This window comes from Brassica napus, chromosome C6 (assembly GCF_020379485.1).
Source record: "Brassica napus cultivar Da-Ae chromosome C6, Da-Ae, whole genome shotgun sequence".
In the NCBI taxonomy this organism is placed as follows: Eukaryota; Viridiplantae; Streptophyta; class Magnoliopsida; order Brassicales; family Brassicaceae; genus Brassica; species Brassica napus.
In genome coordinates this window covers 14,289,680-14,361,768 of record NC_063449.1, presented here as the reverse complement: position 1 = coordinate 14,361,768, position 72,089 = coordinate 14,289,680, and the positions used below count along the sequence as shown (strand labels likewise).

The following is a 72,089-nucleotide window of genomic DNA, read 5'->3' as shown; positions in this document are numbered from 1 at the left end:
CAAAGTAGACAAAGTATAGTTTTTTTTACTGAATAAATATTAAGGGCAGATATATTAATGAGAAAAAGACAAAAATAGCACTAAATCAAGTTTTTGTTCCCAAACTAGCACTCAAGGTCAAAAGTCACAAAAATAGAGTTTAGGGTTTAGAGTTTATAGTTTAGGGTTTAGAGTTTAGGGTTTAGGGTTTAGAGTTTAGAAATAAGGTTTTGGGGATAAGATTTCAAATTTTGAAAAATAAAAAAATTAAAATTTTCAAAAGATAAAATGCTATTTTGGTCATTTTAGTTTTTGAGTGCTATTTTTGTGATATAAACTTAGAAATGTGCTATTTTGGAGATTTGTCCTTATATTAATTGCTTAGACTGAAATGTAAGAGTAAATAATTCCGAAATTTAAATTACTTAACGTAAACAAAATCAAGTTTCCAAAATGTTCAAAACAGTAATATAAAATTGCAACTTTTTCCACATGGATTTGTATGGTTTCAACTCCGAAATTGAATCGAAAGTAGCCATCGTTTTTTGGGTGATCTTTGGTATTAGGATGAACGTTGATATGTTTCTTTTAGTTTAAGGTTTTTTTTTTTTTTTTTTTTTTCTACATCGAACGGCCATTCTATTATTCAAGCTTGAGGTGGTCTGGGTAATCAGACCGGAATAGAACAACCAATGAAAAGTAAATCTCTACGAAATGTCCTAGCAGTCTTAGCTAAAAAGTCCGAAAACTGATTGCACACTCGCGGAACATGGGTGATTTTGAAGTCCGGAAAGCAAATCTGCAGCGTCTCTATCTTCTCCAATTCTGTCGCATATCTTGGCCACTTCTGAGGTTCCTTTACCATTGCAATCAGCTCCTTACAGTCTGTTCCAAAGCTCTGGCATGGTGAGTGTTGAAGCATATTCTCCATCGCCCAGCGCAGTGCTTCCACCTCAGAATGTAATGCTGATTCACATCGAGTGATGTTCCGTGTACCCATAAGTTGTATGTTGTCCCCACTATCCATCCAAGCCCATCCACATCCACTAAAGCGATCAGAAGCTGTCCACAATCCATCCAGGAGGCAAATATTACCCAAGCTTAAGACTTGGTTTTCCTCACCATTGTTGACTTGCACTACCGATGGTATCATCTCGTTTGCACTGAACCAGGCTTGGCATTCGCTTTCTGCATATCGGACTAGTTCCAAAGGATCTCTGTCTATTCCTCTGAAGAGCTTATCATTGCGGGCCTTCCAAATATACCATATTATCCAAGGATAAGGATCCTGTCTTGATCTAGTTCTATGATATTTTTCTTCCTCCAGAATAGATATTCCATGTTTGTATAGATGCTTGACACTGGGAATGTGCCTGGACCTGTAGGAGTTGCCGATAAGGACCATGCTTGCAGAGCAGGAGGGCATTCAAATATAGAATGAGTTACAGATTCCTCTGCTTCCCCACACCTCAGGCAGTAATTATCACACCTCATATTCCTCCTTACTAGATTTCTCGTTACTGCCACCTGACCCGTTATCACTTGCCATATAAGATGACACATCTTCCTAGGCGCTTTCAACTTCCAAGCAAAGGCTTGAAGTTTAGTGATACTTGGTTCCAGTATCTCCTTTTCCTCATCTGGTTTCAACAAATTTTGAGCAACCCAGTATCCAGACTTAACTGTGTATTGACCATTTCTCGTGTATTCCCAGCAGAAAGTATCGTGGCGATGAGTAGAGCTTATGGCCATACTGCGAATGAGTGGTATATCACCAGGATGGACATAGTCCTCTAATACCCCTTCGTCCCATTCCTTCGATTCCTGATTAATGAGATCGCTAACTCTCATATTCGGGTTCATCACAGGCGCTACAAGTATAGCTGGTCTAGCAGGTCTCGTTGGGATCCATGGATCCTCCCACACCCCGACTTCATAGCCAGAATGAATCTTCTGTCTGATCCCCAGGAGTAATAGTTTCCGTGCGGCGGAGATGCTTGTCCACACATATGATGGACTACTTGTAGAGAGTGCTCGCAATGGCGAGGTCATCCTATAATATCTGCCCTTCAAGACTCTGGCAACAAGTGAATCAGGGTACTGGACCAATCTCCATAATTGTTTTGCCAGTAACGCTAAATTGAACTCATAAATCAATCTGAACCCAATCCCTCCCTCCTCTTTTGGTAGACAAACCTTTTCCCATTTCGCCCAGTGTATGCCTCTTTTTGGCGGATTCGAACTCCACCAAAATTGTGCAATGGCACTAGCGAGGTTCTCACAAATCTCCAATGGGAGCAAAAACGTCAACATGACGTATGTCGGGAGAGCGAGTAAAATGGACTTGATCATTACCTCCTTCCCCCTTTTTGAGAGCCATCTACCAGTCCACCCGTTTACCCTGTGCATCAAGTTGTCCTTTAGAAATGCAAAGAGTTTTCATTTGTATCCACTAATATCCTCTGGGATTCCCAAGTACTTCCCCATCCCACCATCATTATGAATTCCAAGTACATCTTTAATCTCCTGCCTTGTAGCTGCATTAATCCTCTTACCAAAGAGTAACGAGGATTTGTCGAAGTTAATACATTGGCCAGATGCTTTACCATATGTCATGAATACTTTCATTACCTCTTCACATTCACGGGGCTCCGCCTTACAGAAGAAAAGGCTATCATCAGCAAAGAGAAGGTGGGATACCGAAGGACATGCGCGTGTGACGCGCATCCCCGTTATCTTTCCTTGGTTCTCTGCATGATTGAGAAGGCTAACGAGCGCTTCCGTGCACAGAATAAAAATGAAAGGAGACAAAGGATCTCCTTGTCGTAGGCCTCTACCTGGAACAATATTCCCTCTTGGCTAGCCATTCATAAGAACCTTATATTTTACCGACGTGATGCACCTCATAATCCATGTGACCCATGTTTCAGAAAATCCCATCTTTCGTATCACAGCTTCGATAAACGACCATTCCATCCTGTCATATGCTTTACTCATGTCTGTTTTGATGGCCATCCTCTTATTACGTCCACTCGGTTTGGTTCGCAGGGCATGGAACATTTCTTGAGCAATCATGATATTATCTGATATCTGTCTCCCCGCTACAAAGGCTGACTGGGTTTCTGATATCAACCCGGGTAATACTTTCTTTAGTCTCTGGCATAAGACCTTGGAGACGATCTTGTAGCTGACATTGCACAAACTTATGGGTCTGAATTGAGCCATATCATTAGGCTTTGTTGTCTTTGGGATAAGACAAATATTTGTATCGTTCAACCCATTGGCGATATTCCCTTCAAAGAGGAATTTATTAACCATAAGAGTTAAATCCTCCTTGACTATATCCCAAAACTTCTGGTAAAAAAGTGCAGTCATCCCGTCTGGTCCCGGCGCCTTATCTGGATACATGGCAAAGAGAGCTAGTTTGACTTCCCATTCGGAAACGGGAGCCGTGAGGCTGTCATTCATATCTCCTGTGATCGTCGTGGGAACTTCTGATAGTGCCTCTTCAATATCTTTTTGAATAGACGACTCAAAGATTTGTCGAAAATAGCAAGTCGCAATGGCTACCAGACCTTCCTCATCCTCAACTATGTTGCCATTTGCATCCAATAGCTGCATGCTTTTGTTCCGTGCTCTCCTTTGCTTCGTCAAGGCATGAAAATATTTTGTATTCTTGTCCCCCTCTCGCAGCCAAAACACTCTACTCTTCTGTTTCCAAAACATTTCTTCTGCCTTAAGAGCATCAGAAAGTTCCTTCAAAGCTGCTGCAATTTGCTCAGTTGTCGCATTATCATCTGCGTATAAGCCCTCGACCTTCTCCTTTAGTTCATCCACTAACTTTGCAGAGTTAATGTTATTTTTTCTCCTCCAATCACTCAAGGCTTTCAGACAGCTAGAGATATGTTCCATTATACTCGCATCCGGGGGAAGATCAGGAGATTTCCATCCCTCTAAAATGACTTGCCTTAGCTCTTCGTTATCTAGCCATCTTCTGTCGAATTTGAATTTTTTTGATCTTCTCGTTGGCTTTTTGAGTATGTCAGCGAGAATCGGACGATGATCCGACCCCCATAACCTCATGTACTTAACATTAGAATGTGAGAACTTCTCATACCAATCAGCATTTCTTACTGCTCTGTCTAGACGACATCGAACAGTGACATGTCCTGCTCTCTTCCCTACCCATGAAAGCATGTCTCCCGTAAAAGGAAACTCTAACATCCCACAATCTGTAAGCATTTGCTTAAAGGGTAGAAACGAGCTATCAGGGCGCTGTCTCCCTCCTTCCTTTTCATTACGACCTATAATTTCATTGAAGTCTCCTATCATGAACCAAGGTCCATTTCTAGTTGTTGAGAAACGCGTAAGACGTTCCCAAACTTGATCTCGTCGTTCCAAAACAGGGTCACCATAAACAAACGTCATGAAAACTTTTATTCCATCAATGACTGCCTCAATGTCAATCATTCTGTTATTCGAAAATAAAACATTAACTTGAAAATTATCCATAAAAAATAAAGCTAAACCTCCGCTGAGTCCAAGTGGATCAACGGTAAACAACTGGTCAAATCCTAAGTCGGCCTGAATGTTTTGCAACAGCAGCCTTCTGTTCTTCGTCTCAGTAAGGAACACAAGTCCTGGGCGATGCTTCTGACACATCTCCTATAGGCGTCGAACTGTGAGGTCGCTCCCAATCCCTCGACAGTTCCAACTGAGTGTCTTCATTGATGGGGGCGGATGAATTTTTGGACCCCATCGAACCTTCATTTTTGGATGACCCAGATTTTTGTTTCTTCGAACTGAGATGATGATGTCTTGATCTACCCTTTTCTCCAACAGTACAGATATCATGAGACGAAGATGAACGCTTATGTGGAGATCCCCGACGGAGAATCCCAAATTTCTTGTTCTGAATACCCAAAGGGATTCTCAGCTTGGAGCCATGCTTGCTGCCTCTCGGGGCTCTACCAGCCGACTTGGTATGTGAAGTTTTCTCCTCCATCTCCGCCAGCTCTAGCCCCATCAGATCGTCGTTCTGCACTTCGTAATCCATCAGTCCACCATCTTGTTGATCCGCAATATCCATATCAGTTAGAGTGTCGATAATCCGGTCCTCTCCACCACCTGTCTCCGGCCCTTATCACTCAGTGAATCAAAAGATAAAACCCGAGGTGATACTTTGGGACGTTTTGTGACGTTCTCTTCCCTCTCGCGATCAATCCAAGATGGTGTAACAATAGTGCTAGCCAATCGTTGGATACCTTGAGTTTCCTCACTGATCTTGCTCTCGGAGCTCTTGCGATCATGAATTATCAAATCGTTACTGTGAGTAGATGTATGTCCGTAATAGACAGTATCTTTCCCATCAGATGCTGCGTCCAAGCGCTCTGTTCCTTGACGAGGCTGAACCTTCTTCGCCCTCCATGCTACACCGCTGTTTCCATCACCTCTGTAGCGGTCATAAGGCCCGTTACCAACCCGCGAACCCTCATAACGGTTGCTCCGTGAGTGATCATCCTGGCGCCTAATGATCCTATCAACCTGACCGCTATTTCCATCACGTGAGTAAGCAGCTTCCGACTCATACCTCCTGTCACTGTTGCCATATCTTGAACCATTGAACTGGCGCGCCTTGTGCTCACTATATGGTTGAGCAGTTTATGTTCTCGTCGCAGGCTCCTTCTTTACAGGTTGATACCTTGACGGTGCTTCTGGTACCTGTACCCTTGCAAAGACACCAGGGCGGTTACCCGGCGGAATTATCCTAGGCTGAGGGGTCAGAGAGGGACAATACTCCTTCTCGTGGGTGAGCATACCACAAGTAGAGCAATGCTTATATAACATCTCGTATTTGATCTCAATTGTAACCTCGTCACCTTGCAGAGATTCAGCCTTCCTCGCGAACTTCAGCGGCCGACGAGTATCAATATCAATGAGCATTCTCCCTTCCATTAGCTCAATTTGGTCATGATGGACATGGCCCAACCGAGCTCCTATCCCCTTCAGATTACTAACCATCCACAGGTGTAGAGGAACACCAATCAACGGAGTCCAAAAAGGGATTATCCAAGGGTAATCATCATGGACAATAGGTTCCCATCGAACCAGCACAAACATGCAAAAGTTGAAGTGAAACGGACCCTGTCGAAGAACAGAGTTGAGATCATCTTCTGTGGTAAAATTCAAAAGGAACTTTCCATTACCCAAATCATTAGCGGTAATGCGGTCCTCCAAGCCCCATTGTAATGGCATTTTCTGAAGAATCTTTTCAACATTTTGTTTCTTTGGGTTGAGAATCTTGCCGATCAGAGACAACTGAAATTCAGTAATGTTTTGAGAAGTGTCTTGATCAGTTAACTTGATCGGTTCATCATCCTCATCATAAAGGATTCCTTTGCCTTTAATATCAATCCAATGATTGGACTTGTTCCGTTGAAACGACCCCATACGAAATACTAGGATCAAGAGAGAACAAGACCTATGTCTGCAACTTTTGGTCGCATCAAGAGAGATCAGACCGTACGAGTCCAACCAAAACAGAGACGAGGAGAACAGAGCAACACTGACTCTGTTCCTTGTTAATGAAACAGAGCAAAGAGACTGAACCAGAGAGAGATCACCAGGTCAGAGACAGGAGATAGAACCCGGTTGATCTCTACGACAAAGATCGTAACAATCAGAGAAAGATTGGTGATTCAATGAAACACTCAATCGATGTGGTTTGAATTATGTGAGATCGCTGATGCCGTAAGAGAGAATTCCGTAAGAGAGATCCCGACGCCGTCGTGAGCAGTGAGACACACCGTCAGAATTAGAGGTCGTATACGCCGTCGTGTAGCTACGTATCACCTAAAACGTGAGGAAGACGGCAGCGATATGGACACTAGAAGCAGAGATCATCAGATCACCGATGCGCGGATAATCGTCAAGGAGGGAATCAGTACGCCGAAGAACGTACCGATCAGATGGAGATCGAAACTTCAATGGAAGATTTCGATATTTGGAATCGCCAACTCTATCGCCTTGAAAGCCCTAGTCGCCGCTTGTTTTTCGACCCTCCTCGAATTTGTTTACTTTTAGTTTGTGGTTAAAAGTGGCCGATATCTAAGTGTTTATATAGTCCTGCTAAGCCTTGATGAGAAAACAATTAGATCTCTTCAAGTTAAAGACGGGGGATCTTATAATATATGAAGGAGTAAATTTCGGCTTAAATGATTCATAATTCAATATTACAAATTAGGAAACGTTACATTTAGTCAATAATATCTAATGAGGAGACAATTAAATCATTAACATACATCTCATATTTACCTTAACTCATGAATAAAATCGATGACCTTGGGAACTAAGTTTCGGCCTTATTATTAACATTCCCTTTTTTGGATGAAAGTAATGAATCCCCCATATATTGTGCATCATATCTATAATAATAAAGTTGAAGAGAAACTCTCCACATGCCGCCACTTGATCCCTCCTATCTCCATATTGTGACACGTGGCAGGTTATGGGAGAGCTCTTATTCTTTGGATGTGACTGGTGACCATTTGAGAAACATTAGGAACAAATAAAAAAGGAATGAAGAAGAATAAAATTAAAGGATTGAGTGGGAATGATTGTTCCTCCTCAAAAATAATGAGGAATAATTTTGCTTTGTTATTCTCTACAAAAAAAAAGAATGATAAGGAATAGAAAGAAAAATTAATTCCTTATGAATGGTGTATTTTTATGGGAACAATAAGAAATTGAATGTTCCTTCTCATTCCCTTGGTCACCAATCACACACTTTATGTATTAGGTCGTTTATTGCAAGGCTATGATAGGCTTATAAATTTTGTTTGGGCCCTTCCTACTTTCATCGGTGTGGCCCACTTAGGTTAGGGTTTGTTGAGTTGTGTCTTCCTCTTCCTCTTAGACACCGAATGCTTTGTTATCTTGTCTGTCTGCCATTGTCTCTGATCTTTACCTGTAACGTCTTCTCCCTCTCTTAAACTTTCTCTTTAATTCCATCATTAAAGATCATTCCTCCTTCCCTCCCACTCTTTCTCATTTATTCATGCTCACAAACAGAGTATGTAACAGATACAACCTTGATCTATAAATAGGGCTTTTGGAATCGTTGAATACTTATACCGTTTAGATATCTCCTCATGCCAATACTCTCTTACGCATCAGTTTCAAATATGTCGCCTTCTTACGCTCTTATCGCCAACCTGAAAGTAGGTCGGTGCTCAAACACGGCGGAGGTACGTCTCCTCAGGTTATGGGGAGCTTGAAATGTCAGGAAAGGTGGAGAGCTCATGAGTGTGGACATGTTTCTTCTCGATGAGCAGGTAAATCTGACCGCTTTATCATTTTTTATGATCGCCAATTGCGTTTTCACAACCCTGAATGTGTAAGTTTTTTGTTTATTCTTGTCACGTAGTTTACGCGTATCCAAGGAACAACCAATGCAAGGAGCATCGATACTTTCCAAGATCGTCTCAGTGAAGGTCCCGTGTAGACGCTTCACTGAGTAATAATAATTTCCGACTCTCACCTCTGTCTCCATCGGCTTCACTGATGGAACATCTGTCGAAGCAAAAACATACTCGGAAAAGGATATTTCCACTGAAATTTTCCAGTACGTATCTTTAACACTCCTCTTATAATGAGCAAGTATCTACTTTTTTGAATCCTTCACCCGATAAATTTTTAATCTACCTGTGTTTTGGGTTAGACTTGTTGTTCTTGATTATCCATTCATATAAGCTTTCGGGTTTTATCTTATTGAACTCAGGGCACTCTTGAATGGTACTGTTTTAGCAGCAATCTTGTGTTCTCAGATGCTTTAAATTTATGTTTCTGTCAACTGAATTTGACATTTATTGGTTTTTTATCTTAACCGGGAAATTGAGAACATGTAGAAATTCATATCACAGATTACATATACCCTGCTTTTGATCAGGCAAGTGTTCCCATCTTTAAAAAAAATGGCTTTGATTAGTGGAAGCTTGATCAAGAGAAAGCATGGCCTTTTTCTCTACCATGAAAATTGGTTTATCAAGTCAACTATGTTTAACAGGACATTGGAAGCTTGATCGTGGCTACTAAAACTTCTTTAGAGTCTGTGCTTTTGCTTAAACTCTGTTTCTCATATTTTTTCTCTGCTTTCGAGTAATCTAGACAATGCTCTGCAGGTACTATTGAGCATCCATTAATATGATCTGAAATCAGGATTGTTCATTCTTCCATGATTGATGATACACTGTGTTTTGTAAACTCAGAGAGAGTTAGAGAATTAGCTAGCCACCCACATTTTCTGAGATACTCTACTCCAATCTCAAAGAAGAAGAAGAACAACAACAAAATGAAGAAGACGAAAAGAGTAAAGGGAAGAAGAGGAAACACAAGTCTGATGCAGAGCTTAATGTAGAATCCTCAGTTGGAGATAAGAAGAGAATAAAAAAGCTAAAATCATGAACATGGCTACAAACGTTAATAAACATTCTTAAAAATCTATAAATTTTTTTTTGTGTTTTCTATAGATTGGAGATTTAGTTAAAGACTTATCAATCAATAATACTAAGAGATTCATTTTTTAAAGAGCACTCTAAAGAAGACAGAAGTAAAGATGAACATTTATTGAGCATACCACCATTAGACCTGATACACCTCCAATCATGGATCTTAGCTTTTGAGACGATTATTGCATTAGTAAACGAACAACTCTGAAGTGTTAAAATGACTCTGAAGGCGATTTAGGGTTTCTACGATTTTGTCCTCGGTAAGGCTCACGCCGGCGCCGTCTACGGTGGTTCTGATGGTCGAAGAGGAAGACGGTTCTCAAGGGGAGGCTTCTGGCTCTCCAAGGGAGCCAAGAGTTCCGGTTACTGGTCTAAGGGGTTCGAAGGGTTCTTGGGTAGGAGCGGTTCAGGAAAATCGATGTCTGAGGAAATACGAGGTTGAGGTTGCGATGAAGGATGGGGTGTGTTCTGTCTTGGTTCCGGAGGAGATTACGAAGGATGTGGCACCGCTTTGGGAGGATTTTCTCATAGGAAAATTTCTCGATGAAGCTCCCCACATTGCAAAGATTCATGCTATTGTCAACAAAATCTGGACTCTCAATGACAAGAAGCAAATGATTGACGTTTTTGAGGTGAATAAAACTTCGATGAAGTTCAGGGTTCCAAATCAGGCGGATAGAAATAGGATACTCAGGCGTGGAATGTGGAACCTCGCCGGTATCCCCGTGGTTGTGACGAAATGGTCTCCGGTAATAGAGAAAGAGAAGGCTCCGGCGCAGGCTATTCCGATATGGGTGCACTTAAAGAATGTGCCTATCAACATGTTCTCATGGAAAGGTCTGAGCTATGTCTCAAGTCCGATTGGTACCCTGGTGAGGCTTCACTCGGAAACTACTCAGTGTCTGGATTTGGAGGAAGTGAATATTTTTGTCAAAGTCGACTTGACAAAAGATCTCCCAAAAAAGATGAACTTCAATGTCCAAGGTCAGGAATTTCTGGTGGAATACTCTTACCCTTGGTTGCATCTAAATGCCCAAAGTGTGAGGAGTGGGGACACTCAGTCAAAACATGTCCAAACAATAAGAGTATGCAGAAGGAAGTGCAGATAGAGAAAGAGAAGGAGGTTGAGCAGGGGGAAGAAGAAGGAATGGGTAGTCTGTCTACGGATAACGGGCTGGAGATTGATCAGGAGAAGGCAGAGAAGCTGATTGAGACCCAAATGACTAATAGGTTGGAAGCACTCTACATTTCCTCTAATGAAGTGACAGAGAAATCTCAAGTTCAAGAACATCAGACGTGTGAAATGGAGCAAGCGCGTCTGGTAGAAAGATCTGTGGGTGTGGAAAGTCCAGTCTCAGGAGAGGTTCAAGAAGGTTCTATAGAGGAAAAGGAGGAAGATAAGGAAAAAGAGAAGGAGTGGTTGGATGTCTCTCCCGGGAAATCGAGCCGGTCTCCTTTGAAAAACCTCAAATTTGGCCAGGTTGCCATTCTAACAAACTCCAGATTCTCGGTGTTGAGCTCGGAGGAGGAAGGGGAAATTGTTGGAGAGCAGAGTGAGGAATGTGTGGATGTAGATGAAGAGGTGTGTGCGTCTGTGGCAAAGAAGGACACAGTCATTCCCCGTCAATCTCTCCCCAAAGATTCGAAGCTCAAGCACAAGGTCTTAGGTGAAAAATCTGTTCAGAAAGCGCAGGATGCAGGTCCAAGCGAACTGAGCAATATGAAAAACCGAAATCATTAATGTCTGGACTTTTCTGGAACATTAGAGGATTTAATAAACATTCTAAACATTTGGTGGTGAAAGAATGGATACGGAAGTGTGGTTTTCAGTTTGGATTCTTGATTGAAACAAGGGTGAAGGAAAATAAAGCAAAGGGGATACTTGCAAAGGTCTTCCCGGGCTGGTCGTATATTACAAATTATGATTATCACAGACGGGGTAGGGTATGGATTGTATGGAGGCCGAATGTGAGAGTCACTCCATGCTTTCAAAGTACGCAGTTGGTGACGGTTTCAGTTCTATTGGAGGGTATGGTGGATGGTATATTTTGCTCTTTTGTCTACGGGCTTAATTTGGAGGAGGAAAGGAGGGAGCTTTGGGGAGACATTAAGGCTCACCAAGACTCTCCCATTATTCGGAAGAAGCCGTGGCTAGTGTGTGGTGACTTCAACGAGATCTTAGACGGAGAGGAGCACTCAAATTTTGACGGGAATTATGATTCTACTGGAATGAGAGAGTTTCAGGAGATGGTTCACTATGGTTCACTGGTAGACATGTTTTACCAGGGGCCCAGATTTACTTGAAGCAATAAGAGAGATAGTGATCTTATCTGTAAGAAGTTAGATCGATCGCTAATCAATGAAGAATGGATGCGAGTTTTCCCTCAGTCTTACTGTGTTTTCGAGGCAGGGGGGTGCTCAGATCATCAGAGGTGTAGAATCTCAATCAAAACAGACAGTACGCAACCGAGGAAACCCTTTAAGTTTGTGAATGCAGTGGTTGATATGCCTGAGTTTCTGCCACTGGTGAGAGACTTCTGGTCTGGTACTGAGGCGTTATTTAACTCAACATCAGCTCTCTTCAGGCTCGCTAAGAAGCTGAAGGCACTTAAACCCATACTGTGGAGGTTGAGTAAAGAGAAGGTTGGAGACATTGTGAAAAAGACAAAGGAGGCTTATGGGAAACTGTGTGAGCTTCAGACCAAAACTCTCAATGAACCCTCTCAGACCAACATGGCTTTAGAGTCAGCGGCGCTAACTAGATGAACCTTTCTATCGAGGCTGGAGGAGAAAGTTCTAAGTCAAAAAACAAAAATTCATTGGCTAGGCTTTGGAGACGGCAATAACAAAACCTTTCATCGGGCAGTAAAGGTTCGAAAAATTAGAAATTCTATCAGAGAGATCAAGAGAGAAGATGGGTCTGTGGCTGATAATCAAGAGAATATTAAAGCAGAGGCAGTGAGCTATTTCAGCAACTTCCTGACCAAAACACCTTTTGACTACCGGGGAGTGAACGTGGAGGAATTAAAGGAGCTACTGAATTTTGAATGCTCGGAGGAGGATAGGAGAATGTTGATGGGAGACGTGTCTGCAGCAATGATTTGGAAGGTGCTGTTTGGGATGACTTCAAATAAATCTCCAGGCCCAGACGGCTACTCTGCTGAATTCTTCCGAGCAACATGGACTATAACTAGTGGAGATTTCGTCCATGCGGTCCAATCCTTCTTTGATAAAGGTTTCTTACCGAAGGGGATCAACTCTACTATTCTGACCCTCATCCCCAAGAAAGATGTAGCTGTATACATGAAAGACTACCGTCCTATCTCGTGTTGCAATGTGATCTACAAGGTAATATCGAAGATCTTGGCAAACCGTTTGAAACTGCTCCTGCCTTCTTTCATCTCATTGAAGTAGTAGGCCTTTGTCAAAGACAGACTCCTTATGGAAAATGTCTTACTAGCCTCGGAACTGGTTAAGAGTTACCACAAGCCCTCAGTCTCTGCGAGATGTGCTACGAAGATTGACATCTCCAAAGCCTTCGACTCGGTACAGTGGGCTTTTCTATTATCTGTATTGGAAGTTATGAATCTACCGGAGAAATTCATTCTATGGATAAAGAAGTGCATAGAGCTGGCTTCTTTCTTGGTTCAGATAAATGGGGAGTTAGCGGGTTACTTCAACAGCAAGAGAGGCTTGCATCAAGGGTGCTCGCTCTCGCCCTATCTTTATGTGAACTGTATGCAAGTTCTGACAAAGCTCTTGGATAAAGCGGCTCTTGAGAACCGCATACGTTATCACCCCTACTGCAACGAGTTATCCATCACACACCTCTGTGTCGCCGACGACGTCTTGGTCTTTTCAGATGGAAATAAGAGCTATATAGAAGGCGTGTTGACAGTTTTTAAGGAGTTTGCTATGATGTCTGGTCTGAGTATTAGCCTCGAGAAATCTACCATGTTCCTGGCTGGTGTGAAGGAGGATGCTACTGTGGAAATTTTGGATCAGTTCCCTATTGAAGCGGGTTCTCTACCTATAAGATACTTGAGGTTACCGCTGCTGTTAAAGAAGATGTCAAGCACTGACTATGCTCCTCTGATCTCGCAAATCAGAAACAAGATATCCTCCTGGACAGCGCGACATCTTTCATTTGCGGGTCGACTGCAGTTAATTGGTTATGTGCTGTATAATGTGACAAACTTTTGGATGTCAGCTTTTCAGCTTCCTAAGCAATGCATTCGAGAGATTAACAGCTTATGTTCGGCTTTTCTTTGGTCGGGACCGGTGATGTCTACCCAGAAGGCAAAGATTGCATGGTCTGATGTCTGTAAACCGAAGGAGGAAGGCGGTTTAGGTCTGCGGGATCTGGAGGAAGTTAACAAAGTCTCTTGTTTGAAGTTAATATGGCGCATTCTCTCAGCAAGATCTTCGCTGTGGGTTCAATGGATTCACAGATATCTGATCAGGACAAGCTCCTTTTGGAATGTGAAGGAAACAAGTTCCTTGGGCTCCTGGATGTGGAAGAAATTCCTGAAGCTCAGACCTTTGGCTCTGCAGCTCACACAAATGGAAGTACACAGCGGATCTTGGACATCATTCTGGCTTGATAAATGGTCGCAGCTGGGAGTCCTGTTAAATCTTACAGGAGAAATTGGCTGTATCAGACTTGGCATTCCAATCAACGCGACGGTGGAGAGAGTAGTAAACACCTATCGCAGGCGTCGGCATAGAAGCCATGTCTTACTTCAGATACAGAATGAGATTATATCTCTTCAGGAACGCAGGCTTGGACAGCAAGATGATAGATGTCTTTGGATGAGGGAGAATGGAGATTTCAGAATGGGTTTCATGACATCTCAAACTTGGAATCTAACAAGAGCACACGGGCTCCGTGTTCTTTGGTCCAAGGGGATATGGTTCAAGGAGGCTACTCCCAAATTTTCCTTTCTGACTTGGGTTGCGGTTCACAACAGGTTATCGACGGGAGATCGGTTGCTTAAGTGGAACCCTCAAGCAATATCAACTTGCTGGCTCTGCAATGCAACTACTGAAACGTGAGATCATTTGTTTTTCGAGTGTGTTTTCTCTGAAGAAGTTTGGAAAGGAACAATAAGGGGCCTGGCTGGGCAAGGACATTCGGTGCAATGGCAATCTTTGATACAACGGTTGGTGACAGGTCTTCCAAATCCAACACTAACCTTCCTCCTTAGATATTGTTTCCAAACGGTAGTCTATGTTATCTGGCATGAGAGAAACACCCGGAGAGTTTGAGATCCTTCTCAACCCCCTGCTCGATTGATTATCTATATCGATAGGTTGGTCAGAAACAGAATATCCTCCTTGCGAAAGAGAGTGAGAAGTAAATATAAGAAGGCCATTGAGATATGGTATGGGAGTAGATAATGCTTCTTTTTCTTCTCAAAGTTTTTTTTAGGTCTATAGCTATTTACACAAAATAGCATTAGGTTGTACAAAAGTTTTTGAAGTGAATAAATTTAAAATTCTTTCAAAAAAAATAAAATGACTCTGCCATAGAATTAGGTAGCTATCAAAACTTAACATCCTCTTGGATAAGAACGATAATTAACATCCAAAGAGCTCTCATGTAATTTTGATTAATCTAGATCCTAAAAATAATGTTCCTTGTGTTTAAATTACAAGAATGATAAGCAAAACGGCTGTTCAGACACATACCGTTTCAAAATTAATATAATTTTTAAATACAAAAATTTCAAGGATAGATAAAGAACATTCAGAAAGAAAAAAAATTAGACGCATCATCATCATTTTCTTTAAATTAATAAATTATCCTCAAATTTTTATTTTCTTATTATTTATATCAAATTTATTAAAACAACTAGCAATCCAGTTTCTACTAAATATTTCATTTTCCTTCCAAAAAATTAAAACCAGTTTCTTTCAACAAATAATAGTTTAGTGAATTTACATAATATAATCCAAAATATTATAAAATAATAAATCATTTCTTTATTATATTAATTTTTTTTTTTTGTTTGATGAAATTTGAAATTTATTGATCAACCTATGAAATTTTATAGAGGATTAAAAGTTGGTTATAGTATTATATTAATTTTTACATTTCATTAAACCAACTTTAACCAAAAAGTGAATTTCACATTATTTTTTAGTTGCCAAAACCAAGTTTAGAAAAATTAATAAGAAAACAATAGTCGCAAACCACAACCAAGGATCAATTATAATCAAAACATAATTTTAAAAAAGTTTTAAAACTAAAAAGCAACAAGATATAACAAATAATGTTTAATGAAAATAGTATAATATAAATATATAGAAATTTCAAAGATAAATAAAGAACATTCAGAAAAACAAAAAACAGCGATATTTTTCTATGTTTTATTGAACTCATTCTAACAATAATAAGAAATAAATATCTCGTGTATTATTTTCTATTTTAGTAACAAAGCAGAAGTTCTGAGAAATTAATAAGCAACAAAATAGTAGAACCACAATCAATGATTATTACATAATCTAAACAAAGATTTAGAAAATCAGTTATAAAATTAAATTAATTTTTTTTTAAACAATAAAAGTAAGTAAAAGTAAATAATATAATTTAAAATAAATAAATTTTAAGAAAAGTGAAATAGTTCATAACAACAGAAAAAAAAAAGAATCCATTTATTAAATAATGTTTCTCATGGATTTTTTCTCATTTTAATGGTCATGAAACTAAAACTAAGAAAAATAAATAAGAAATTTTGTTAAAGTCACAAAAAACTAATACATAATTAAAGATAAAATATAAAATATGTATAAAAACAAATTAAAAATATTGTGCGAAGCGTAGAATTTTTTCAAATAATCACAAAAAATGTGATATAAAGCGCAACTATAAATATATTGAATCCAATCAAATATTTTAAATCTATCCACTTTAAGTTTTCAATAAACTAAGACAGCCTCTAAATCGAAATTCATATATTACCAATATCCTTAAAAATAAAATACAATAGAAAACTACATAAAATGAAATAAAGAGAGTATAAATTAAATGTAAAATACTTAAACAAAATACACATTATTCTCATTTTAGCATCCCGTTGCGAAAAATGTTCAATCAAATAAAAATATGATGTTGTGCTTACGCTAATCAAATAAAAACAACACTAATGAATTACATTAGCTAAAGTGAAACAATGTGAGAATAAATGTTTGGTCTAACATGCATGAGATGTATCATTCATGAGATGTATTATGATAAACATTTTAAGCCATATCATAACGAACCATCCAAAAAGTTGAACCAATGATTTGCAATAGCTACATATATGCATACAAATTAAAGCTTAAACAACATACCGATCTGAATTTCAAAATCAAAACAAAAATGATTAATCAACTGCTTTCTTACAACCTCTCGCACCGAAAAGACCTTCAAGACCGAATCTATGGCGAACACTCCAAGGCTTCATAAATACACTCACCACCCATCAATCTATCATTTCTTTCTGGCTTTCATCTATTACTGGCAATCAAGGTAGTTTAAATGACTCAACAACCGAGGGCATGGATTTCATATTAATGTACCATGAGATTCACTGTCCCGACTCCACCTTTCATATTCATGAGATTAGCCAATACATCATGAATGAACTGACATCCAACAACAATAACATAACTGCTGATTTTGATTTTACTCTTCCATCACAGACAACAACCCCAACGCAACTACAATACTAGACATCCATCTTATTGTCGCCGATCTTGAGGGAGCTATTAGGATTCCGATGACAAAACCAGAAAATGGTACAAGCACTATATGCTTCAAAAATTACAACTATGGAAACAACTTATGCTCTCTTACTTGCGGTAATAATTTCCATTTTCACTGCATCAATGAATTAGTTTTGAGGAACATAAGTTGTCCAATATGCAAGGAAACACATCTATGGTTTCAAACATTTTAACAATATAGAAAGGGGGCATTATTTTATTTTTAAAATTCATAATTGTGTTTTTTTTCCTTTAAGGCGTTTACTGATTCCATTATCCCCAAGAATAAACAGTTTTAATAAGTTATACTTAGCTTCGACCATATTTGTCTAACTACAAATCACAAATATTGACCACATTCGGAAAGCTATCTTTACTATTGACACAAAATATATAAAATCAAAATAATACCTTACAAAAATATATATATATATTTACAAAAGAAATACAACAAAAAAATAAATAAAAAATGTAGACAACCCGCGCATATAAAGAAAGTCCATATAAAATGTCCAGTCTCAAAGGATTGTGACTTATCAAATAAAATCAAATAAAACCAATAACATATTAAGAAAAATAAATGATATGTATATAAGTTGTATAAAAGAACATGAATACGAACATTTTATATTTTTCCAGTTCAAATAATAAAAAGTCTTGTATAATAGTTTTACAAATTAACATGAATATGCACGAAACTATAATGCAATATAGGAAAGCCCTCTTAACTTTAGGAAACAAAAATTATGACATAAATGTTTTGGACCAACGAACATAAAAAAGAGAATTTATATTGCCAATAAACAAAACTTCTGATCTTCACGTAAATTTTTTTGGGTCCATTGACTATACAACAAACGACTGACAATATGTTTGTGTCCATTTTATAAGGTAGTCTTGTGGACAATATAAATCTTAAGAAAATGGACAGGAGTATACGTTTATTTGGTGTAGTTAATAACGTAAACATATAGTTTAATATATTTGTAGGTTTAGTAAGCAGTGGCATTACATGTAATATTTCTTGGCAATGAAGGGTTTTTCAATAAAGGCTGTGAGAAAGCTTGTAATCATGACACATAAGCAATGACAATCTTGTTAATTTCACATGAGGGTAAGGTTTATTGTTAACTAAGGGTATTCCGGCGCTACGCGCCGGGTTTGGACGTTAATTTCTCTTATGAATTATCAGTTATTCTGTTAGTTGGATGTCCATTGAGTCCGAATTATCAGTTCTTACAAATAATAGATTTTATGAGTACATGTTAGTAGATCTTATGATGTTCATGTCAATGCGTTTTTTACTCTTTGCGAGGCAATGTGAGGATTTATTGAGTTATGGTTAGATGCTGTTTTTTTATTGTTTATGTATGTATCAATGTTTTGTGTATTATTTGTTTAATTTAGGAGTCAGTACAGTTGGGAGTAATAAGATATTTTTTTACTTGAAGAAAAAAATCAAGTAATTATATTTTTTATTCATGATAGAAGAAATAAAAAAATCTAGTTTATCTTTAAAAAGCAAAGGAAACAATGACATATTTGTCATGAACTATTAGCTCATGATATAAATAGTTATGTATATACTTGTATTTATAGAGAAAATAGAATAATAATAAAGGAGAGAGTAAGAGTTGGTCGTGTGATTTTGATGAGTAAAGAAGAAAGTGATCTTCATTATTTTTGTATCTTTTTTTTCTTCTACGAACAACAACTTAACTATTTATAGTGCAACAAAATTACATAGTCATCATCTCTTTAATAGAGAACAAGACACGTAGAGATGACAAACATGATGTTATAACAGGACAGGTGTCCAAGTTGGATAATCATCCTCTTTTGATATTTATCTTCTAACACTCCCCCTTGATTATCCATCTTATATTACGTAGTGCCTCGTTAAAAACCTAGTCATGGAAAAACCCTTTGGGACAAAAACGATGACAAGGAAAAAAGAGTACACTGCCGTAATTTCCCCCTGAGAATAGTGAACCTAGCTTTCTCGTCACAGGTCATATAAATGCCGCATTCCGATACAATAGACGTATTTTCGGAACGTTGTAGTGGGAAGGGCCTTTGTTGACAAGTCAGCCAGGATTGTCGCATGACCGTACATACTCGATGTCCACCTCTTTATTTTTCTCGAACTCCCTTATGTATGAGAAAAATCTCGGAGGGATATGATTTGTTCTGTCTCTTTTGATGTAGTCTTCTTTGAGTTGAGCGACACAAGCCGAATTGTTTTCAAATATTTTCGTCGGCTCTTTTTCGTTGACTATTTCGCTTAATTCTTATATGTTGTGACTCATTGACCGAAGCCAAACATATTCTCGACATGCTTTGAAGCAGTCGAAACCTAGGATCGTTTCTCGGAACGCTATGTAATCATGGTTTCACCAATTGTAAAACCGTATCCAGTTTGTGTTCGACTTTATAAATAGCATGTATCTGCAAAACCATACCAAACTCGGGTTTTCTAGAATAAATCAACCCTAATTTAAAACATACCTTGGAGAGAATGGAAATATTCTCGACGCCGTTCTAATTTCCATGAATAGAAAATGAGTTGTATCTTGCAAAGACATTAGTGTCTAAAAGTATATTTAATCAAATACAACTCGCAAGACATATACGCTCACATATGCTTTATTACGATTAGCATCTCCAAAGTACTTATTTATATAAGATCTTACCAGGATCTTTTAAAACAATATCTCTTTTAACATCGAGAGATCTATTTATCATTGGAGTACTCAAAGGAGTCGCTTTATTCATACAAAAGCGTTTCAATAACCTTTTCGTATAGTTTGATTGATGCACAATTATTTTTTCTCGGATATGCTCTATCTGGAGCCCAAGACAAAACTTTGTCTTTCCGAGATCTTTCATTTTAAACTCCTTTTTCATATGAGTTCGAGCATCATCAACCTCCTTTTGAGTTCCAATTATGTTCAGGTCATCTACATATACAGCAATGATCACAAAGCCAGATGACGATTTCTTTATAAAAAACGCATGGACATATCGCATTATTAACATATCCTTTTTCAAGATATATTCACTTAAGCGATTGTACCACATGCGTCCGGATTGCTATAATCCGTAAAGTGATCACTGTAACTTGACCGAATAAATCTCCATGGATTTTCCTTTCAATGCCCCTGGCATTTTCAATCCCTCAGGGAGTTCAATATATATCGTTATCCAACGATCCATACAAATATGCAGTCACAACGTCCATAAGATGCATCTCAAGATTTTTAGACGCCGTTAGGCTCATCAAAAATCTAAACGTAATTGCATCCATTACCGGGGAATACATTTCCTCAAAATCAATTCCCGGTCTGTGACAAAATCTTTGGGCAACTAATCAGGTTTTATATCGTGTTACTTTTCTCACGAATACCCACTTATACCCAACTGGATTTATATTCTCAGACGTTATGACTATAAGTCCAAAGACATTCCAAAATGGACCTTGGATCGGGATCATCATTTTTATGATCGATCTCTTTGGCCACAGAAAAGGAGAACATTCCATCAACATCTTTATCTTATAACTTTTTATCAAGGGTGTAGTTGATGGAAATCTCATACTTTTCTGTTCCCTTTTCGTCATCTGGATTATCTTTATTTGGTTCATCTTGAACCATTTCATCTATGCCTTCTTTCAGACATTTTTCAGTATCAGGTTCTTCTAGAACCTTTCCACTTATGCATTTTTCAGACATTTTTCAATATCAGGTTCTCTTTGAACCTGTCCACTTATGTCTTCTTTCAGACATTTTTCAGTAACAGGCTCTTCATGAACCTTGCAAATTTTCTCAACCAATTTCTTTTGGGGATTTTTATCTTTAGAACCCGCTAGTCTCCCCCTCTTTAACTGAACCCTTAGTTCATTCATTTTATTTCCATCAGTTTGTTCTTTAGGAACATCAACTCTTGCTGGAATATTTTCAGCGGGTATATCATGTCGTATCTGTGAACACATCTGGCAACTGGTTTCCTAATGCACAATTTTCTGAACTTCCAGCTCTCTTTGATCTGTAGGGGGATCAAGGTGTAACAACGACTATGTACACCATGTAATCTCTTTAGGAAATTCTCAAATTCCTCCTCCTAACGCTGGAAATTCATCTTCCGGCAAATCGTGCCGTAAACATATCACCAGTTACTGGTTCAATATACCTTATATACGGCTTGTTCTAACTCATTCAGAGTTTTATATATTCCCAAGAGTATCTTTTACTCTCCAGGGACTACTAAACATCAAGATGCAACTCAAGTTATTTTTGTCCTGCCAGACATTTCAATATATTGCATCTATTTTAAATTTTCTCCAGTGACCTCGGAACAAGCCGTTTTTTCATACCTCAAGGTCATCTTTCATTTCATTCTCTGGAGAACTATACCTTGGACTTTTGGTCCAAAAATCTCTCGTTTTTCGAACGAGCTTTATATCGAATTGATGGCCAATCAATTCACTCTACCCTCATACATAGAGGTAGATTCATAATCCTTATTTATATAGCGCTTTTTCATTTTATTGTCGACAATCTATTTTCTCTTTGGTTCCATCTTTTTATCCGTACTGATATGGTTAATCGAGATCTCTTTATCATCATCGATGATTTACCCAGGTACCTGACTATTATATTAACCATATCAACGGTCTCCTCATGAGATTCATCCTCTATTTATATTTTTGCTCCTTTTCGAGGACTCTTTGGAACCAAAGTGGTCTATCACGTCTCTAGCGTGCCATAGACTCATATATCGTCCGTTTAGGATATTTTTTTTTTATTGGAGCATTTTCAGCTGGAATATGAGATTTCATTATTTCATCAAAATGTCTGGCAGGCATTTTGGAAATGGATTATCCTACTTTTCATTGTAATTCATTTCACATATCTCATTCCATCAGCTTATCATATGCTTCTAGCAAACTTGCGAGCATATTTCTAAGTATCCATATACTTTATCCCTTTGGACTGTATATGTCTTTATTACATGCACAACTGCATTACACCTGATCATGGGGATCATCTTACTTGAATTTACTTTATCAAGTTCTTTTTCTAGTGCGAACATAATTTTTCAATGTTCCACTCACTAGGATTCTTTAATTCTCCCCCTCGAGATGATGACACTCCATGTCTAAAATCTCGTACTGAATCCCACTCTAGAACCAATAACATATTCAGTTTTCCCATTTGGGATGAATTATGTTTCAAATCCTTTAGAGTGAGATCTTAATTTGGGGCCTGCTTAAAGAAATCACATATTGTGAACTTGTTTGATGATTCATCACCCATGATTGTTTCATTTATTTTCTTGACATGCTATATGTGAAAACTTCTGGTTTTTCAACATTTCAAAATAATGTCGATAACATTATTGGAGATGGCTATATATCAGTAAACTTCAGGTTTACCACTCATTTATAATTTTGCCATCTTTTTTTTTTATGCATGTCTTTTTATCATAAGCTCTTCTAGAGCCAATAATATGTTTATATTACTAGATACTATACTTATTTAATTTAAAAGAGGAAAAATATTTGTTACCTTTAGTAGTCATGACGATGACCCAATACCTATCAGGTATATTTTGTCCATCCTGAATCTCAAAATCTTATTCAGGAAAATAATTCTCATATCACATCGATATTTTATTTTCATTTTCTGGACCAACCAGAAAATCTGAATCATCGAGATGAGTATTCAAGCTACGAAAAATGGTTCGGGCTCATAAGAGACGAAGTTTAATATACTTCCTTTCTCTTTTTCTTTTTGATTCTCGATATAGATCGGCTAAATATTTGGCGTACGACAACTACGTACCCAATTTTCTTTCTGGCCGTATCTATAGCAAACCTTTTCTGTTTGCCTTTTATCACCCGACCACTTTCATTTTCGTGGAAGTTTCCATTATTTTCATAGGGACGGAATCTTCTTCCTCGTCCTCTTCCACGACCACGATAGCGGTTTCAACCGCATCCACACCCTTGTCCTTTTCAAGAAGGACCGATTTGATGGTTTAGTATCATGAGTTTCTTTTCTTTTCAATTCTCACGGAGGATTTACATCAACTCCAACAATTTGGTGAATCCTTTCTTTCAAGGATTTGATTATTCAAAGATCTTCTAGATCTTTCTCATGATACAACTCATCTTATAAACCATCATTAAAGTAGTGTAAATTATCATGGCTTTATCTTTTTCTCATCCGATATAGTTTCAACTTATCGATAATTTCTCAAAGCTCATTTTCTCTCAGGTGCATCTTTGCACCCACTGCCCAAGTCTTAAAATTATTTCTCGTAATATTAAGGGCATTTATTTTGAACTTTGTCAAATTTGACATGATAACCATATTCATAGAATAATAATATATAAAGACGGAAATTAAATGCATAATTTAAATGCAGAAATTAAAGACATAAAATAAAAGCATAACTTAAATCGCAGAAATTTAAATAGCATAAATAAAATTGGAGGCTTAGCCTACCACATGATCCGAGGAGTCTTAGACTACCATATTGATCATTTTTCAAAGTCCGAGAAGACATGGTCTACCATTTTGACTTTTACTTATTTCAAGGTCCGATTAGACTTAGTCTGCCATTTTTGACCTTTATATTTTTTTTTATTCACGGAGGCAACGCCTACCACGTGTTTCTCTGATCGTAAAGGCATAGCCTACCATAACGATCAGTCGGGGAAGGCAACGCCTATCATCCCGAAAATAAACGGAGAAGGCCTAGCCTTTCACTCCGGAACAATAATAAAATTTAAATAAATTAAGTATATTGAAACCCATAAATTTAAACATTACCTCGACTGGTTTAAGAACTTTCAGATTGATAAACCTCAGTTGGCCAGAGCTTCGTGCTGATAACGTATTATGAACTATTAGCTCATGATATAAATGGTTATGTATATACTTGTATTTATAGAGAAAATAGAATAATAATAAAGGAGAGAGTAAGAGTTGGTCTTGTGATTTTGATGAGTAAAGAAGAAAGTGATCTTCATTATTGTTGTATCTTTTTTTTCTTCTACGAACAACAACTTAACTCAGCTATTTATAGTGCAACAAAATTACATAGTCATCATCTCTTTAATAGAGAACAAGACACGTAGAGTCATCATCTCTTTAATAGAGAACAAGACACGTAGAGATGACAAAGATGATGTTATAACAGGACAGGTGTCCAAGTTGGATAATCATCCTCTTTTGATATTTATCTTCTAACAATATTTTTTTTTTGATCTATTAGCAATGTAATTGACAAATTTCTCAATTCTTAAGAAGTAGTAACAATTCTTGCATTGATGATTTTTGTTGTGGAGGTCGCAACTTCTTGGGGGGTTTGAGTCGGACCATATTTTTTAGGTATATATCCTCTAGCTGAATAGGATAGACACTTAAGGTTTTTTTTTTAATTTTCCTCTGGCGACGCTTGGTCGTCAGTAGATTGTGTTCCCAGTCTAGGATATTTAGTAACTTTTTCCTTCTTTGATATTTCATGTGCACAGAAGTAATAAACCACAAAGATACGTACCCTTGTTGTATTTTCCATTTGCAGATTTGCGGAGGTGGTTGAGTGCTGCGTTAGGTCTATGATGGAAGAAAAACTGATTAAATCCCCTTAACATAGTGTGCTTCAGGGTTATTGTTTTCTAAGCATAGCTCCAGCAAGCGTTTGTGATCGAAGATCATCCTCAGTGGCTCCGACGCAAAATATTTGAGGCTCAGGTCGTGGAGATAAGATGCAGGTTCCGTTTCAGAAATGTCTTCACCTGAGGTGTTGACGGTTTGGTCGACCTCCATTTCAGATTCCATATAATTAGAGACGTCGTTTGAATATTGATGATATGAGAGGGTTGAGGGAGGTTTGGTGGGTTTTCCATTTTTCTAACTTTGTTCGTGTGTTAATCATGTTTGAGAATCGGTTTAGAGAAATGTTAATAAAGCAGCGGGTGTTATCTTCTGATAACATATAGGGTTTGATTAGTAAGAGCTGTGATTTTATTTTTTGGCTGTAGAAATATTGTTGTGATTTTTTTTTGCTTTGGCTCTAGATTTTTAATTTTTAAAAGTCTTCAAATTTAGGCTGCAGGTATTTGTCTCTGAAAAAAAATTATAAAGACATGAATTTAAAGGATGCTGTGGATTTAAAAAAAAAAGCCGTGAGATTAAAAAAAATACAAACCAAGATTGGTGTAGCATCTACGGCAATAGCCAATCACACCCATATTTTTAAGATTTTGTTTACATATTTATCTTCTGATTGCTGTAGATTAGGGATCTCCGTATTTGTAATTTAATTTAATTTGATATAAATCTTGACTGATTTGGTAATTTGTTATTGTGTTTTTTCATTTTTGGTTTGTGTATTTTGGGATGACCGAGCGTTTGGTTTAGTATAGAAACCGAGAACAAGAAAGTCATTCGTGCGTCTTTTTTTTTGTTATGTTATATGTCTATGAGTTTGACTGTATTTATTTTGCGAAGGCGTCATTGGTTTCTAAATTTTCAATTCAATTAATATTTTTTTTGTTACGCGCGAACCTTGTTCGTAATTGAGTATTTGTTTTGGTTCGATTTGTTGGAGCTTAGGATGCAAGTTTTGTAATAAAAGGACGTGGGTAATAGGAAAATGCATGGAAAAGGAATTTAAATGTGGTATATGTTTTTAATATTATGGATATACTGGTTTTCCACAAGACCAGTGCAAATTCATAGATAGAAATAGCCAAAAATCCGCTTAATTTTTTTTTTGTATTATGCATTTGTAGATGTAAACAATAGGGGTTTTTGTTTTGAATAATTTTAGCATTTGATTTTAAAAAAACATTATGATTGGCATGCTGTTCTTCGGTTTTCATTTACGGCAAGATGCTTGTTTAAAGCATGGAAAGATGTATAGTTTTTTTGGTTGAGCAAATAAGCAGTTCTTAATTTTGTTTCTGCATTTGAAAAAAAAAGTAAAAGGAAACAGGCAACAAAGCATAGAGCTACAAAATGACCTGTAAATTCCATGTTCGGGATTCCTGATTAAAGAGAGAATACACTGTGAGATCCGGATAACTATTATGAAAGTTTTTGTTAGCTGGTCTCGAGCGAGTGGATGAGATCCAAGGATCATTTCATACTGAAATAGATGACATTGTTCCAACCCGTTTGATTAGTCCTTTACAAACCAGAGATCTAGCAGAAGTAATACTCCTCCAGCCATATGACAGGGAATATGAGCGAATCGGTTTCAGGGGTGAAGCATTCCTGAAGTACCGTCCTTTGAAAACTCGAGAGAAAAGAGTATTTGGCTTCTCGATCAGCCGCCACAATTGATTTCCAAGCATCGCCGTATTAAAATCAGTCAAATCCTTGAATCCTAGCCCACCATTATCCTTGTGTACACATAATTTATCCCATGATTTCTAATGCATGCCTCTTGTGCTTCCTCCTGGACTCCACCAAAACTAAGCTACTGCACTCGTTAGTTTCTTAACTGTAGCTTTCGGTAACCGATACACATACATCACATGGTTTGGCAGGACCGTGATCACCGATTTAATAATCACCTCTTTTCCTCCCTTGGTGAAAAATCGAAATGTCCAACCATTCACCCTATTATTCAGACGATCTTGTACAAAACCAAACACTTGTATCTTTGATCCTCCTAAACTCTCTGGCAAGCCTAAATAATAACCCATTCCGCCTAGGTTCTGAATTCCCAAAATATCTCTCAACTCTTGACGGCTGGATTCATCAATCTTATTTCCAAATTGAATTGAGGATTTCTGAAAATTAATTTGTTGCCCTGAAACAGCCTCATAATCCTTTAGTATCATGAGAATAGTTTGACACCCTTCTTTGTTTGCCTTGCAAAAGAACAGACTGTCATCTGCAAATAACAAATGAGAAATTGCTGGACACGCTCTTGCTACCTTCATACCGGTTAATTGTTTCACATGTTCCACCTTTTTTATATTTGTAATTAAAGTCTCAGTACACATGATAAATAAATAAGGAGATAAGGGATCCCCTTGACGTAGTCCCCGCTGAGGGGTTATAAGGCCTCGTGGCTGCCCATTGAGGAGTACCCTATATTGAACTGAAGATATACACTCTCGCATTAATTTAACCCAATGAGTATCAAATCCCATTTTGGGGAGTAGAGCCTCAATAAAGTTTCACTCTATCCAATCATATGCCTTACTCATATTCGTTTTAATTGCCATAAACTTATTTTGACAAGACTTTTTGGTTCGCAAACCATGAAACATTTCCTGCGCAATAAGAATATTATCCGACATTAAGCTTCCTGCCACAAAAGCCGATTGTGTTTCCGAAATTAGACGGGGGAGACAAGTTTTCAACCTTTGACACAAAACTTTCGAGATAATCTTATAACCAACGTTATAAAGACTTATCGGCCTTAATTATGTCATCCTTGTAGGTCTCTCTATTTTTTGGGATCATACAAATATTAGTTATGTTTAACCATGGGTCCATATCTCCTCTGACCAAAAAATTATTCACCAATTCAACCACATCTTTTTTAATGACATTCCAGGAGTGCTGAAAGAATAGAGCTGTCATTCCATCCGGGCCTGGCGCTTTCTCCGGATGCATCATGAATAAAGCTTGTCGAACCTCTTCCTCCGTTGCTGATCGCAGTAACATTTGATTCATCTGGGGAGAAATTGATGGCCCTATCTCCTCCAAAAAACTATTAAACTCCATTGGATTGGTCGAACTAAACAAACCATCAAAATAATCTACTGCCACCTTCTCAACACCGTTCTCATCTGTGACCCAATTACCCGCTTCGTAATGGAGACCCACTATTTTATTTCGGATCCGACGTTGCTTTGTCAAAGCATGGTAAAACTTAGTATTAAGGTCCCCAGATGAATACCACATATTTCGACTCTTCTGATGCCAATATACCTCTTCATCCTTATAGGCCTCTTGTAATTTCCTGGAAATCTCGATAATATCCTCTTGTGATCTATTGTTATCTGTTTGTACTTCTTCCAACACTTGTTGGAGATTCTGGATTTTGTCCTTCCCATATGGTTGATTATCTTTCCGCCATGAGGACATTTCATGACGATAATTATTAATTTTTGAAATAAAATCCTCTGATTGACCTTCATGATTCTCTGTTCAACCCAATACAATTGATTCCATAAGTCCCTCTTGGCCTATCCACCGCTTATAAAATTGGAGAAACAAAAGAGGGGTCATAATGTTACCCGATTCTTCCAGGCCTGGATCTTAAAATCGCGGAACACTTTGTACTCTTCGTCGTCGTCGGAGAAGCTTTTACGGTCCTCAGTTTCCTCCTCATCATCGCCGGGGATAAAGAGAATATGAGATCGAGATAAGAATTACTTACATATTTATACAGATCCACAGCGCCCAAGAGATACGAATGACGCATCGAAGAGTCTGTAGTGGGCAATTGAATTTAGTTGGAATAAAGACGAATCCATGACTCTGGCCGTTTAGGTTAAGAGAAAGGAATCGCAGGCGTCATGCGTCGCCGTTGCAGAAAGGGAGTAACGAAATGCTTTCACGCGACCGATCAATTAGGGTTAAGGTGTGAGCAATATTTTTTGGGCCGCAATAAGCAATACACCTAGAGCCCAAGACGCAATAACAGATTAAAGCCAAGCACGAAACGTTGTGTTTCATAGACACTCGCAATTCGAAATTACACGCCACGTGTCATGCAGTGAGGGAATGAATTATCTAGGCGGCAGCTGATGTGTCCTAAAGAGGAAGGAGAAAATGTTTTTTATAGTAATAGATAAATAGATATATAAACACACTTTTTATTGATTCTTAAAGATTTTCCTCCTTATTGTACCAAGATTTCACAGCTAAAATTCATACAACAAATAAATTGTTTTTTTTGTTATAAAAGTAATGGAAAAGCCTATCTTTATTCATAACATAGAGGTTCCTTATATACGAGATTACACCGTCATAGATAAATGGAAAGATTAAAAATGATAATTTCTTGGTTATGAGCCATCCACAATCTGGTTCATAACACTCTCCCTTGGATGCCTTAACCATTTAGAGCTTGTAATGTGCTTTAATGTTGCCTCGTTAAAACCTTACCAAAAAAACCCAATTGAGACAAAACTATGGTGAAGGAAAAAGAGTACAACACACATTACTCCCCCTGACTTGGACATTACTGAAGGTCCCTTGGACCTCTCCAATTTTCTGCAATCCATGGGTGATGAAGATCTTGGGCAGAATATGCTTCGTCATCGAACATCATAGTTGGTTCTTCTTTACCATCGGCCATGCCACAATCTGATCGAACATATTGAGTCATCGACCTCAAATACACACACACAAAATCTTGGATGATGCTGTGATATGCGTGTACCACCATGTGTAAAACATAACCTGTCTGAAAACAAATCAACAAAACCAAATAACCCTTCTTTGGGCTGGTTAGTATAAAATAAACCAAAATCAAAGGCTTCTTCATCGTCCTTCTTATGGACCAATCAGATCAGTGTCTAAAGCAAGACTTATGCATCGCCCATCTCAGGACTAAATGGACTTCTTTATCGTCCACCTTTGGATTAAATGGATCAGTGTCCAAAACAAGTGATCTCACGCCCATGTACTAGATAATGGGTGAGACTGGTCCATATTAAATCTCTTGAGTACCATTTTCTGTATATACTATTTGACGCACAAGGATTTCATTGTTAATGTACTCAAGCTGTAATCCCAAACAAAACTTTGTTTTCCAAGATCTTTCATCTCAAACTCTTTCTTAAGATATTCAACTGTTTGGAAAATTGTATCCAGAGGTTCCTAAGATATTCAGATCATATACTTTGATGATTATCAATATTGTTCTCGAGAACTTGTTGTACTTTCAGCTCAATACCCTCTAGTACTTTCATTATCCAGTGGACCATATAAATATGCAGTCACTACATCAACTTGCTGCAAGTCTAATTTTCTCTCCTATATAGCCAGACTTATGAGAAATCTAAAAGTAGTTGCATCCACCACATGGGAGTATGTCTCCTCATAATCTATTACTGGTCTTTGTGAGAATCCTTGTACAACATCAGCTTTATATCTCACGATTTCTATTCCTAACAAGATCTATTTATATCCACTGGTTTTAACATCATATGGCGTCTTAATCATATGGCCTAATCATATGGCCAAATACGTCTTTCTTCCTTAAACTATTTAACCCCACGTTTCCATTCAATCCAATCTGTTCTACGAGTGCGCACTCTTATATTGACGTGGGTTCATGATCTTCGCTTATATTCATAAATTCAAGTGCTACCTTGTATGCAAATAAATCATCTTATGTCGACATTCCTTATTGGTTTCATTATGTTTCAGACATGATATAATCGATTGAGATTCATTATTATCAGGACCTTTAATACTTTACAGCTTGGCTTCCCAAGTTACATTGTTTGGTACCAGTACCTTAGAGCCGGCCGGCTTTATTTCCATGTCTGGGATGGTTTCTCTAGTAACCTCGGATTTGGATTTTGATTATCATTCTCTGCACCTTTGTTTTGTTTCCGAGGATTCTTATCTTTTGGAACCTATTTGGTCTACCACGTTTCATACGTTGTATAAACTCTGTAGCAACTTGACTGTGTCTCTTCCTGGACATCAAATTCGTTGGTGCTTTACAAGCTGGTTTATATGTGACGTAGTCATTCTTTTTCGGGCCAGCAAATGTGTCTGGCATTTGATTAGCTATCTTTGTAAATGTATAATCTTTGGACGTCTATTTCACATTCTTTAGTCCGAGGATCTTGCCAAGACATTGATGGTTGGAATCTATTTCTTTTACCATTCTTTTACCAACTTTATTATTTTTTACTCCTCCTGGTCATAAAATAATCCGTGTACCTGGCCTCAAATATAATCACCCATAGTTGGCTCAAAGTACTTTATTATTGTGGGAGAATCATATCCAACATATATCCTCATCCTCCTTTTGAGGTCCCATCTTAGTTCTCTGTGGTGGAGCAATTAGTACATAGACAGCACATCCAAATGTCTTATGATGGGGTATGTCTGGCTCTTGACCCGTTAATAATTGTGATAGGGGATATCTATGCTCACTAAATGGTCTGATGTTTATTAACTTAGGTGCATGTAAATTTCGTGTGGCCCACACTGTGAATGAGAGTTTTGACCTCATAAGTTATGGTATATCAATCAGCTATTTGCCTTTTAAAAGATTTCGGCCAAGCCGTTCTTGGTATGGACATGTATCACAGAATTGTCCACACTTACCCTCATGGACATACCATAATCATTTAAACGCTTGGAACATGTATTCACCAGTATTATCTAGACATATAGTCTTTATTTATGAAAAAGAAGCTCGAATCTGTTTTACTGGTGATGGCCTAATGAGTTTCCCTTGTGTACATGCTACACACGTGAGATTCTTTGGGATAACTCTTCTTATCTTTTAGTGTGTGCCTTTTGAATATCAATTTTCGCATCATGTTTGGACCAGGATGGCCAATCCGGTCGTGCCATAAAGTGTATATTTTCGCAGGCTTTTAGCCTCTATGATACTGATCTTTGCATAGTCTAGGTCAGTAGAGAATGCAGGTATAGTCTTTAGGACTTATTATGACATTGGGCGATTTTATACATATATCTGAAGGAACTCTTTGTTTCCTTCGCCCATTGTTTCAATATGGAAATCATTCATTCTTATATATTTAAAACTCAATAGACTGCTCTTGCTCTTAGAGCTGGGTGAAAATAAGGCATCATTGATTTCTAGATGCATACTCTTAGGCAATAATATATTAGCCTAGCCATAGTCTTCTTTCAGACTGGTGATACCTGCTTTAGTACTTATATTGACGTTTTTCAATGTACTCATATAGAAAAATCATTCATTCATTTAATTTAAGCAGACAAGGTAATAGAAATAAATTTAAGGAGATAAAAATCAGAGAAAACATATAAGCAAAGCAATCACACAAGTTTGATGTCGAAATCAGATTATCAACTTGATTCTTTTAGGCAATCATAAGTCTCATATTCCATAAGATCATCTTGATCATGTTCGAAATTATTTTCACCATCTTTATAGACCAAGTGGGTTTCAGGATTCTTCCCTTTCAGACTCTCTTTGATAGAGGTCACAAAAATGTTTGGGAGTCCTTCATATCTTAGCCCAATGGTTCCCCATTCCACATCTATGGCACACTGATTTGGTCGAGCTTTGTGGTTTAAAGGATATACCACGGCCACTGCCTTGACCATAGCTCAAATTGAGTTGATACCCACGGCCTCTGCCATAGTGATTCCCACGGCCAAATGTGTATAGTGGTCATGGGCACGTCCTTTCCACCCTCCACGGCCATGATCGTGTGGTCTATCATTCTGGACGTGGTTACCTTTTTTTTTTCTTCTGCGGCCTTATTGGTATCAGGTAATGGGGTTAATCCATGAGGTCTCAATTCACAGTTTCTCATCGGTAATCCATTATTTTGCCCAGTGTTTCAAAAAAAAAAAAATCTATTATTTTGCCCAGCTAGCAATAGACTCATCCATGGACTTATAGTCTTGGATTCTGTGATTCCTCCAATCAAATATGTCATTTGGTAATAACACCGTTCTTTGGTGATCATATCTCGATTTTTTAACTATGTCCAAATGTCTAGAGGATTCTCTATATTCAGATATTGATCTTTGAGACTCTTAATAAGATGATGGCTAATACTTAATATTGCATTGTATCAATCATTCTCATTGGCATTATTGTCTTCTATGATAAATTCACCAAGTCTTTTTGACTTTATGATAATCTTTGTATCCAATGCCCACCGTAAATAATTATCTCCAGAGAGATTTAGGGCAGCAAAATCCAGGTTGATTTTCGACATCTCAAATCATATATCACTCAATAGTTAGGTATAATTTTCATGCGGTCTTACTCTTAAAAACAATCAATTCGGATTTCAATCTTGTGAGGACAATGACACTATCAATCTTAATGGCATTTAATCAATCAGTCAATTTCTAGCAAGTCTCAGCAATACTATTTCAATATGCTCATAATATTATGGTTTATCAAGACTAGCAAAAACGGATTCAATTAATCATGCAATTAAGGTTTAACAATCAATGGATTTTAGCAAGACTAGTAAAAAAATTTATTAATCACTCAATCAGTTTCAAAGCTGATTCTAGCAATACTAGAATATAGATTTCAAGCATGAATTTCAATGAATCAGTTTCAAAGCTGATTGGTATTTAGCATAAACCATGTGTAAATAATTTATCTAGTATCCGAATTTATCAAACCTCAAAAACATATAATCAGATCAATCAATTTAATCGAACTTAGCATACAATCTTAAACCTCAAGACATTAGATTTTATCATGAATCTATCAACCTAGCATACGGATTCTCAAAGACATCCAAATCAGATCAATATAACTTATCATACGGATTATTTAGGGTTTCTATTTAAAACAAATCATATTACAAAACTATCAATCCTAGCAGATGATATTAAACCTCAAGAATCATGCAATCAAATCATTCGTATTTTAAACAAGTAAACCTCAATCAATCTATCAACCTATCGGATTATATAAGAAAAACAAACAAGCAACCTATCGGATTCAATCAATGTTTTAACAGCCTGGTCGGTTTAAACAATATTAAATCAGATGAACAATTAACCAAGTATAATGAGAAAATAAATCTATCAATTTAACGGTCAAACAATTCTAGCAACATAGCATCAGATTCAATCAGATTTAAAACCTCAATGATCAAAACCGAAAACAGTTTTGATTTCAAAATATTCGATTAGGGTTTTAATATGTGATTTGATAATTATAGTATAATTAATTCTGATACTTATATTATTTAGGGTTTATAGATACAGGGTTAGGGTTTATCGGATTTTAACTTGTAAAAACCGATTTGGGGTTTTAATCATGTAGGAACATGATTTAGGGTTTGGGGTATCGAACTTTTAGAGCTTCGATTTACTCAATTAGGATTTTTTATCTATTACCCTATGGTTTTGATTCATAAAAATTAGGGTTTTAGGGTTTCATTCTTTATCAATCAATCCATGTTCGATTATGGGTTCTTAGGTTTTGAATTACCTTTTAACCTTAGATGATTGTTGAATCGGACCACCAAAGGAGTTGAGCCGCGAGTTGGACACGAACGGGACGCGAGCTGGAATGGATCGAGTCGCTTCTATCGGATCGCGGACGTCCTTTGTTGCTTGATCAGGAACGCCTTGATCGTCGGACGCGAGCTGTCTGATGCTGTCGCGAACGAGGAAGAGGTCGCGTGCTGGAGCTGCTCTCGGATCGCGAACGTCTGAGCTAAGATCAAGAACGCCTTGGGCTGAAGCTGATCGGGGACGCGAGCTAGAACAGATGCGGGAACAAGAGACGCGATCGAGATTTAGGGTTCGTCAGATAGGGTTAGGATTTTAGGGTTTTTCGATTTAGGTATTAACTTAGGGATTTAGAGTTTCGTGCTGATAACATGTTATAAAAGTCATGAAAAAATCTATATTTATTCATAACATAGAGATTCCTTATATAGGAGATTACACCGTCATACATAAATCGAAAGATTACAAATCATAATTTATTGGTTATGAACCATCCACGAAATGGTCATAACATTTTTCTAATCCAATAAAAGGATCATGTTTCGACTTTTCGAACAGACCATCCATTTAAAGATTAAACATAAAAATTACATATATATATATATATCAATTCTAAAGGAAACCTTATTGTTCTTCTTTAGGTTTGCATCCGCACCTCTTCTGCTGCTCTGTCAACTCCTGAATCAATAAAAAAACAGAAAAAATGATCAAAACAAATAAAAATACAAAATGGTTTATTTTTACAGTTTGTGTTACTAATCATTGCTCAATTGCTCTTTCCGATAGATTTTTCTCGAGCCATTTTCCCTCATTTCATATGCTAAATTTATGTTGATATATATATATATAAACCTGGATCTGGCACTGAAGAGCTTTCACATACTCCACAGCCTCTTCTAACATGTCCGCAGTGTTGGTTTGCTGCAAAAAAAGGAAAAAGATAATCAAATCTCAGTCTTTTCATATCGTTAGGAAACTAATCAGATATCACTCAAAGAATCTTCGAATAAAAACCTGCACAACCATAGTTTATGGACTATACCGTAATTTTTATCAGTGCCTTCACAATCATCAACAGTTAACATCCATTTTTCTTTATGGTCAAGCTTAATAAGCCCACTAAATCTTACCTTAAGCTTTTAAGCATATATAATCTTGGTCCCATTTCGTGATTCTTAGCAAATTGAAAATTAGTATGCAATGTAAAAGAAAACTACTTTATCCATGTTAGGAACAAGTTCTTGCACCCTCCTGATCCGGTCACTTATTCGTGTTCTCCTCATCTAATCATATGAATAGAGAAAATACATTAAAAAAAAACAAGAACGCACACACAAACAACACAAGTTATGACTGCAAAGCGTGAAGCTTTTAAGCAAATACCCGTTCAGCGATGCTACGAGGATGAGTTGCACAACCGCGTTTAGCACGAACCCTAAAAGGAACCGAGTCGTCAAGAAGCTTATCCATGTTCATATCCATCATTCCTGATACACCACTACTCATTTGCTCTTCTTTCTACTCAAGAGAATAAAAGGAAAGAGTTAATTATCCAAGTCCAAGAATCATATGAACATTTCCCATCTCACAAGAGTAAGACGAGCTTCAGATTTGAGCGCCTTGGATATAAGGGACTTATTGTAGTGCCTAATAAAGCATGTTTCTCGTTTGACATCTACTAATATAAGTTTTATGTCAGCCACTGGAAAAAAAATACTGCAACTTGCTGAGTTTTGTTTAAAACAAATGCAAGTTGTCAAAATTAGACAAGACTGCTCTTTTACATCGTCATTTCAAAGACCCATTAAACTATGACTGTACTAATTTCAGTCAGAGCCTGAACTCAAAATACTGACTATAATTTCATACAAATTGATAACAATAAGAAAATTAATCAAATAAGAACAGATTATGTCGAAGAAAGGTTACCATCTGGGAAGAGAACTGAGCTTCAATTTCTCTCGACCGTTTACTTCCCGGAGAAATGTTAACGTTCGGCGGCAAGTAATCGTAATTAGCCGGAATCCCAAAATTTGATAAAAACCCATCAGTCGCAGCTCCAGAGCCACTGAGAAAATCCGCCGGAGAGCTGTTCTGACGGTAAAACCCACTTTGGTGATTGTACAGTCCCTGCTCAACGGAACTAGGGAACTCAAACGTGTCGGGACTTGTTAACCCTGCCGAGTTTCCGGTAAGAAGCTCAGTTAAACAGAGGTTGGGTTTCAAATCATCTTCTTCATCGTCCTCGAGTAGGGTTTCAATCCAAGTGGCCGGAGCTGAACGGATCCGAGATAAGCAACCACGACTCACATCTCCACCTCCTCCTCCTTCGCCGCCGCCGCTGTGAGTGGATTGCATCGGATTTTCACCGGCGACTGGTTTAGTCGGTGAACAGAAGTTCTCTGTTTTTATTCAGTAGAGACAATAATAAGACAAAGCCACAAAGGTTTCCTCTTTTTCCAGTTTTCGTTCTCGCTGTTCTATTATTTTATTTTTATTTATATGTAAAATCTCTTTGGCAGCAGACCAGATTGTTCTCCGATTGTCTTTCACTTAAATTTTAGTTTTTCCTCGAAAAGAAATTAAAAAACTTACCGTGTGCTTATTTTGACACTGAAATACCAATTCTTGACTTTGACAAGATCTACGGTTGATTCTTGAAATATCACCAGTAGTGAAGCACATTGAAACAATTCTAGCTTTTACGTTACTGTTAGTCTGTTCTGGGTTCTGGTTTATATCATATTATATAATGGTTTAGTTGGTTTAGTCTTACATTTTGATTTACTTATTTCGGTTTACCATTTGTAACAAACTATATAAACCAATCATAACAACTTGTAAATGTAACAAAAGATGAATAACATAATCTCTTATCGATCTAACTCTCTCTCTCTCTCTTTCGTTTCTTCTGTTCTTTATCTGAACTTGTGATATGGTTATTCTGCCAAAATCGAACTCAAATTTGATCATTTCGTCAAATTTTCAGCTCAACAATGGTCACTCTTCGTAGATCGACTCGACGACCACGAAATTCAGGTTTGTCGGCGAAATCAGCTAATCCAGCTCGAGCTTCTTCATTGAACACTATTCCAGCGCATCTGATCCCCGATCCACCTATTCTGGTGACAATATCGATGAATCCAATACCGTCACAAGTTATGTTACCTTCTTTTCCGATTACGAATGGTTCTGAAGCTTCAAATGCTTTTGTCTTCGATGGAATACAATATTCACTGTACTTCTAGACAAGCGGAGACAATCCAGGGACATCGATCATCACAAAGGTACTCAATGGTTTGAATTATAATACCTAGAATATAACCATTACAATTGTTCTAGATGCTACGAACAAATTAGCTTTTGTGGATGGATCTTTACCGCGTCCTCATGAATCACATCAACATTATCAAATTTGGTCTAAATGTAACAATATGGTCAAAGCATGGATCTTGAACTCGGTTACTAAAACAATTTATGGGAGTATCTTAGGGTTCAATGATGTATTTGAGATATAGAAAGATCTGTACAAGGTTTCATATCACAAACTTGCCACGATCTTATCAACTTACACAGCAAATCTGGTCTCTCCAACAAGGATCCACTCTTTCAACGTATTACACAAAGTTGAAAACAATGTTCGATGATCCTGATGAAGCAGATTGTGCACAGACTTGTCAGACATGTCCATGTTGCAAAGCGATGAATAATAAAGTAGAGCATACCAAGATTATCAAGTGATTGGTTGGCTTAAATGATTCTTATACAAATGCTAGAAGCCAAATTATCATGAAGAAACATGTATCTGATTTTTCAGAGGTCTATAACTTGCTTGACTAGGATTACATTTAAAGAAACTTTCATCATGTTGTTAATGCAACTGCGTTTCATGTATCATCATTAGTGGATAATCAATCATCTAACAAAGATCCCTACACTGCTCCACGCACATCTCGCTCTATGTGTTCCCATTGTGGTCACACAGGTCATACTGTAGCCAAGTGTTACAAGATACACGGCTATCCTCCTAGTTTTAAACACAAGATCAAACCGACTTAGGAAAAGCTCTGCAAACAACACTTCAGTCAAGCCAGTCGTAGCTCAGTTGACAATTGATGAGCCTCTAATAGATAAAGGATCGAATATAGAGATGTACAACACACTATCAAAAGATCAGATACACAGAATTATCAATTACTTCAATGCTCAGCTTCTTAATGACTAGATGGTAGTAGCTTCTTCACTAGTAGAACTATTACCACACTTCCTGGTATGGTTTTCTAGGATTCTACATTACATTTTGTTAGCATATTAAGAGCTACTGATAATGTGTTATCTTCTTAGTCATGGATTATAGACAGTGGTGCTACACACCATGTCTCTCATGACAAATCTTTATTTGAGACATTGACTGAGACTCTCAATAGATCAATTACTTTACCAACAGGTTTGGGTATTAAGATTGCATGGATGGAAACATCTGCCCTTAATGAATATCTGGTGTTAAATGATGCATTATATATACCAGATTTTAGGATGAATCTTCTCAGCATCAGTGACTTGAAATGTCGAGTAACATTTGATGATGAATCTTGTGTGATACATGATCCAATCAGGGGATTGATGATTGGTCATGGTGAACAAATCTCTAACCTTTATGTCCTCAGTGGAGCTTCACTTGCAGAGTCATCTAATAAGAATTTTTTTTTTTGCGAATGTAGTTGTGGACACATCTATGTGGCACAATAGGTTAGGGCATCTATATGTATCTAAGATTACTGCAATCACATATGTACTTGGCTTATCTCAAAGAAATAAAATTACCTTTCATTGGCCATTTCTCCTCAAGAAAAACAGAAACATCTCCCTTACATCTCCCATAACAACCTTTGTGAAAAGGCATTTGATTTGTTGCATATAGATGTATGGCGTCCTTTCTCTGTAGAAATAGTTGAAGGATATAAATACTTTCTTAAGATGTTCTCCAAATATTTCCGAATTTCTTAAAGTTGATTGAGAATTAATATGGCAAGACTGTAAAGGGAGTAAGATCTGATAACACACCTAAGTTAAGATTCAGTGAGTTGTTCAGGAACAAGGGGATTCAAGCATTTCATTCATGTCTTGAAACTCCAAAATAGAACTCTGTGGTTAAGAGGAAACATCAACACATACTCAATGTGGCAAGAGCTTTAATGTTTCAAGGTCACATCCTATAAGAGTATTGGGGAGACTGTGTATTAACTGTAGACTGTAGTATTCCTTATCAATCGCTTGCCTACTCTTCTACTGAAGAATAAGTCTCCCTTTCAGGTTCTAATGAATTAAATGCCAAATTATAAAGGTCTTCGGATTCTTGGATGTCTATGTTACAGCTTCACTTACTTGAAGAACATGCATAAATTTCAACCAAGATCAAAGCCACGAGAATTCTTAGGCTATCCAGCAGGTTACAAGATGTACAAAGTGTTAGATTTAGAAACAAACATAACACAAATAACTCGTAATGTGGTGTTTCACGAAGACATCTTCCCCTTCGCCAATGACACCTCTCTGTCAACTTCAGATTTGTTCTCATTACTTGACAATGCAGTTATAAATGAATCTGATACAAAGTAGCTTCATATTCATGTAGTTGAGAATCCTCCTAGAGTTGTGAATGAAGCTCTTGTTAATAATGGATTCATTCTTGTAACGGCAAGGCAAGCACCTGATTGTTCCAAGGAGAGCAACCAAACACCCTGCTTATGTACATGATTACCACTGTAACATCACTGATACAGATATCCCTTATCTGCTTGTAGCATATCTTTCTTATGAGAAAATATCTGATGGATATACAGCTTACATATGCTTAGTAAATCTTCATGTTGAACCAACATCCTTCACGCAAGCTAAGAGATTTTATGAATGGATAAAGGAGATGAATGAAGAGTTGATAACATTGGAAAATAATGATACTTGGATAGTATATTCATTGCTCCTGGAAAACGTGCAATTGGATGCAAATGGGTCTACAAAGTAAGCTTAATGCTTATGTTACTTTAGAAAGATACAAAGCACGTCTTGTTGCCAAAGGGTACACTCAGAAATATGACATTGATTTTGTACACCTTCTCATCGGTTGCAATAATTACTCATGTGAAAATGCTTTTAGCAGTCTTTGCAGCAAAGAAATGGAGTCTCAGACAACTAGACATTTCGAATGATTTTCTCAAATGGTGATCTTGAAGAAGAAATATATATGACTTTTCCTCATGGATATACTCCAATATCAAGTGTTCAACTACCTCCTAATGTGGTTTGCAAGCTCGAAAAGTCACTGTATGGTTTAAAACAAACCTCTAGACAGTGATTTTCAAAGTTTAGTGCCACATTGTTGTCACTTAGATTCTCTAAATCTCACGCTTACCATACTTTGTTCATCAAAAATGTCAAAGGTAAATATGTGGCAGTGTTGGTTTACGTCGACGACATCATTATTGCGTCTAATAGTGATAATGAAACATAGCAACTTGTCACTGATATGAAGATTTTCTTCAAGCTTCGAGACCTTGGCGATCTTAAGTACTTTCTTGGCTTAGATATTGCAAGATCATCTTCAAGCATCTCTATAAAACAAAGAAAGTATACTTTGGGTTTATTGGAAGATGATGGTTTATGAGGGTGTAAACCATCAAGTATTCCCATGGTACCAAGTGTGAAACTCTGTTCCATTATTGATGAACCTATTCTTGGTGATCCTCTAGTTTACAAACGACTGGTTGGGAAAATGATGTACTTAACCATCGCCAGACCAGATATCACCTTCGCTGTAAACAAGCTTTGTTAGTACACTTGTGCTCCAAAGAAATCTCATCTTCAGACTGCACATAAAGTTCTTCATTACCTTAAAGGAAATAACAACATGACAAAACTTCTAATTTCAACGATTTAAGAACCAACAACATGGCAAAAAATCTCAACAAAATTGAAGGAGTTAGCTAAGAAAGATTCCAAGATTTCCAAATTGTCTACCAACCTCAAGTGCAAAACATGAATGCAGATTTATCAGTTAAGATTGCACGTGTTTATTATAAAGAGTTGTTTTTTTGTTGGTTGATCTATTCTAAACTGTCTTTCTAAACGCACTCTAGTTTGAGTAAAAGAACAGTCTTGTAATGTAAAAAACATATATGATTTGATTACCTTGACTTATTTTATGGTTAACTAATGGATATATCTTATATATTACTTACTATTTCATTTTGTGCATTACCATTTTAAATATGTATAGAATATGATTAAAATATATTCAAATTTTGTTACGTTATATACAATATGTTAAATTGGTATTAAATTAAATTATATATATTATAGATACACGAAGTCGGTTCATGTAAATAATAATTCAGACTTTATTTGGTAATCAAATAACATTTGCTTCATTCACAATAGCTGGGCGCATCAACTTTCCATTGCAATGTATTTTGATATTTTTCTGTAAAAAGTGATACATATTTTTTCTTCTTGCTTATGCATGAGATCATATTGTTTTCAGGAAGAAATATCTTTCACTTGTGCATTCCGATAATTAACACTTCTAACCCCATTTATATCACATTTCCAACTTCTAGATCAGTTCTTTAGAGTATTTAAAACCCTAGTTGATGGTTTCTTTGACACACTGAATTATCCTACTGGCCGCCTCGATATGAGGCTTCTTTGGTTTATTTTGATATCTTGCACATATCCTCATACTCAAACTCAAATCTGGTCAATTGGCTTGAGGTACATGAGACTCACAATCATACATCTATAGTTTTTTTTGTCAACCAGTTCACCATCATCATCCTTTCATAGTTTTGTTGTGGTGGTCATAAATACCCCTGCCTCTTTTCAATAATCCAATCCAAAGTTGGTCAATATATGTGGATGTCATAACCAATGGGTGGATAGGAAAGAGGTAGTGAAGGTTACATATTTGATGGTGGACATGGTGGCTACGATAATGGTGGATGCGTGATGTGGTCATGAAAAAGTTGATGTTGATTACGGAAGAAGTGATGATTGTTACAACGGAAGAGGTGGTGGTTAAAGAGATGGTAGTTGATAGGATCGAAATGCAAACAAATACAAAATCCAGAACACATATTATAGATCTGATGTCAGTCAAAGTGTAAGTGGCTACGGAACTGGAGACAGTGATGATTATAGATGAAATAATGGTGGTGGTGGTTAATAACCATAGAAGAAGATATTTGATATTTCATGAATCGGATAGTAAGGATAGTATAATGGACAATTCTCTGAAATAGCCATTTTTAAGTTTTTCTCACAAAAATAACCCTCAAAAAAGAAAATGACCAAAATAGCCCTTTTTTATTTTGAAATTTTTAATATTTATTTTTTATTTTTAAAAATTTGAAACTCTATCCCCAAAACCTCACCGCTTAACTCTAGACACTAAGTCTAGATTAGTTAACCCTAGGGTAAAAATACATTTTTACCCTTTAATAAAATTTATTTTAGTTATTTTCTTCATTGAGCGCTATTTTTGTGACAAAAACTTAAAAAGAGCAGTCCTAGGAAATTTCTCTAATATAATATATATTGTGATCATAATGAAAATTTTGTTTTGTTAGATTCTTAAATATAGTTTTTTAGTTATCTAATCCAATTAATCAAATAAGTTTATTTTCTGTAATATCATAACATTTTTATCTTCAACTAGGGTCGGCCCGCCCTACGGATTATAAATAAAAAAATAATTAGAATAGCTAGAGTAAATTTCTATTATAAAACTTGATATATAAGTAACAATTAGTCAAATGCTTTGTTGGGTTAAAACTATACTATATATATTATTTATTTATGCTTATATTATACTGTAAATTATTGATTTATGTTAATTCTTGCTTATATTTTATTATTCTGAAAACGGTTAAATGACCATTGAAATTGTGTGATTTCTGATTAAATATTTTTAACAAAATATAAATGATCACAAAAACGTACAAAAAAAGTTTACAGTAAAAAATTCCATATAAACTAATTTATAATGTAAACTTTGATTTTAATAGTTGCATTATATTTTTAATAACAATTATTATGTAACAAAAAGATAACACTATTTGATTTTTTCTTAATACATATAATACTCGATAAATGATATGAAATATTATATGTCAGTTGTGTGTATTAGATTTTATCATTTTTGGATTTTTTGAAAAGAAGAGATTTTTTAAAATTCACGATTGTTGACTTTAAGTTCCACCGGGAGACTAAATTTATGTATAGTATTATTGCTAAACTGATTGGTTATAATTTTAAAAACTTATAATTAATTTATAAAAAATATAATTTTATGTAAATTTTCTTTTATGTTAAGTTGGGTGTGAGTATAATTATGTTGTCTGCACTAAATTTCATTTATATAACTAAAAATGATTGAAATCTTAATATTTTGCTTTTATGAGTTTTAAGTTTTATAACACTATAAAATACATAAATCAATCGGATTCGATCATAAAAGGATAAAATCGAGTTTTCCAATACCATTGTATCCTTTTTATTGGGTGGGGGGGGGGGTGATTTATAAAATAGTGGAGAATGGAGTTTTTATTTAGAGGATTTTTTTGTCAAAGTTATTACATTTGGATGTACTGATTGTGTGAATGTTTTTAGTTTTCGAAATTGTTGTTTATGATCAGATGATTGTTGTTGGACCAATTGAGGGAGTAACTTATTATGGTCTGAGTGAGTTTAAGAAATGGTGAGGTTGATAAGGGCCTGACTGGTGTTACCGCATCAGTTGCGGTTGCGGGAGTTTGCGGATGCGGATAGTTGCGGTTTTAAGCGGTTTTAAGATATTTGTACGAATTGTACTGCGGTTAGATATTGGTGTGTTTGCGGGATACTTATGACTGGTTAACCACCAAATACAACAGCGGTTAGATAATAAATTAAAAATATTTACATTTTATATAATTATAAGAATTCTAAACATCATAATATTATAATAAATATAAAAATTAAATTTTAAAATTTTAAAAATTATATTTTTAAATTTTTAAAAATTATATTTTAAAAAATTATATTTTTAAATTTTAAAAAATTATATTTTTAAATTTTAAAAAATTATATTTTTAAATTTTAAAAAATTATATTTTTAAATTTTAAAAAATTATATTTTTAAATTTTAAAAAATTATATTTTAAATTTTTTAAAAATTATAGAAAATATTTTTATTTTAAAATTTTATAATATAAATTAAGATATAATAGATATATTTTAGTATTTCTATTATTTCAATTTAATTTTTTTTTTATTTTTTCTTATTTATATTGTTTTTTATAAAAACATTTACCCTCCCACAACCGCCTGCAGCCCCAAACGCTAACTGAAACCATGTTTTGAATTTAAGAGGTTTAAAGCGGTTTGAAACGGTTTAGAACAGTTTGAGTGATTTCGCAAAATCCCAACAACCGCTACCAACCGCAAAAGCTGCGTTTGCGGACGGTACCAGGGAAACCATTCATGCCCTAAGTTTACAAAAAAAAAACAACTGGTTACCTTAATTTGTAAACACTCGGTGTATTTGTTTATGTTTAGAAAGTGTGTCATTCAAAATTTTTTTATGTTATGAAAAAGACTTAGATAATTTTATTGCTCGGTCTTGTTTACCCGAGTCAAGCAAACAAGTGTTAGACGTACATTCCAAATTAGTAGTTACGTAGTATATTAACATAAACGAATAGTATGAAAACATTGAATTGGTTCTGAAACATCAAAAATACCTATTAATCCAAATATATTTTTTTTAGTTAAAAGTTGTGTCAGTTATCTTCGGCAAGGTATGTAGAATACATGAAGGTTGATTTTTTGTTATACTATAGTAATGAGACAAATCAAGAAACATAAGTGACAACTATAATGTGCTAAGTAGAACAGAAACCTTAATGTGTGTTGTTGTCGCATTTAAATCTTGAGCCCTTGACGTAGTATCAAAGAATGGTCATAAATTTCTTGATTTGCTTGAACTAAAAGCAAAGGTTGTAGTTGTTCTCCATGTCATTGACATGACAGCTCTCTGGTGTTTTGAGCTTCCGCATGTTTATTTGGTATAGGCTTTGTGAAGACGATGTCGATCCGTCAAATAATCCTAAGAAATGTGTTTAAAATAGAGATCTCTTTGTTACAAAAAAAGAAGAAGAATAGAAAACTCTTTGCCCAGCCTTTGTTTGGTCTTGAAGATTAGTTTAAACTTTCCTCTTGTTTTTTTAAATCGTAAGTGTAAAGCTTAATAACCCAATTTTACTTTTTTGTTCCTATTGAGAGATTATAAGAATGTTGGTTTTGCCGACTATGAGAAATAATGATTTCTGATTTAATATCTTTAAAATTATTGTAGGCGTTACATAAGAAGTGTTTCCCATTAAAAGACAAACTAAAATATTAAACTGGCTATCATGGTACGCTAGATAATCTGTCAAGTTGAACCAGATATAGTAAACTATTAAACTGTGAACTCATTCCTCTCATTTCTTGTAATGAAAACTCATCACACACATTGTAACCTGTTGTTAGATCAAATACAAAAAGCTTCATGTTTCACCAAAACAAACTAAACATAAACACCACAGATCATAGTTCCTTGTGCATCTTCAACATACGAAAAAAAGACACATGAGACTTGCAGTGAACTCAAACCAAGACTATGGTTTTACACTCTCTCTTGTTTAACCTTCAAATCTTCAAGACAGTTTTTAGGAATAGCAGCAGGTTCAAGCTCAAAAGAGCCAGCAGGGACACCTTTTCTTTCATCTCCAGTCAATTTGAAAGATGGAATCTATGCGAAAACCTAAGCATCTCATCAGACGGTATCATCATTTTGAAGTAATCATGTTGCACAGCATGTTCGTACACTGAAGTGAATCCCTCCACTCTCCCTAGATAAGCAACTCCAATGCCATGATCACTGTCCAGCTCAGACTCGATTTTGACAAAGTCGTATCTATATGGACGCTCGTACTGCGGCTTCCAATCTCTGAAAAGGGCCCATGTCTCACCTTTCCTCGGGTTTATGGTGATGGTCTTCTTGCCAGTTCTGACATGAGGCATCTCATGAGAAAACATCAAGTGGCTGCTTGTGTGTTTTTTCTCCGTACTTGAATTCTCCACAAGCGATTGGAACTGACTTCTTGTTTGCTTTTGATTCAAGCCATCTCACTCCCAAACTCAGCTGAGTATCCAGAATTTTCCTGATCCGAGCATAGTAGCGAGGCATTTCATCTAAAGGATCATAGAGAGCCCATATTTGACCCACAGCGAAAGAACTTATTGTGTTGTTGAAACTGTGAAGTATGCATCAGGACAACAATATGGCTCAGGATCCTCATCAGTTCCATCATCTTCATGTAATCCACAACCAGAAGTTGTTTCCTTCTCTTTAGCATCATGTTTGTGTTTTCTAATGAGACAATTTTCATCTATATCCTTCTCAGCCATCTCATGTCTGGATCTCTTTCTACTCTTTGCTCGCTTATCCTCCATTTTTATGACTCTCCAACATCTCCGCAGCTTCTCTTGTGTTGTCCCTCGCTTCTCATCCATCTCATTCCCTCTCCACGCTCATCGTCTGTGTGTATTACTTCGCCGTCACCGACTCTTCCTCAACCGTGCCTACCGTGGAAGGTTTAGTCATCACCAGGTTACAACTTTGTAATTTGTGGTTGTTGTTTCCTACATTCCCTTGAACCATAACTGCCCCTTGTTAGCTTCTTGACCACCTGCAACTATTTGATACATTTCAGTCACTAGCATTGACAATGACTCGTGTCATAGAGAACAACTTACACCATCACCCCATCTACAGATGGATCCATGGGATCATCTTCCTATGTAATATCAGTCACATGAGTATAAGATAAGACGTTTGTTCATCAGAATCGGGAATGTCGTGACTCAATATGTAAAAGTCTACACATGTCTTTAGATCATACTCATGACCATTTCATCTGAGCCATCTCTTCCTCCTCTGCTTGGTAAGTTTAAGCTTTGCTCTCAGACAATATGCAACATGTTGCTTGCATCAATTAACATCCATATACCAGATTTTGAAGCAAATAATATTCACATACACCTAAACCTATTACAATTCACATATTATTAAGAAATTTAAAAATTAAACTTATTCCCACCTGTTTTCTGGATGGTAACATAGGAGAAAAGCAAGCAAACCTTCTTGCGGAGTAAATGCTTTTGGTGGGTGGCTTTCACAGCAGTTATTGGTGTCACTATGAATCTGAAAGATTTATCTTTTTCATCCATGGCTTGTTAATGTTCCTGATACAATCATCAATCTGAAAATATATTATAAACACTGAGATTGGGTCAACATGTATTCACTTTTAAGTTATGAGTTGACTAACCGTCACTATAGTTGGAAACCTGCATTGAGTTTACAATCAAACAAAGCTGATACGAAATCTCTCAAACTCCGAAAGCCTGTAGAAATCTCTCAAACTCCGAAAGCCTGTAGATTCTTCGATACACACTCTGAAACAATGGTTTTTCGTATCCTTACTCCCCTATAATCTTCTTCTCACTATTTTTTGAAACTTGCGCCGCTTATTTCCTTTGTAAATATTTAAGTACCCTTTCAATCTCCACAAAGCTTGAAGGACCTGTAACATTGGACACGATTTAACTTAAGTGAGTGATGTATGCATAATCAACAATGCTAATCTGAAACTAATATTTTCAACTAATCCAATCAGTCTTTACGGAATAATTAAAAAAAATGATTGTAAAAAGCTAACCTAACTCTTCTTGGCGGGATCAATATTGGTGTTAGCACGGGAGTATGAAATCATGTTTAGATTTCCTCACCTTTGGAATGCGTAATCAATTTTCTCTGCAAGAGATATCAAGTCATCATAAGGATTGAAGATATTTAGGAGATAACACTAATCTGAAGCAGTAGAAACAAATAAAACAATTTTCTCATATCCCTTAAAACCGATGAGAACAAACAAAAAATGATGATTAGGGTTTCTTAAAGGTTTGGAAACTTACTGAGGTTGGCTGATAAAATCGTCATCTTTTAGGAAGTAACTTACAACGGCATGCCTTCAAGAACAGTGGAGTAAGAGATCATGGGGTATGTATTTAAGAAGAAATTGAAGACGATTAATCTGTAACCGTATTTCTGCGGATGGATAAGGAAGAAGATGAAACAACTCTTTTGGAACTCAGGTTACGCCTCAATCTCGAATGAGAGATATTTTTAAGAGATCCACGTGTCAGCAGCAAGTTGATGATTTTCTGGCTTGGAATCCCATGTGACAGTTTCAGGAGTGAGTAAAACTCTTCTTTATATAATAAAATGATACTAACATATTCAGCAAAAAAAAACGAATAAAAGAAACCAAATAATTAATTTGGGAATACAAATATTTCTCTTTTCAAAAAAATAAAATAAAAAAATATTTCTAAAAGAAAAAGGAAATGAAAGAAAGGTAAAAATGCAAAAAGGGAGCACTCCCATAAAAAGTCTAAATCTCACGCGCCACTCGCTCGACCTTAGTGGATAGTCACTGCTTCCTTCATGTGATGACGTTACTTTCTCGAACCGACGCACTCTTTCTCTCATTCAATCTCTCTCGCCTGTTTCTCCCTTTAGAACATCTCCAATGAAACACTATTTTTTCCTCTATATTTTACACTAAAATAGAATAACTCTATTATAAAGAGTTGGATTTGCTCCAAAATATAGAGGAATGTTGCTTTTTTACTCTATATTTGGAGTAAAAAACCAACATTCTTCTATATTTCATTTTATTATAGTGTAATTATATTATAAAGTGAACCATTGGAACAAATCCAACTCTATAATAGAGTTATTCTTTGTCATAGCTACCTTCCTATTGTATTTTTGTTTTATTTTCTTGCATTTTAGTTTACTTGAATTTGTCATCAATTGGCAGGGAAGCTAACCACGCACCAATGCTACAGCTGCCTGAGATCTTCTTCTTTAATCTCCGTTTCTAGGGTTTACCTCCATTCCATATCATGCACGGCCTCAGCCGCCTTGGCAACGGCAACGGAAACGCTAGATCCCTTGCTTCACCGCCTTCTTCGCCTCGGATCCGTCACCTGAGGGGAAAAACCTCCAACCAAGGAATTGGAGAGAGACTCGTCTTCTTACTCTTCTCAGTTGTTTTTAGGCGGAAAGGTGTCTTACTATTGGCGCCTCTTCTCTACATCGCCGGAATGTTACTTTTCATGGGCTCCTTTGGCTTCACTATCCTCGATCTAGGTCACGGCGTCGATATTGTGTACAGACGAGCTCCGCCGGGTTCGGTTTACCGGAGTCCAAAGGTTTTTAAGCGTCTCTGGCCGATGATGGAAGCTGATGCTAATCGAAGGAGTCCCAATGCGGTAAAATGTCATATTGAATTTGATTGTAGATCTGGGTTTCTCTTGTTGCTTAATAGAGTGTTGCTGATGAATGCAGCTGATGGAAGCATGGAAGCCAAGAGTTAAAGGCATGTGGAAACCTTGCATAAGCACTAACGTTTCTGCTCCAGGATCAAGTTCTAATGGTTTCTTCATAATCGAAGCAAATGGGGGCTTGAATCAACAACGCTTGTCAGTATGTTTTACGCTCTCAATTGCTACATTCAAATTCACTTTCGTTTTAGTTGTATATTGTGTTTGTTGATTAGAGAACTCTTGGACGGTGCAGATATGTGATGCAGTTGCTGTGGCTGGACTGCTGAATGCTACTCTTGTCATTCCCATTTTTCACTTAAACAGTGTATGGCGTGATTCCAGGTTATTATTTGTTTAATTAAATCATATAAAATTCCTTGCTTTAGATATTGACAAGGTCAAAATGTAATCTTTAGACCAAATTTTCTTCGTTTTGCAGCATGATTTGCTAACGTATTTGCTCTTTTTTTTTTCTTTCTACTCCTTTGTGTTGGTTACAGCAAATTTGGTGATATATTTGATGAAGACTTCTTCATATATGCGCTTAGTAAGAACGTGAAAGTAGTGAAAGAGCTCCCTAAAGATGTACTTGAGCGGTACAACTACAATATAAGCAGTATTGTTAATTTGAGACTAAAAGCTTGGTCGAGTCCCGCATACTATCTCCATAAGGTGCTCCCACAACTATTGCGTTTGGGGTATGCCATTCACTGACTGTTATTTTTTTATTTTCTTTTTATCGTCTCAGTAGTTTTATTAGGAATTGTTGCTTCTTTGTATGCTTGGTTTTTTCTGTTGTTCCTGTACAACTTCCCAGAGTGTTTGATAACGTCTTATGTAATTGAATACGAGATAGCTCACATGCAAAAACGAAATGGAATGATAGCTTAAGGTAGGGTACTAGCATTCTCTTTTGATAAGCTTGTTCTAAGGCTGTATGGGTGTGTGAGGGATAGTATATAAAAATATCACAGGCTCTGTTCTTGTCAAAACTCGATGTGATTTTGATTATTGAGAACCCTTCTTATATGTTTTGTATAAGTTGCTTACCTAAACACACTCTACTTGGTTAGGGCTGTTCGTGTTGCACCATTCTCTAATAGGTTAGCTCATGCAGTTCCCGCACACATTCAAGGACTTAGATGCTTAGCAAACTTCGAAGCATTGAGATTTGCAGATCCCATTCGGCTGCTTGCAGAGCAAATGGTCAATAGGATGGTTACCAAGAGTGTTCAGAGCGGCGGAAACTATGTTTCTGTTCATCTCCGCTTTGAAATGGTTTATTACATACCTTCCTGCCAATTTTTTCATTTCTGCATTTCTTAATTCCTGCTTCCCCCTTCTTTAATAATATCTTTATTTTCTCCTCTTATAAAAGGACATGGTCGCCTTCTCGTGTTGCGAATATGACTTTGGAGAGGAGGAGAAGCTAGAAATGGATATGGCCCGAGAAAGAGGGTGGAAAGGAAAGTTCAGGCGGAGAGGCAGAGTGATTAGGCCGGGTGCAAACCGCATAGATGGGAAATGCCCTTTAACTCCACTAGAGGTATCACTGAAAAACTGCCTCGCTTCCCTTAAAATCTTTAAACCAGTTAATCTTGTGAAACTGATTTTTGTAACATCGCTCTGTAGGTGGGAATGATGCTTAGGGGAATGGGTTTTAACAATAACACATTGGTTTACGTAGCTGCGGGAAACATTTACAAAGCTGACAAGTATATGGCTCCTCTTAGGCAGATGTTTCCTCTTCTCCAAACCAAGGATACTCTAGCTACCCAAGAAGAACTTGCTCCGTTTAAGGTAATCAAATATTAAAATTGCCTTGATTTTGAAACTGTAGGGTCCGTTCAACTATGCAATTGCTAATGGAACATATTGATGGGAATTTGGAATTTTATTTCCATGGGGTGGTGGGAATTAGAATGATTAAGTTAGGAGCGTTAGGTCCGTATCAATTGCAACGTACAATTAAAGCCTGTGGGCTCTCCCATAACATGCACCTTCAAAATTGAAAGATTTTTAATTGTTGTCTTAATATATAAAAACAAATTGCTGTTTTTTTTTTTGTGAAACTGTAGGGTCACTCATCCAGATTGGCTGCTCTTGACTACACAGTATGCCTCCACAGTGAAGTGTTTGTATCCACACAAGGTGGAAACTTCCCTCATTTCTTGATAGGTCACCGTCGCTACCTTTACAAAGGCCACGCTGAGACAATCAAACCAGATAAGCGGAAACTAGTCCAGCTCTTGGATAAACCGAGCATTAGGTATCTGATTTCCTAACCTACTTGGCACACCTCTAACTCATAGATTCCTCGATTTTTAAAGCAATTTTCTTCCTTTTGGATGTTTTATTTTTTGGTGTAGATGGGACTACTTCAAGAAACAATTGCAAGATATGCTTAGGCACAATGATGCAAAGGGAGTCGAATTAAGAAAACCCGCTGCGTCTCTTTACACGTTCCCCATGCCTGATTGTATGTGCAAAGAACCTGACCCCAAACCTGAAACCGATCCAGCTTAAACCCGATTCTTGCGGTTCAATGTCAGTAATGCAAAGTACGATAATTGTTTATGACTCCAACTATACATGTAACTTATATGTGTTGTATCATGTTTCCTTTCCTGTATAACCATCTAGTTTCCTCCCAAGTTCGAGGACTCTTGATATTGAATTTTGTGTATATAACATTCTTTCAACGTTAATGGCGCTTGTCCCTTTTGTTGTAGTGTTTTTTCACATTTTGTTCAGTATTTGATAATCTATTTAATGGACGACGACAATGGTTTCATTCTAATGTACGTATGTTTCTCTCATCTTCTTCGTTTGTATAGAAAATAAGAAATATACTAGAGTTTGACGATCTGCCCAAGTGTTTGTTTCATTTCCTTATTGATCCAATTCAACACGGTCTTTTATTTATTTATAACTAGGGTCGGCTGAAAATTAAAAAAAACAATTTAAATAGTTAGAATGAATGTTTAATATAAATTTGTATCATATAAAAATATATATATTAGTTAAATATTGTACATGTTAATGTATTTGAGTACTAAATAGACTATGAAGATACCAATATTTGCTTTGATTAGGGATATTTGCTTGTTTGATTACCGTTGAATGAACTATGTAAATTAAATTGGTTGGTAAGCTGTTAGTACAAAACTATATGTCATGTCTTGAGATTTTTACTCTTATACCATCTTTCTTTTGAGGTTGGAACATTCATCGGGTTTAGTTGTACGTGGTTTGGTTGTTGTTTTGATTAAGTTATTTAAAGTAGTTTTCTTTTCATGGTTATATACTTACAGGTTTCCTTTTTCTTTATTTGGCCAAATATTGGAAATTATAAATGTACTCTGCCACTAAAAATATTTCTATGTGTATATAATTTTTAAAAAAAATATTATTCAATATTTATTCCACTTTGATTAGGACAATAAGTTGAATATATCTTAGACTGTGTATCATAAATATTCTCAGTCTTATACATTTTGTTCTTCAAGCTATTGTTACTTTTATTTCCTTTTATACATTTCTCTTAATATTTATGTATGCATCCATAATATTTTTTAAAAAGGATTTTTCATTAACTAATGTATTTATTGTAGTTTTAAATATATTATAGTTTTCGTGCACTTGATTAATTTTTTTTGGCATTGGTGGTATTTGAAATGGTTGAGAACCTGAATGGATATTTACTTTCATAAAGTTTTTAGTGTATGTTTAAAAATAAAAATTTGTAAAGGCTTTTAAATCATATGAATATAATATTCAACACACTACTGTTGACTGTTCATATACTTAAAATTCTGACGTAGGTAATTGCAAATTTGCTGAACTCATAGATTCGTTGCTACTTTATAAATTATCACAGGATGGGGTACATCGGGTAAAGATTGCTTTGATGATAATATAACGTCCATATCGTAATGTATGTGTTTTTTTATCTACTATGTATTAAGAAATAATTAACACATTCAATAATATTAAAGAGTAAAAATCCCTGTCAATTGTTCATAGTATAAGCCCAAAGTTAAACTCAAGCCCAACCAAAGAAATAAAACTCGGAGACACGTGTCGGCCTGTCAGAGAGTGACTTTCCACGTGGATAGCTTAGGAGAGAGGCAAACATATTTTTATATATATAGATATTTACTTACTGTTTATCTTTTCTTATTTTGTATATATTTATTTATTCTCTAAATTTTTTGCTTTTATATCAATGATAATATTGCGATAAATATTTAATGTAATATTTTTATTTCTTATATACTATTTTTACTTATTATTTATTTTTATTTTATTTTATAATTGATTATTCTGATATTACGATAAATGTTTAATATAATATTTCTATTTCTTATATTGTGTATTTAGTTATTATTTATATTACCAAATATTTTTCAGATAGATGTTTAATGTAATATTTCTATTTCTTATATTGTATATGTACTTATTATTTATTTTTTCTTATATTGTATATTTACATATTATTGTTTAATGTAGTATTTCTTTTTCTTATATTGTATTTTTACTTAATATTAATTTTTCCTTATATTATATATTTATTTAACTTTTATTTTTTTTTAATTTTTTAATAACAATGCCACATGTCATCTTTCGGAAAAAGATTTTTTTCGCTGATTAATTTTTTAATAACAATGCAACGTGTCATCTTTCGGAAGAAGATTTTTTTCGCTGATGTGGACCCTCTATAGAACCTCAGAAGGTCCCTTTTATTAGTATATATTTTGATACATAGATATCAGATACGTGACGATAGCAAATGGACTGACAAAATTTTGTTCATCAAACATGTTAAATAGTGTCAGAAGCATATGGTACGTAGAAGAAGACCTGGATTGTGAATTATATTATCATATCACACAGTTGGACAATATATTGATATGAACCAAGACCTGTGGGCTGTGGCAGATTAAATAGTGCCAGAAGAAATGATGTGCTAGTGAGTTGAATAACTAATTGTTGGTCTCATCCATGTCAAAAAAAATGTTACCCTATTCCACCTAACTCATGTCCGCAAAATCAAAAATATTGCTCATCTCTAATATCAAACACTTTAAAAATAAAGGGTTCAAGTTCCTTAGAAAAAATTGATTTAACCCAACTTTTCCGAGATCCTTACTCAACAAAGTCTTCTTCCTTTTTGTATGGTCTTCAACTGCGCATATTTTGAATAAAATAAGGTTCAAATAATATATCACCAAAGCTACTCTTTACCATTTGAGCTGAACACAAATCAGAATTGCAGGCGTGACAAATGTATTACCAAAGATATTCTTTTAGAGATGGCATATATCAACGTTTCCTAATTAACCAAATACAGTCCGCACCAAGGTTTCTAATTTCCCAATTGATAATTTGCTTAGGTTGAAGGCATAACAACGACAAAGCCATTAAGGTTCAACAAATAAACCACCAAAGTTTCTACTTACCCAATTGAGCTAAAGACACATGTGATCTTCAAAGAAACAGTTTTTAAGATATGGTTCTTTTTGCAATGAATTTAAAGCAAAGACCCAAAATGCAGCAATCTTGTGCTAGTCAGAGTAGGCAAGTAGAAATGTTCTTATGAATATAAAGAGAGTTGAAAAAGTTAGTGTTAAACTTTAAGATCATATCTTAAAGCTACAAAGATGTAAATCAGTACCTGCAGTGTTTAAACGATGCTGAAAGTCCATCGGTAGAGAGAAACCTGAGCATTTGTCAAGCTTCAAAGCCTTCCAGTCTCGCCTTAGCCAAAACATCCATATCCAAGTCGTTGACAATCATCCGCCTGAGAAATGTTGGTGAGGCGTCTCACTTCTGTCTTCAAACGACCTTCAGCCTCAAGGCATATGTCGGAACCGTACACCTCCTTGTGAGTAGCCTTCTCCCAAACGCCACTGTTAAAGTTCTGTCGCCCTTCAGATCCGTTGTCCTTCTGGAAAGTTCCACGGTGTTCTTAACACCACCGCCATGGGACTGAAGCGAAGGGAAACTGGTGAGTCAATGAACTGAAGTGGTCGTTACTTCGTGTGAAGTTGAATACGTTTAGTTACAGATGGCACCTTCCTTCAGCAGGTGCTTCAAAGTTTTGAGCCAATGAGCCCAAGTAGAATCTTGGACCAAGGTGGACTGTAAAAATTAGAAAAATTCCTTGAAGAACTTACTTTAGCACTCTCGCAGCTATGGTTGCAATACATAATGAATCCAAACAGGTAGAAACTTGGTTCACCCTGTCGGACACAAAAAAAAAAAAAGAGATATAAGGGTCTAGTCAATGTAGAAACAAAAGCCTTGAATGAAATCAAATAAATCCAAGAGTATAATCTCTAACTCGGTACACATGCAAGAAAAATTGCTCTTATAGGTAAAAGTATTGCACAATATAGAATGTTAATATTTGCGAAGTGGTTTAGGTAAAGTACGGAACTTTATAGAACTCATTGTGATGAGAACAGCTCCAAAGGTTTCCAAAGGTGAAATGCAAGTATCTATACATACGACTGAAAACTGCAAGACTCAGCTTGTAATCTTCTTTCTATTGAATCCCATCAAAAACAGAAACTCTAACTCTATTCTGTTAAAATCCTATGTCTCTAATCCATCTATTTTGCCAAATACAAATTTTTGTATACTGGGAAACATATAAGAAAACATTGTTCTCTCAAGGTAACGATTGGATGGTCATACCTGGGATTTTAGGCAATCAAAGATCTGGATTTTGCCACCGTATGTGGGAGAAGACGGCGCCGGTGATGCTCTCCGACTCCTCTGTTTCCCTTGAGATGAATTTCTCTGTTTGAAAAAGCTACGTAACTTCTCTTGAGAACCTTGACGCCATATATATACAGTAGCTTCAGTTAATGGGGGAGGCGAGAAATCTTCATTGATGAGGAGAAAGTGAATGAATTGATTGCATACCATCACTCGGACAGTTTCAGCTAACGAGATGAAGCGCAAAGGTTAGGAAGTCGCCGTCGCACGCAGAGGAGAGAAGAACTTCGCTGTTTGTGCTTGGACTAATGGTACAACGATTATGTTTTTTCCAAGAGAATATATGTTTGTGCTTGGACTAAACGTCAAGCCAGTGCGGAGGCCACAACCTCCCGAGAGCGCGATCTAGGGTTCCTCTCTCACCAGAGAACGGGCATTTTACTTTAATGATAACCGAAGCCCAAACAACAGAGACCGTATAAAACAAATCTCAGCCCGTCTTGAGACAGAGATCGGGACACGCGTCACTCATATATTGAAGTAGTTTCCACGTGGCATCACAGGGTCACCAACATATTTATATATATATATATAGATAGATGTTTCTATAGGGTGTTTTCTTTTTAATCAACCTCACGGTCACGGTATGCCTTAGCTATTAAAATGTCTAGATTAATTTTTAAAAATCTTACAATACTAAAAGTTCTAAATCCTCAACATTCAACCCGTTGATGTAGGCATAAAAAAAATTAACCAATCAACTCTTTAAATTTTGCCACATCAGCAGTATACCTAAATCTTCTTCTTTGCAAATGAGTCGAGCTCTTTCAATTTCGTTGAAACCAATCCGTCTGTTCAGCTTTCTATCTCTCATTGTCATCCGTTGAATACAAGTCTGTATATCTCCCTCTCCACTTCTGTTCACACATTCATTAAATGGAGGATAAATCTTAGAGTCTTTGACCGTCATTGATCTTTCTCTCACCCTTATAATTGGATCAGACACGATGGTCTGTGAAAGGGACGCTTCGGAGTGGGGTAGGAGGTAGCCCAAACTGCAAAGAATACGATACGCCTTGCCGGAAACACATGGCAGCACTGCGAGTTCTTTATTTCATATTAGGTTTTAATTGAATCTTTACGGTTTGCACTCAGGTTTAGATATCATAAAAATGGATCAAATACTCATATGTACCAAAAGGGTTCAGATTATTCCGTGGACCCCGTCTTTTTCTTTTCCATTTTGCATTTAAATTTAATTCGAAAACTAGAGGAAATGACCAAAAAACCTAGACTTAAATATATTTACAAATCCATGTCATTCATATCCTACCCAGAACCAAAACCCAAATCCGACCCAAATTTAAACCCTAATTTTGTATTTTCTCTTTTCCTCTCCATTGATACTTCTTCAATTTTAAAGCAAAGTCAAATTTTTCTTCAATCACTTATCAATTTGTTTTTATTATCCCAAATCGATCAACCCATAGTCTTCTTTAATCCATTATGTCTTATTTGAAACCAGATCTCATCATATACTTACGAGATTCATAAAAACTAAGAACACAGAGTATTACTAGTACAATTAGTACATCTAGAACAAGTATAACTTGTACAACTAAATTGAGTATAACCAATATGACTGGTACAACTATAACTCGAATTACTAGTACTTTGCAACTTATATGGTGATATTTAGTTTTTGTTTTCAGCGTATGAATGATGATGTTGAACCAATAATACATATTAGTCTAATCTAGAACAACTAGAACGTGGAAGCACCATGGCCTAGTGGTCAAGGTTTAAAGACTTCTACACCCAGGTCTAGGGTTCGAACCCCATACAACGCAATTTCTACAGGAAGAGGTCTGGGTTTCAATTCCCGGAGAAGGCGAATTATGCAAAAAATTATAGAAAATGCTTACAAGAGATCTTCAGCATGGCGCAAGGAATACCGTCAGGAATGGATCTCATAGGGCTACTCAGGGTGATGCAGTCAGACGTGAATCCTCAAAAGGCAGGTAGAATTGTCGGCTGTAATATCGTCTATGTAATGTTTCTCATAATTTGTAATAGCATAATTAACCAAACAAAAAAAAGAACAACTAGAACATGCATAATTACAACAACTTTACAATTAATATAATTATATTTAATATTTTTTTCAGCGTATGAATGATGTTATAGAAAGGGATGTTGTATAACCAATTAATATAATTTATTTTACCATTTGTACTAGTTGTACCAGTTGTAATATATACGGGAAAAAATCATCTTCAAGCTTTTGCTCCTGAAGACGAAGAAAACGACTGTCGAACCAAAAAAAGATTGCAATTTAAGATCTGGAAGAGTATACTCCAAAAGATAACACATAAGCCATCACGAGTTTGAAAAGAATGCATAAGCATTAATGTTTGATATTTGGACTACAACAATAATAGTTTAACTGGTACAACTGGTTTAACTACAGTAATATTATTACTAGTTTAATTGTGGCAACACTTGACTATTGGTTTTCCAGTGATGGTCGGTAGGTTTCTTGCCCCAGAGTTCATTTTCTTGATATGGACATGAAAATAATATAAAAAATAGTGCAATTGTAATCACATACACAAGAAAAACATGGTGAAACTTGCATATTTTGATATAAAAAGATGACATACATATGTTTGTTTTATCCACAAATTTGATTTCAAATAGTTTTTGATTCTTATGTTTGCAAATTAGTAAATTCCACTCAGTTTATCATTACACTTTTGATTAAATAAAATATATTTACATAATTAAGCAATGATAAGTGATGATATATATATATATATATATAATTTAATTTTCATCATTAGTATATATTTGCATAAACAAGAAGAACTTTGTTGTGAAGAAGAGAGATACCGCAACTGTTAGGAGATTTTTATGTAGGATCTTTGTGAGTAATACGGAACGATGGACAAGCCTGGTGTTTTGTATTAATTTGAAGAGAATAAGACTTGAAGAGATGTTTTATTGAGTAACAAGCCGGAACTACAATGAATTGAGTATGAACCCTAGTTCTAGCCGTCTAGATATAATCTCTAAGTCTTGAAGTGTCGATCATTTGTTCTAGGGTTTAGGCTCTCCTTATATAGTCGTCTTGAGGTCGGCCTGAGTCGGTTTGAGTAGGTTAAACTCTTCCATATTCGGAAATATGGAAGGTTCTCCATATCATAAGTTTTCCTTTTCTTGGAGAAGGGGGTGGTCCCTAAGACCGGACCCGGAGTGCTTCGTTGTGGGGATCCGGGGCGTCTCCTAGCGCGGACCCGGAGGCCGGTGTCCTGCCTGAGGTTTGGAGGAATTCAATACCTGAGTATTTTTTCCCAACAGTTTGCTCCTTATTTCTCGATTTTGTCATCGAACTTGAGGAATAACCTGTGCACTCAAGTCAACCGGAGTTGCTCATTCTCAGCAGGCTTCCCCTGGGCAGGACATCGCTCCAGTAATCCTGCTGTCCCGGGTTACTCTTAGGTCGGAGCCGTACTCTGAACCCGGTGGAGGACTGGCTCCCTTGTAGTAGGCCGGGACCTGGCGGTATCTTCTTGAACCGTTGATTCTAGTCGAAGGTGGCAAAGCTCGGGGATTTTAGCGGTGCGTTGGAGATGACGGAGCCTGGAGCTCTGATGATTTCCGAAGAAGAGGCCTGAGCATTTGAGCATGATGTGTAGAGGCAGGTCTGAAGGGTTCTGAGTGCTTCGAAGGACATTTAAGTCGAAGATTCTTTAGGAGGCACATGTCCATTTTTTGCGGAATTTTTCCTTTTCAGGGAGGATCTTCCCTTTTTCTTCCGAGGACCGAGTTTCCTTTTTACGATGGTCGTCTATGCCGAGGATTCTCTGAGATATTTGGAAATATGGAAGGATCCCTTTATCGGAACATTTCCTTTTCCGGCTCTGTGAGGAAGGATGATCCCGGTGTATATAAGGGCTCGCGATACCTCCTAATAAGCCTCAATCTATCTTAAGTGCTGAATTTTGGATATGAGAAATGAATCCTGAACTACTCGCGTTTCCGTCCTCACTCGTGGGTGGCCGTTCAAGGCCACATCGTCTTTTCATTGATCCTTTCTCCTCTCCCATTCCTTCTTGGGGAGATGTTCCAGAGGCTGATAGTGAAGCGGTCCCAATGGCGCCCCTGAGACAGCGCCGCTTCTGTTTCTTTGACGACGATCCCCGTTCCAAAATCCGGGAGGGAGATCTTGCTAACATCCGGAGGAAGTATGCGATTCATCCTTCAGTGGGGATGAGGAGTCCTTCTGAGTTCGAGCGCACTCCCGACGGAGGAGCGAGTGAGGTGGTGATCTACGAGGCATATCTGGAGGCGGGCTTCAAGGGCAGTATCCCTTCCCTTATAGCTCAAGTATCCTCTTTCTTCGGATTCTGTCCCTCTCAACTTACTCCCCTGGCCTGGTGGACTTTGATGGCTATCCAAGTACTCGGGGAACTTCATGGATTCTCCGTCGGAGTGCATGAGATTCTATAATCCTACTATTTTTCCCCTCTAGTGAACAAAGCATGGTTATATCACCTCTGATCCCGCGACGGTACTCCTTTAGCTGAGGAACCTTGAAGGGGTATAAGGGGTAATTATCCCTTCGGGGATGGTTGGAACAACCGGAATATATTCCTGAAGATCCAGGAGCCATTCGGCAATCCTACGTCCTGGCGCACCGTCGGTAAGTTTTTTCTCCTTTATTGGAACCTTGAGTTTATCGTTCTTTCAGGACCACGTATTCATTGATGCTTGGTTTTTTGCTATCAGAAGTGTCTCGCCCGGTATCCTTCGCTGGAGAAGCAATAGCGAAGCTTATACTGGGGGTTCCCCGACGATTTCGATGGGTGAATTTTCTGGTGAGCAGGGAGGCCTTGCGTCATAGCCGTATTTGGGGTAAGCCTTCCCTTTTTAGTTTTCTCCTAATAGGATTCCGTCTTCTTATTTCTTGTGTTGCTTTCTCCCAGGGAATGTGGTGAGACTCTCGGTGTCATCCATCTATGAGGAGCACCAGAAGGCTAAAAACGGAAAATGCATCCTTTTTATACCCCTCCGCCAAGATTGGCGAGGGTTGCTTCTTCGGTTAATGGTTTATCTTCCACCTCATCAACTTTTTCTGAGGCTGCGTCTAATCATGATCCACTGGTAGATACTCACCGGAGATTGATTGGCGAGGTGTTCTTTCTCCGTAGTCAGGTGCAGGACATGATGGCTGGTCAGGATCTGTTGGTTCAGCAGGTGAGGGAATTAGCCAGATGGGAGCTCATGAAGGAATGGCTGTAGAACCGGCTAGATCACTGGAATCCTGAATAAGAGTATCGCAGACATCTATTCCTGTCCGGAGGGATCGGCCAGCAGTCGGGGAGTTTTTCCCGAGTAGCCACCCCAAAGTCTGTTGTGGGGTCGCGATTTTTGGAGGAGCCTTCTTTCTAAATGATTTTTCCTTGTTTTTTGTTTTTGAAACTCTGGATTTTGTTGAATCCCTTTGCTCGAATAAGGGTCTTTGTAGCCCCTTTTGATTTTTGGAATAATGGCTCTTCGTAATTTTCTTTTATGCACCCTTTCCTGTTGAATTGCTTTGCATGCTCTGACGGTAGTAACTCAAATCTTTAAAAGGACCCTCCCTGCCTGTCTCTTGGTTGAGGTGAGACTCGTAGGATATGATCGCTCCTTGTCCTCTTCGTAGGTTAGGTAACAGGATCCTGGGAGTGGATAGAACTTGGTTCTTGCCTTAGAAAATGTCATGAGGATCCGGAGGTCATCTTTGGATGTTGGGGTTGCCCCAGACATGGAGATTACGTAAGGGCCCAGAGGTCATTTGGGAACCCGGAGGTTCTTCTGGATCCTGAGATCACGTTTGGGGACCTGGAGATCGTAGGGGAACCCAAAGGTCGTAGGGGAACCCAAAGGTTCTCCTTTAGATCATGAGATCATATTTGGAACCCGAAGGTTCTTCTTTAGATCCTGGGATCATGACTGGAGCGCGGTGGCTATGTGGGAACCCGAAGATTCTTCCATAGATCCTGAGATCAGATTTGGATCCCGGAGGCCATATGGGAACCCAGAGGTTCTTGAAATCGTAATTGGACCCTGAGGTCATGTGAGAACCTAGGGGACCTAGGGGGTTTCCCTTAGATCCAGAGATCATATCGGGACCCTGAGGTTGTATGGGAACCCTGAGGTTTTCGTTTTGGATCCCGAGATCGTGTTGGAACCCGGAGGTTCTAGATCATGGGATTTTTTCTGGAACCCAGAGGCTACTTTTTAGATCATGGGATCATGCTTGGAACCCAGAGGCTACATTGGAACCCGAAGGTTTTTCCTTAGATTTTGAGATCATATTTGGAACCCTGAGACCATACAGGAACCCGGAGGTTCTTCCTTAGATTTTTATACATAGAACCCATGATCGTATGGGGGATCGCATGTTTCCTCTTTAGATCGCGAGTTTGTAAATGGGCCCGAAGTTCCCTTGGGAACACGGAATGTTTGGTTTTGCAGGGACCGTACTCCGCCTTTCTAGGCAAGACTACTACCTGTACCTGTTCGGATCTCGCATTCTGCCGCTCGGAAGCTGGCCACTATCGAGTTCGTATGCTGCATTCTACTTCTGCAGGAAGTGACTATCAGACTTAGGGGGTGCTGGTAAGGGTGTAGTGACCCAAGTGCCAGACTTTACTGCTTTCCACGTCTGGATAAGCAGAGGTTATGAGGTGCGCCCGGAATTTTGCACTTTTGCTCCCTGTATTTCAGTACTTTTGCAAGTATACCCAGTGTTCCCTGTATAGCACGTAGCGTTTTAATATATGTACTTTCACATGTGGTACTCTAGGGACCCCGATGCGTCCGAGGCTGCACCGGGGCTTTAGGTAGTTTTGAGAGCATACTCAGGTTGCGCAGGCCCATTCCTGCTTTATGGCTCATACCCATTTTGTTTTTTTGTAGACGTGCTACTGTGGATGTGCCACTTTTTGATAAGGGTTTGCCAGGATCGGAGGTCTCTGGAGACCTGATCCAGCTCGTATGCCCCTTTAAGTATAATGATTTTCCTACTACCCTTATAGTCAGAGCTATTTTTATTATAAGTTTTGTCCGGAGACGTTTAGCATACATAGGAGTAGGAAATCGTAACGCTTAAATAGTATATAGTAAGATAGTAGAAATAGTGGTCTGGAGACCGTATTAAAAATGATAGGCTTTGAGGCGTAGAGCGTTCCAGCAGTTGGATTGTACTTTACCTTTGCTATCTTGTAGCCTATAGGCTCCTGCTCCCTGCACCTCGATTACCTTATAGGGTACTTCCCACCCTGGGGCAAGTTTCTATATCGCTTTCTCTACTCGTCGTAGAACCCAATCCCCATGCTGGAAGGTCCTGGTTCTTACTTTCTTGTTGTAGGTACTGGCGACGTCTTACTGGTAGGACCAGTTTCTTAGTCGAGCGGCCTCTCTCTTTTTTGTCGAGTAGGTCGAGGCTCAACGTCATCAGTTCATCATTCTCTTCTTGAGAGGTAGACCCTGAGACCGTTGTTCTCACGTGCATCTCCATGGGTATTATAGCCTCAGAGCCGTAGACTAGCGAGTAAGGAGTTTCCTGCGTCTCTGTCTTGGGAGTGGTCCGGTAGGCCCAGAGGACTCCGTGCAGTTCTTCTACCCATTTCCCGTGAGAACCCTCCAGTCGCTTTTTAAGCATGTTGACCACGGTCTTGTTCGTGGATTCGGCTTGTCTATTACTCTAGGGGTGTCGGGGTGTGGTGAAGGTAAGCTTTATGCCCCAGTTCTTGCAGAACTCCTTGACGTTGTGGCTTGTGAACTGGGGTCCGTTGTCGGTGACGATCTCTTGGGACCCCGTAGCGAGTGATCACGTTCGTCCACAGGAATTTGCGGATCTGAAGGTTTGTTATCCGGCTGAGTGCTTCTACTTCAACCCATTTTGAGAAGTAGTCAGTAACTACCAGGAGGAAGACCTTCTGCCCCGGCGCCATAGGGAATTTCCCCACTATATCCATGCCCCACTTTTTGAAGGGCCACGGTGAGCTTATGGATTTGAGGTTTTCCGGAGGGAGTTTGGAAACCGGAGCGTTCCTCTGACACTGATCGCAGTGTCTAGCTTGTTTGTTGGCGTATGCGGCCATCGTGGGCCAATAGTAGCCTGCCCTTCTAGCCCTGAGCACCAGGCTCCTGCCGCTAGAGTGGGATCCACAATCTCATTCATGTAGTTCTACAAGGATTCTAGCGGCTTCTTGAGGTGTGACACATCTCAGGTACGGGCCGGAGAAGGATCTCCGGTATAGCTTCTCCTGTGAGATGCAATACCTTGCGGCTTGCTTCTTGATCTTTCTGGCCTCCTTGCGGTCTTTCGGGAGAATGTCATTCTCTAGGTACCGGACTAGGGGGTTAACCAAGTTTCGTCCTCTTCGATAGCGGAGATCTCTTCGGATTGCGGTTCCTCCAGTGTGGCAAGGGGATGCTCGTCAGGCTGTTCGTTTCGAGGGCCGACCCTAGATTGGGCAGGGCATCATCTTGTAGTTCCTCTAGGGTGGCAAGGGGATGCTCGTCAGGCTGTTCGTTTCGAGGGCCGACCCTAGATTGGGCAGGGCATCATCTTTGGATTGCGGTTCCTCCAAGGTGGCAAGGGGATGCTCGTCAGTGTGTGAGCTTGCAGCTTTTGAATTTGTTGTTGAGTCGCTGGGAGACCGCCAGGTATAGGATCATGCTATCATCCTTTGCTTGGTATTCTCCCTGCACCTGGTTGACTATCAGCAAGGAGTCGCTGAAGACCTAGATGTTTCCTGCCCCCATTTGATGGACGAGTGTTAGCCCTGCGATTAAGGACTCGTACTCGCTCTCATTGTTGGTTGCACCTCACGGCCCTTGAGGCCGTATATCCCGTTGGCGAGGTAAGTACTATTCCTACCCCGGCTCCTCTGACGTTTCTGGACCCATCAACATGCAGGACCCATTCTCCCTCTTCCTTTGTATCGCTTCGGAGGCGTACTTCTTGCTCTAGAGCTGGGAGCAAGGTAGGGGAGAATTCGGCCACAAAGTCTGCCAGGACCTGTGACTTTATAGATGTAGCTGGTCGAAAAATCACATCGTATTCCCCTAGTTCCACAGCCCATTTCGCTAGGCGTCCAGAGACTTCAGGCTTGTGGAGGACCAATTTTTTGGGGAAGGAAGTGACGACCACGATTGGGTGAGCTTGGAAATAGGGCCGCAGCTTACGGGCAGCGACTATCAGAGCTAAGACCAGCTTCTCCAGATGGCTGTAGCGGGTCTCTGCATCCAGGAGAGCCTTACTAACGTAGTAGATTGGTAGCTGCTTGCTTCCTTCCTCGCACACTAGGACGGCGCTTACAACATGCTCCGAGACCGCTAGATATAGCAGCATGACCTCGCCGAGCAGTGTCTTGGATATGAGAGGAGTGGTGAGATAAGACTTGAGTTCATGGATAGCGGATTCGCACTCTTCCGTCCCTGATATCGCTCAGATTACCCTAATGAGTGAATTACTCTCTCAAATAAGAAGTTCAGTTGTAGTACTTAGGGATCGAATTCACAAGGAGCTAGAGAACCTAATAAATCTAATCAGATTGGTTAAGCTAGACTAAATTTATGTTTAAATGTAAATAGCAGGTTTGTGAGCAAAGTAATTGCTCGATTGATTGATTGAGGTTTTGGTACTTAGATGAAAATAGCTAGACTTAGGGCTTTTATTCAGGTAATCTGGATTATAATCCAACAAATACTTAATAAGTTGCATGGATGATATTGTAGATATATATCAATGGAGTTCCAATCACAAATCTCTTTGGATCTTCTCTCCAAGCTACTAAAAATCCTAAAAACCTTTTGCTGTGAAATCAGTATAACAAGAAATCACACTTTGCCTCTAACATGTTGGCAAACCTTATATAATTAGGTTAAAACTCGTCAGGGGTGATCTTGTAAATTGGTGAAGACTTGGACTCTAAGTCGGATGAGACCAAACGGGCTTTTTCCGCGCTTCGCTATCGATCGATGTCACGATGTGAACATCGATCGATTATTCCTCTTCAATATCGACAGATGGTCGTGCTCGATGGTCATCTCGGGTGCTTACTCTAAATATCTCCAAAATACTCCAAAATCATCATTTTCCTCCAAATCACTCCTCATTCTATAAATATACTAAATAAACTCTATAATATAATAATTAGTAGTTAAAAAACTTATAAACCATGGGTAAAAGTGGGTCAAATCCATGGTCTATCAACTCCCCCAGACTTACCCTTTTGCTTGTCCTCAAGCAAAACATACAGGCAGTCTCTCTGAAAGAGGTTTGAAAATAGCAGGGACTCACATATTTAAAATTAGAATCAATACCTTAGACAGTTCTTGTAACACCCCCAAACCGTCCTAAGCATAGGTCGACCCACTGGCCAACATCAAGCAAGAACATGACCGACGGACGACCCACACCAAGGGTTGGAGATGAAAGGCCAACCGGCCAGCCAACAATCAAACAAGAACATGACTGACCATCCAACCCAACACCATGGTCTGGAAGCGCTACATGACAGGCTAGGGACGATCCGGCCAGAGTCACAAAATTTACTCCACGACCTAGACCTGTTCGTCCATTAACACGTCTCGCTAACTCAAGGCTTAAGGCTTTGCAACCTACACCCGAAGTTAACGGTTCCGTTAGATCGAGGCCTAAGGCTTTTCAACCCGTACCAAGACCTAATGTTGTGTTGGTTCGGACTAAACCAATATCATTTGGACCCGTGAATTTTTAAGTTCAATTCTAATTCTTTTAAGATTATTTAAACATTTTAGGGATCCCAAACCCAAATAAAATGCAAAGGAAACATAAATCGTTTTAAGAATCAAACCGTAGCCAATTGCACTGCAAATCTACTCCGGTGGCCTATGCGTCCAATCCTCTACAACCTGGTCTCCTGCAAAAAGGACAACGAGAGTTGGGTGAGTAACGTAAGGTCACTCAGTGAGCTGGCTACCTCTACCCAAAACCTAGTAGCTAGCCCCGAGAACCCAAAATAACGATCAACTTAGCCTAAGCACAATAAACAAAGCTTAAGGCTAATCCAAAAACACACCGACTAAGGTATACTCAACCTCAAACTAATAATAACAATCCCTGGCTACATGGCCAAATACTAAAACGGATCCCTTACAAGTCTAACAATCAAGACTCGATTAAAGACAACACCGTATCTCGGTGCTAACACTAACTCGAGGGTTCCACAACCCCCAACACAAATAAGACTATCTCAACACGACACAACACTCTAACTCAGGCCCTGGTGACTTCGTGTTCCTCCTCTCTATCGGCAATATCCTATCTCCCTACCACAAAGGCCAGAAGAAGGAACTTTCAACCAACCCCGGCCCACTGTCCTTTGGGTCACAGCGCGACGGCCCACAGTCCTTCGGGTCACTGCCACATTACACCGTCGTGTAATCACTCAGCCATAGGCCATGATCCCGTCTCTCTGAGTCTTCCCGATCCAGCGAATAAGGGGTTTCCTTGAACCCACTGAATACGAGGGCGAGGAAACACTAGTCCACCCCAAGACATGCCTAGCATGGGCGGGTTTCGCACCTGCTGTTGGCATAACACTCGACACACAATCCCTAAGAAAGACCTAAGGGACAAGACTCCTACCCAAAACAAAACAATACATAGGAGTCTACGACAATATACACCAATACTCGTAGTACAGCCTATATGGCATAGGACCCGTAGTATCAACATCACAACTAGGAAATCGGCCTCTATGGCCAAAGATCCCCTAGACAACAACATTACCACAATCCCTGCACAAACAATAATTACTACCAAGCAATCATAACTAAGGCATGTCTAATCCATAACTAATCAACCAAGTAGTAAATAATCAAGACATGCATCTCATCTCAATCTCAATTCAACTATAATCGATCATCCTAGTCCTAGTCAGGTTATTATCTCAGTCTTAGTTCCATTTCATCTCAGCTTAGCCCGTCCTAAACTGAGTCCGGTTTAATAAATAACCCTAAGGACTCTATCATGCAATAATGTGAGCATTCTACTCTATATGAATACTCGATCTTCAATAAGTTCCAAGTGGAACTCAAACAAACCAACTCACAGTGTTCTAGGCCGGTGAGCAGCTGGTTGATCAGAGAGTTTTAGCCAAAACCTAATGTCAATGTCTTGATTGGACTGGACTGGACTGATAAGAAGTCGGACATAGCCTCCTCTAGCTTCTGGATAGTATTTCGGAACTTCCCGGCCGAATTTCGGTCCTCAGAAACTCTCTAAAACTCTCGTAACAGCTCAAAATCTCTTGCTTTCTTTTTCTACTTCTCTCTAACCCATGTATTTAAGTGTTTGGGATGAATGAAAATGAGCAGGGGAGCTGAGTATATATAGAAGACACCGGCCAGTAAGGATTCACCACCCAAGCGCTTGTGTGTCGTCCCGCCTTCTTTCGGTTACATGCGTGGTGACACATGGGCGTACACATGCCCTTTTGAATTCTCCCTGGCCATGAAAGAAGATACCTCCACGTACACTTTCCCTTCAGCATGTCTGGTGTTCATGCATCGCGACACACGAGCCTCTGCATGTCGGTTCGCATGCGCAGATCGCATGTACTGCGACACCTCGTGCTTCTGTGTGTTAAACTGCATGGAACTGCTTCATGCACGTCTACACCTCCTTATTGTGTTGACACTCAGCATGTTAAATGGTTGACACCATGTCTTGATCCCTAAGATCAAGCCACCTCGAGCTTCTCGGTCGATTTGTGCGATTTTGACCCTTCCGGCATATTTTCATCCTGCGATCAATCGCGAATATTTTTCTCCCGTTCTGATGAGCTAAATATTCTTAATAGACTCCAAAATATTTCTGACCTTGATGAAAAATATTTTCCGAGTCTCCAGCTTCCTCGAAAAATTTCATAATACCGAAATGAGGGGTTTTGCCCAATTTCAGGTTTTCCTGTCGTGCTTTGATCCCGTCGTGCTTACTTCCTGTCCTGCTTAAATCCCATCACGCTTTCGACTTATGATGTCTCTGAATTAGTATTCCTCTGATACGAAGTTTTACGGATTACTCGTGGTTAAGAAACGCCGTGCTTCTGAACCGTCGAGCTTCTAAAATGTCGTGCTTCCAAAATGTCCGTCTGATCAATCTAAGACATCTTCTAACTATGGTCGAGCAGCTTATTCGACTCATAGTTCATTCACGATGACTTCTTCGACCACCTCGTACTTTAAAACTTCCCGATCGATCCTTATCGCCCGCGATTCGACCACCAAGTTGATCCTCGACCAACTTTCTCTTTTCTTCGAATCATGTCAAGTTTTATGTGATCGAAACTCAACATTCCTCCGGATACTTAGACGCCCAAATGTTCAGCTCCAGATTCTGACTTTTGTTCTCTCGATAATTTTATCCCGAAGGGAGGTTTATCACAGTCCTAGTCTAAGAAGTACACTATACCATATTCTAGTCTAGCAACCAAGTTCATCTAGTCAAAAACTTAGCAAATCATGTCTGACAATCCCCTCTACCAACCTCAATTCTTGCATAAATAAAGTGTAGGCTTTACCTTGGGGGTATCGATCACAGGATGCAAGGATGCTCAAACAAGTATCTGGACCTGCACGTAAACAATAGTTCCTATCTTCTCTCTCTACTAATTTTCTCTCTCAGTCAAAGTCTGCTTATATTGCAAGATCATTGACTAAGATTGGACATGCTTCCATGAATCAAGCTTTAATGGTTGTAGCCACCATATCCTGTTCACTTCTTTTTGACCTATATCCTAGGATTATTTTTGAATCAAGCCTTAATGGTTGTAACCACCAAGTCTTGTTTTAATCCTTTACCTACAGAATTCTTATGAAGCAAGCCTTAATGGTTGTAGCCACCAAGTCCTGTTCGAATCCCTTCCTAATTAATCTATAATAGATATATATATATAAATGATTAGTTTTTTTTTAATCTATATCTATAATTATATCTCTATATTTTGAAAATAGAGAGAGAGAGAGGGTGATAAATCTACACAAGGCTTTACCTTCCAGACTTGTTTGAAGAATCCTATCCCATGTATACCAAGCCCCAAGACAAGCAGAGTTGAGCTCAATTAGGTTGGAGGTCAGCTTTGCTTCCTTCAAACACTCTTAGCAAGTGTAACATAGTTGACATGTTGATCCACTTTGGTATCTTTAGTATTATCTGCAACTAGTAAGTCTAGAATGGTGTGGTTAGATAACAAGCAGAATCAATAAGTCCATCATCCCCTTCTTGGCTCAATAAAAACTTTTTGAAAACGTTTTAATAAGACTCATGAATAAACTAATATCAGTAAACCTCCCCCAGACTTAAACTACACATGTCCCCATGAATGTCATCGGATGTGAGTGTTGTGGGTCGTCGTAGATCGATGTTGTGTGGTGGCTGTCGATCGACGCTGGTGCGGTTGCTTCGGCTGGACGCTGTGTTTGGATCCTGGCTATGTCTTGCCTCATCTCCTCCATGCATGTAGTAAACCAACTGATGCTATCGTTTAGTGGGTAGTAGACACCATCAAGCTTCATCTAGAAATCACCTTCATTCTTTTATTAGGCTCCGCAAACTCCATAGAACATCTCATTGATCTCGTCCTTGGTGTAGATCTCTGGTACCAGCTTGGTCTGTGTGAATGAGATAGCATGTTCTGGTAGACATATGTAGCTGTGCTCATCTCTCGAAGCTCTTTCCAATAGCTTTCTGATATCATCCTTGGACACATGGATGATGTGTCCATCTACATCTCTTGCATATCTCTGATCATCTCTGTAGACTCCATACTCATCTTTCTCTTCCAAGTGGAATCTCCTAGTTCCATAACGGTCATATGCTCTTTTTCCAAATTTTGGACGTCTGTCGATCAATGAAGGGACATCAACGTCAATCGACGGTCGAGTAGGATGTCGATACTTCTGCTTGAAGCGAATGTCTATGCCACAAGCTGTGTCATAGAACTTGTTTGTAACCCTCTGCTGATGTGCTGGGCCGGTGCGTTGTTGCATGAAGAGATTGTCTTCTCCATTAGCCGTCTGAAGAATGTCTGCAATGTCCTCTCTGGATATTTGCAGTGCATGTCCATCTATTCCTCTTGCATAGCCATATGGGTCCCTGAAAATACCAAACTCATCATGTGTTAGATACTGATTATCATAATTAGTTTTTTCGCTTACAGTGGATGGTGGTTTTGGACGGATGTCGATCGATGTTGGAGGTTTGTCATTGATCGACATGCGGTTGGCTGTGTCGAATGGATGGCTGAAACGTGTTCTTTCCCCAGAAGCTTCTGCTCAGTGTTGATCTGCTTCATCATGTCTTTGCATGTTGAGAGATTCCTCATATGTGAAACCCTCA

The 72,089-nt window shown here is 37.9% G+C and overlaps 3 protein-coding genes, 1 long non-coding RNA gene and 1 pseudogene across 6 annotated transcripts; 2 read left to right on the top strand and 3 right to left on the bottom strand.

Annotated features, from left to right (window-relative positions):
• Positions 1-9,781: 9,781 nt before the first annotated feature.
• LOC106424799 lies at positions 9,782-11,789 on the top strand. The gene is made up of 3 exons (XM_013865550.2): positions 9,782-10,349; positions 10,475-11,185; positions 11,290-11,789. The coding sequence occupies exons 1-3, from the start codon at positions 9,782-9,784 to the stop codon at positions 11,787-11,789; spliced, it is 1,779 nt and encodes a 592-aa protein (XP_013721004.1).
• A 23,036-nt stretch (positions 11,790-34,825) lies between these two features.
• On the bottom strand, positions 34,826-36,968 carry LOC106424783 (transcription factor bHLH80-like). 2 transcript variants are annotated; one of them, XM_048760991.1, is made up of 5 exons: positions 36,374-36,968; positions 35,828-35,962; positions 35,662-35,727; positions 35,297-35,365; positions 34,826-35,122 (listed from the first exon to the last, which is right to left on the bottom strand). In XM_048760991.1, the coding sequence occupies exons 1-5, from the start codon at positions 36,800-36,802 to the stop codon at positions 35,069-35,071; spliced, it is 753 nt and encodes a 250-aa protein (XP_048616948.1). In that variant the 5' UTR covers positions 36,803-36,968; the 3' UTR covers positions 34,826-35,068. The 2 variants fall into 2 exon arrangements, with proteins under 2 accessions (XP_048616948.1, XP_048616949.1); XM_048760992.1 differs by lacking the exon at positions 35,662-35,727 and having other exon boundaries at positions 36,374-36,952.
• Positions 36,969-45,970: 9,002 nt separating this feature from the next.
• LOC125588970 lies at positions 45,971-49,123 on the bottom strand (annotated as a pseudogene).
• A 232-nt stretch (positions 49,124-49,355) lies between these two features.
• On the top strand, positions 49,356-52,643 carry BNAC06G08460D (O-fucosyltransferase 9). The gene is made up of 9 exons (XM_013865560.3): positions 49,356-49,867; positions 49,944-50,081; positions 50,175-50,263; positions 50,422-50,619; positions 50,995-51,199; positions 51,300-51,467; positions 51,554-51,721; positions 52,000-52,190; positions 52,291-52,643. Exons 1-9 carry the CDS (start codon positions 49,499-49,501, stop codon positions 52,445-52,447), a joined length of 1,683 nt encoding a protein of 560 aa, XP_013721014.1. The 5' UTR covers positions 49,356-49,498; the 3' UTR covers positions 52,448-52,643.
• Positions 52,644-54,871: 2,228 nt separating this feature from the next.
• On the bottom strand, positions 54,872-57,105 carry LOC106424784. 2 transcript variants are annotated; one of them, XR_001284949.3, is made up of 4 exons: positions 56,855-57,105; positions 56,624-56,763; positions 55,599-56,166; positions 54,872-55,109 (listed from the first exon to the last, which is right to left on the bottom strand). It is a non-coding gene; the product is annotated as an uncharacterized LOC106424784 (long non-coding RNA). The 2 variants fall into 2 exon arrangements; XR_001284948.3 differs by having other exon boundaries at positions 56,624-57,105.
• Positions 57,106-72,089: the final 14,984 nt, after the last annotated feature.

Excerpts from the sequence above, each read along its gene's own strand:
- LOC106424799 (XM_013865550.2), top strand. The coding sequence starts at position 9,782 with ATGGTCGAAGAGGAAGACGGTTCTCAAGGGGAGGCTTCTGGCTCTCCA. Across the intron at positions 10,350-10,474 it reads CTATGTCTCAAGTCCGATTG|GAATTTCTGGTGGAATACTC; the intron begins GTACCCTGGTGA and ends GTCCAAGGTCAG. Across the intron at positions 11,186-11,289 it reads TCAGAAAGCGCAGGATGCAG|AATGGATACGGAAGTGTGGT; the intron begins GTCCAAGCGAAC and ends TGGTGGTGAAAG.
- LOC106424783 (XM_048760991.1), bottom strand. The coding sequence starts at position 36,802 with ATGCAATCCACTCACAGCGGCGGCGGCGAAGGAGGAGGAGGTGGAGAT. Across the intron at positions 35,728-35,827 it reads CTCGTAGCATCGCTGAACGG|ATGAGGAGAACACGAATAAG; the intron begins GTATTTGCTTAA and ends TCATATGATTAG. Across the intron at positions 35,366-35,661 it reads TTGTTCCTAACATGGATAAA|CAAACCAACACTGCGGACAT; the intron begins GTAGTTTTCTTT and ends CTTTTTTTGCAG.
- BNAC06G08460D (XM_013865560.3), top strand. The coding sequence starts at position 49,499 with ATGCACGGCCTCAGCCGCCTTGGCAACGGCAACGGAAACGCTAGATCC. Across the intron at positions 50,082-50,174 it reads TGAATCAACAACGCTTGTCA|ATATGTGATGCAGTTGCTGT; the intron begins GTATGTTTTACG and ends TGGACGGTGCAG. Across the intron at positions 52,191-52,290 it reads TTGGATAAACCGAGCATTAG|ATGGGACTACTTCAAGAAAC; the intron begins GTATCTGATTTC and ends TTTTTGGTGTAG.